This window comes from Elaeis guineensis, chromosome 5 (assembly GCF_000442705.2).
Source record: "Elaeis guineensis isolate ETL-2024a chromosome 5, EG11, whole genome shotgun sequence".
Lineage (NCBI taxonomy): Eukaryota > Viridiplantae > Streptophyta > Magnoliopsida > Arecales > Arecaceae > Elaeis > Elaeis guineensis.
Genome location: NC_025997.2, coordinates 127738286 through 127810374, shown reverse-complemented (window position 1 = coordinate 127810374; position 72089 = coordinate 127738286). Strand labels below are relative to the sequence as shown.

At 38.2% G+C, this 72089-nt stretch overlaps 3 protein-coding genes and 1 pseudogene across 6 annotated transcripts in view; 2 read left to right on the top strand and 2 right to left on the bottom strand.

Moving 5' to 3' along the window:
• Positions 1-3145, bottom strand: part of LOC105045810 (V-type proton ATPase subunit a1) — a 34306-nt gene extending 31161 nt beyond the window's left edge. The window contains exon 1 of the mRNA XM_010924212.4: positions 2727-3145. Within this exon, the coding sequence (XP_010922514.1) occupies positions 2727-2870 (144 nt within the window). The 5' untranslated portion in view covers positions 2871-3145. The remainder of the gene's footprint in view (positions 1-2726) is intronic.
• Positions 3146-15016: 11871 nt separating this feature from the next.
• LOC105045811 (interactor of constitutive active ROPs 3) lies at positions 15017-20869 on the top strand. Of its 4 annotated transcripts, none has more exons than XM_029264796.2 (5): positions 15017-15184; positions 16149-16205; positions 17367-17550; positions 18803-20463; positions 20587-20869. In XM_029264796.2, coding segments are annotated over exons 2-5 (1866 nt in total). In that variant the 5' UTR covers positions 15017-15184; positions 16149-16185; the 3' UTR covers positions 20588-20869. The 4 variants fall into 4 exon arrangements, with proteins under 4 accessions (XP_029120629.1, XP_073114595.1, XP_010922517.1 ...); XM_010924215.3 differs by having other exon boundaries at positions 15018-15184; positions 17370-17550; positions 18800-20463; XM_010924214.4 differs by having other exon boundaries at positions 15018-15184; positions 18800-20463.
• A 19048-nt stretch (positions 20870-39917) lies between these two features.
• Positions 39918-44533, top strand: LOC140858055 (uncharacterized; annotated as a pseudogene).
• Positions 44534-52054: 7521 nt separating this feature from the next.
• Positions 52055-53673, bottom strand: LOC105045812 (LOB domain-containing protein 1). Its single transcript, XM_010924217.4, has 2 exons — positions 53361-53673; positions 52055-52584 (listed from the first exon to the last, which is right to left on the bottom strand). The coding sequence occupies exons 1-2, from the start codon at positions 53616-53618 to the stop codon at positions 52243-52245; spliced, it is 600 nt and encodes a 199-aa protein (XP_010922519.1). The 5' UTR covers positions 53619-53673; the 3' UTR covers positions 52055-52242.
• Positions 53674-72089: the final 18416 nt, after the last annotated feature.

Below are 72089 nucleotides of genomic sequence, written 5' to 3'. Positions count from 1 at the left end.
GACTAGATCCTTTCTCCCTAAATCTAACTCAAATCACATCTTCCCAAAGAGACTTATTGTCACTACAACTCTAGTGCAAGTGCACTTGCCTATCGATGTGGCGCTCATATTTGTCAAACAATTCAACCTTGCATAATCCTACCTTCTTGTTTTATTCATCATTCTTGGCCCACCAAATGTTACCCACCCTGCCCACAACATTATACCCTTTCTAGAGTGAAAAATGCTGCATCTTCTCCCTTAGGTTGGCAAAGAATAAAAGTAAATGGACATCTTACAATTTATTTAAAAAAAAAAAAATGAAGCATGACCTATACCCACAAAAATTATAACTTCACATTCCACCCCTCTAGTATCTTTAATAATTAACCAAATATCTTTACCATAGCATCCCAATCCCGCTTCCTAAGATTGTAATACACATCAAAGAAGCAAGACAATAAAAAAGAGGGAAGGAAAGGGATGCCCAGCTACCTGTGGAAACTTTACCTCCTATGAATACTTTGGGTGCTTACTTTAACATTTTAATTTAATTTTTGGTTGTCTTAGTCCTAAAATGACTTGACATATAACTACGTGATGATCTGATTTTTACAGTTCTTCTATGTCTTTCAACGAGGTGGGATGCTTGCAATTTCAAGGAAGTGGATACTTTAGAAACACTTCTAGTCAGGAAGTGCTTGGGAAGCACATATGGATTCAAGATTCTAAGAAGATTCTGAAATAGATGTCTCATCGCAGATAGAAGATTCTGGCTACTAAGTTTTCACCCATGTTGTCTAAATCATCATCGAAATTGTAAAACACTTACCCAAATCATTGAGAACACTGAGGTTCTGAAGTTCTCTCCCTCATCAATGTTATTATTGTATCTTAGGTTGGGTTCATCATGGTTATATGAATCAATACGAAGTTCTAAAACATTCTCAAAGAAATCCAATGAAATGATTAGCTCTTCCAAAAAATACAAGGGTTGGTTAACATGGAGGATAATATGAGTGATGTGGATGCCAAGATCAGAAGAATCTTTCTCATGCCTGTGGAGCAAATTGTGGTTGCACAGTTGAAGAGCGCCATTCATTCTGTACTAAAGTAATCCCCAATAACAGGGTTTGCATTAACATTGCATATTAGCATCCGATCACAAAGTCAATGATCCTGATTGAGACATATAGGCAAACGTAAGTAGTTACACAGAGCAATAATATGATTATCTAAAACAAAAGGCAACAACCTAACCCTTCATCTTCATAAATCCCATTCAATGGTAGCTCTACACAACTAATACCCAACCCGTGTATTTAAATTTCTGAAACAACAAAGAGGGCAAAAAACTTGTTATTTGAATTTTAATGGATTTCAGGTGGATGGCAAAACTCTCACCAACCTTATAGTCTGTAACAACCTTGGAAGACCTTGGAGATACCAGTCAAACCATTTCTTTCATATCAGCAAAAATCTAACACACATCAGTGATCCCTTTCTTGATTACTTATGGAAACCAAAGGAACCCCTGATTATTTAGCAAAGACACCCAAATCAGAGCCAAGATATTGAACCTACTGAGCAATAACATGATCCCCATAAATCACCATAAACCTTCATAAGAGCACTTCTAAAAGACTAATTGCAAGGCAAAATCATTCAAAACAGTTATACAAGAATTTCATGTTCCTCAATTAAGTCATCATCCATAAATGAGAGTCATGATCATACTAAAGGCAGGTCATAGCAGTAATACTTCTGCTATCATGCAATCCCTGTATAGAGGAACATCTCATGTCCCTTAGACTAAAACCAATGAACTCCTTATGGGTCAACCTGAACACTAAATGAATGAAGAAAACACTCTACCTTAAGGTACTACTGAAAGAACCACTAGTGAGCATGGATAAAAATGCAGACGAGCATAAATTTTGAATCCATCTCAGCAATATTGGCCCAAGCAAAGTCTTGTTGTGATAAATGAGTCTTACCCGATCCATAATGTTGTACACTTTCTCTGAACTAATACCATGCAAGGATTTAGTCAGTATCTAGCCTCAATACATACATTAACAACAGTGCTAATTTCCTAAATGAGAATCTTGTTCAGAAAAGCAACCTAATCAGAAAATTATGTTACACTGCCTTTTTCTCAGACAAAAAGGCAATGATAGAAGTCGTGATTCTGTAAACTACCTAGTTAGCTGCAGGTATAAATAAATTTCCATGACAATTTCTGCATGCAAACTCATGATCACCTGCTTCACTATCTAAAATCTAAGGAAAAAAGTCAAAGTCAACGCACACTCTCTTAGGAAAGAACCATATCCTGAACATAAGATGCTTCTTCGCCAGAATCAATACTTCCACTCCTATTCTTGAAAATAAGGAAGTCATATGTGGCGGCACAGTCTAATCGAAACACGAGCATTCTTTTATCCGAATTCTACTGCAACCCAACCAAGATCCCAACTAAATTGCATTGGATTGGCAACATAGAACCCTAAAATCTACACAGATTCAATCAATCCCACCTATGACAATCCAGTTAACAGCCTGACCGACAAAAGAAAAAAATCACAAAAACTAACCAAGAATCAATACAACATGGATCTAAGACTATGTTCTGGAGATCAAGCACTGCATAACGAGCTTAGAAGAAACATAATAAACGGATACATGAAGATCTACACCAGACATCCAAAGAGACAGGATCAGATCTACAGGGAAGGGTTCCTTACATCTTTGAATTGGAGCATGCCGAGCTCGCCGAGATAGGTGATCGACCGGTGGGCAGACTCAACGGGGATTATAAGCTGGACGAAGCTCATCTTCTCGGATCTCAGGTGATCCATGGGCGGCAAGCTATCGAAGAACTTCATCATCCTTCCAAGAATCGACAAGCGACCGAGGGAAGGGAGAGAGATCCGGAGGTTGGAGAATGGCGGAGAGAGTTCGCGGCGGGGCTTCAGATCTGGGGAGAGGGGACTGGGACTCGCTCTCCCCGGAACACGATTCGCAACTGCCACTGGAAACAAGGAGTTCCGAGTCCCTTTCAAGAGGCCTCGTTGCGAGGGGGAAGAGAGAATGGGGGTGGCGTGGGACTCTGGGTGCGCGAGGGGAGGGATTATAAAGTCATGGCCTTCTGCTTGTGCGGTACCTAGCACAGCCTGTCTTCTAACGGAAAAATTGATCTCAAGGTCGGACGAGGAACGTGCCAGTGGGAATAACAGGACCCGTACCCGATAACCCGGATAAATTGTTGGCTATTCAGTGATGTGAGGGTGGGAATATGTGGACTTTTACCCGATAACCTGCTAACCCAGCATCATTGGGCATTCCATTTCAATAGTTAGAAATGGAAATTGTTTGATCTGCACCAGCCACCAAGGCAAACTCATATGAAATAAATCGGTTTCTGAGGAGGTTTCCCTTTTTGTAATGGGTTGTATATGGGTTCACTGGTATCAACCTGATTATAGATAAATCTCGGTTTGGTCCTTTCAATATAATCATTTGCTGTAGGTTAGATAAATCTTTAAAATTCATCTTCAGAGCCTTGAAATTATTGTAGTTATTTGATACGGTGTAGTTAAAAAACGATTTAAATGTTAAAAAATTGTAAAACTGAGATAAAAAAAGAAAATTAGAAATAGTAGTATATTAAAGATTTATTGTGTTTTCTTCTCCTTTTCTTTTTTTCTTCTTTTTTTTTTTTGCATTTTTCACTTTTATTTTGATGCCAGACCAAAATGGCCATGCACTTAGTAAGGTATATATTTGACAAGCTAAGTGTTGATTGGATTGGCTAGTTTAGCATGGTATTGTAAAATAAATAGGTTGGTTATGGCTCTGTATTTTCAACTTAGTTGTAAATGCATAAGATGTTAAAAATTTTCTTATTTGGCATGGATTCGATCTGAACCCAGCTCGCTTGACTCATAATCTCCTTAGTTATTCTAGCATTGTTCGTTGAAGAAGGAGCATTGTTGGATTTCTACAATCCCATTAATTAAAATTACTTATTGTACATTGACAAATATATTTGTTCATCTTTGTTTACATATTCTTCGATATTTATTCATCTATACTATTTTAATAGGAGAATATTTTATACTCAGACAATTCAGAACGTTACTAGAATCCTCCCAAAATTAGACTAGAAACATATATATTGTTTGTTTAGTATGGTGATAGAGTTTTATTTTGGCTGGAATTTTTTTTTTCCATTATCTCCATTGCATTCAAGGCTGACTAGGTTTATTTTATATTTTTAAATTTTTGGACCATGCCAAGTCACTGACTATTAAATCTTTTAATTCTTGGACTTTGTTTGGTTGCGAAGAAAGTGAAAGGAAAGAAAGTTAGTTATGCTAGAATTTCCTTTCCAATTTTTGGTAGTAGATATTGAGAGAAAATTTATGGTGAATTTTTTTTCTAAGCATCCTGATTTTCAGGAAAAAGCTAAAAACTAATCTCATGGATAATTTACTTAAGATAATTGTTATCCCAGACAAATAAGTAAAGCTTTTTCAATAACTTTCTTCTTGATTTTTTTTTTACTTGAACCAAATAACAGGAAATTCTCTAATTTCTTTCTTTTTTGACTATAGAAAAATTATTTTTCTTTCACTTTCTTGGCAACATAACACAGCATAATAGAAGGGCTGAAACTTTTGCTTTCTTGGGTTAGCAAAAAAACTGCCTAACTTTGAAAAAAACATAAAGTATAGATAAAGTCACAATAGAATCATAATTATACATAATTGACTGAGATTAGATCTCTTCAAATTCAGATATCTTTTCACATGCGTTACCTACGTCTTGCATATACCAGAAACCGGTCAGTAAATTTGAGTGGATGCGTTTATTAAGAGAAAGGTGTATCCATAACCAGTTTTGCTGCTAGTTATCTCAAGGACTAAAACTTCTTGGGTGGAGGCTAAAGGAATTTATGTTGTAATTAAAAATATATATTGTAAGTTTGCTAAATGTAAATTGGTAATATTTCCATCCAGTTTGATAGCTGCATGGCATGGAACACATTTGGGATGGGTTGGAATGGTTGTTTCTTTATGCTATAGCTTATCCGATAGGATATGAGGCATTCATTACTTGGTTTCCCAAGAAAGATGCATAGCTTGGTGAGGAGCACTAATTAGATATACACTTTTGATGGAGGTTTGTTGTTTATTTTTTAAGCAAAAAATGATTTAGCTCTTCAAGTAATTAATACTTTTGAAAAATGGGGACACAAGTACTAGTGTACTCGGTCATTTCATTGTTTAACATGCAATCAATATTAATAATGCCGATATTGATGTGCTTGGTTGCAATTAAAATTTATTATTTAATTTGCAACTAAAATTAGCTATTGAAACTTTCAGGTTATTGTAGTTTGTTGTATTGTTAAAATATTATATTTCTAAAATATTTAAAAAAAAAAAAAAAGAAAAAAAGACCATACCGCACATATGAGGGCTAGTGTTAATAATACTAATATTAATAATGCAAATTTATGCACGGGCTCTCATGCAAACCTTTTTGCTTTCTATAGATATTGATAATAATGAAAGGAGTTTTTGCCCAATCTAATGCAAAGCTTTTTGTTTCCTATGTAGATATTAATTATAATGATAGAAATTTTTACTCGATCATTATTAAAATTTATTATTTTATATAATCGAGCTTGTGCAAACTTCTTCGCCTACAATGTGGATATCGATACATATTTTTTTTGATGAAAAAATAAAATATTTTGTTTAAACTAAATCAAACTACAAAAGTATCATTTTTACGGTTAGAGCCTTTGAATGAAATTAGGGCTGCAAATGGGTCAGGTTGATCTGCGACCCAATCCGACCCGGTCCACTTAAATCCGATCTGATCCATTTTCAATGATCTATGGGTCCAGATCAGATTCTAAAATTAGATCCATTTTATTATTTAGATCGAATTTGGGTTTACTAAATTTGGATCCAACCCAAATACCAATTCGATCTGAACTTGGTAATAACATTAGGACCTGAATTTTTATATCTTAATTTATTTAAAAAAATATTATTTGCTGTCTATTTGGTATAGTTGATAGTAGTTGGCTATATAATAATTAAAATGTATTTGACTATATTTGATTCCGATTCAGCTTAGACCCGATCCAAACCCAAATATTTTAGGTTGGAGTTGGGTTATACATAGACATGACTCAACCAAAATGACTTGTTAGATCGAAAATTTAACCATAGATCTGACCTGATCTGATCTTCTACTGCATTGATTTCATCCAATATTGGGACTCGATCAAGAAACTGAATTGGATTGGGGTTACTCATGATTTGATCCAAACTGACCCCTTTGCACCCCTAGATGAAATACTATAGACAACTTAGAAAAAAAAAGCAAACAAAGTGAGCCAAAACAAAGATAGGGATTTGCAAGAATCAACAGCATAGATCGTCATGTAGGATCTGAAACAAAAATGCTTGGCAGCTTGTGCAGATTTTTCTGTTTGCCATATGGATGACAGTATTAATGATCAATGTAGAGTTTTTACTCAACCATTATTAAAATATATTGCTAGATATATAATAAAAATTTTATTATCAAAGATTTATATTTATTATAATTTGTTATATCGCCATGATGTATTTCAAAAATAATTGAAATTAAAGGGGGATGATGTACTTCAAAAATAATTGAAAAAAGAGGAAAAATCACACTTTAGACATCGTGTTAGATCGATATTGACGACACTATTATTAATTACAGAAGTCTCTATTCAATTTTTTAATGTATAATAGAAATTTAATCATAAAATTTTACTATCTATTATAATTTATTAAAAATCTTATTCATGTATCATGTGTGTTGTATGCTAGTTGACAACTAGTTTTTTTTTATGACTTGGAGTACGACGCATGTCATTTCTATTAAACTATCTAATATTATATATATATATATATATAAAAGTAGAAACTGAGAGAAAGTAGTTTATCAATTTAATTTATCTACATAAGTATAAAATTATCAATGACAAATGTCATCTAGATCAAAATAAACCTTCAATATGCCACATGAAAATATAAAGAAAGAGGACATGAAAATGATTATATTATTGAAGTATTGAAAAAATCTTAAAAACATCAATTGAAATAGAGAGAGAGAATGAAAAATATTATATTATTAAAATAATGAATTAAAAGCATCTTAAAAGCACCATCTAAAAAGAGAGAGTAAAAAACATTATATTGTGGTCCATAAAATCGATAATTGTACTTTTGTAATTAAAGCACACTCATATGAAATAAATTAGAGTTCATCAAATTATTGATAATTGTTTATCATTCATTTCATTACCATTATATATAGTTGAGAATATGGTTTGGCATCAAGAATTTGGATGGACAGATATATAAGCTCTTACCTATAGCTTTGCCGCTAAGCATTATATTATGACCCATAAAATTAATAATTATACTCTTGTAATTAAAATATATTCATCTGAATTAAATTGAAGTTCAGCAAATCATTGATTATTATTCATCATTCATTCCACTACCATAGCCAAGAATTTGGATTGATATAAGAAATTTAGATGGATAAATATATAAACTATTATTTTGCCATGAGTTTGCTACTTCGAATTTTATGAATTTGTTATTTATAATGACTGGATATTATTTAGAAGAAGTTTTTCCATTATTGATGATATATAATATATATCAATATCAATTTATAAAATGATAAATTATGTGATCTAGAACCATGCATAATGCGCAAGCATGAAACTAGTTAAATAATAATTATTAGTGCTAATTTTATATTTAAATAAGTCATAAGTATCAGAGGTACTACAATGACGTAAAGTCCTATGACCATCCTAGTTGCAACATCATATATATAATAGTGTACGGTGACTTAGGGAGATCAAGACGATGTGGTGCTAATTGTTTTTAAGTTAATTTCTTGACATCAGATCAAACCCACTTAAAAGTGTATAGGTTGCAATTAAAATTTTGGATTAGGAGTCTCCTCGGCATTAATCATCGTCAGTGTTATTAAAGGTGCGCCTCAGGTGCAAATGGCATTAGGTGCAAGGGTTGTTGCCTCAATATCCCCTAGATGAGGTGATAGCCCTTAGACGCAGCCTAAGCACCTCAGACACATGCCTCTATATTGTTCAGAGGCACAATGAGGCATAGAATTTTAATAAATATTAATTTTTAGTTTCTAAAAAATAAGAAAGATCAATTACAGTACATAGAAAAAATCAATTATAGTAATATAGGGATTGAAAAGGCATCATTGCACAAAAGGCGTAGGATTCTAGTAAGTATTAATTTTTATTTTTTAAAAAATAGAAAAGATCAGTTCTAGTATATAGAAAAGATCAATTATAGTAAATAGAAATTGAAAAGATATTATTGAAAGTCAAATGAACTTTAAAAACCTACATAAGGTTCTTGGAATCTCCTAAAAGAATCAGAAGATAGAAGTTGACGCGTTTCCATCAAACTTCATCTTATCTCATCACCTAAGAAGCACCTCCATCTCATCTCATCATCAAACACTATGTAAGTCATCTCTCCTCTGGTCCTCCTCCATCTTCTCTTCTTCTTTTTCTTCTTATTTTTCTTCTTCTGACGTGCTCTAACCTTTTATTCTTCTTGTTATTCTTCTTCTCCTCCTCCTCCTCCTTCTTACACTATTCTCCATTCTGCTACAGTGAAAGCAGCATTAAACATTCCCCTATTTTGTGTCCAGAAAATGGAGAATATAAGTCTGCCCCTTCTAAACTCTTCTTCTTCTTCTCGTCCTCCTCAAACTATTCTCTATTCCTCTATAGAGAAAATAGAGCATATTCATTCTTATACAACGGTACATTAACTATACATTGTACAATGTACAATGTAGTATATTGATAGTATAAATTTTTTTATTTTTTCAGATTATAATAGATTCTTATGATAGTCAATAGAAAAAGGATTCTGTATGGAAGTATGTTCACTTAGCAGACCCTATATAAAAATATAAAAATAATTTGATTTATAACTTCTGCAGAAAAACTATTAAAGAAGATATTTATAAAGCCAATCAACATAGTATGGGGGGGTATAGAAATACCAAGCAAAGCCAAAAATATCCAAGTCATATTCGTGATGAAATCAAAGAGTACATGTCAAAGAAGGAAGACAAAAAGAAGTAGAATGATGTATTACCAGATTTTAATGCAATAGAAGATTATGGAGATGATGAAGTTGAACAAGGTGAAATTCAAGTGGTTGGTTCACGTGAAAAAGGCAAAAGGTCTATTGGAAGTGAAAGTTCCCAATTCCATATTGTTCTAAAGCCAAAGCAATCAAGACAAAAGGATCATATGGGTCTATACTTCACTCCTAATGCAGAGACGGTTGTTAAAAATAGGAAAGAAGATAAACTGATATAAACAACTATTAATTAGCTTTGCTAAAAGGAATTGAGGAAAAAAAAAGATCGTTACGAAAATTACCAGGTGGATGTATGATACTGGGATACCTTTTAACAGAGTCAATATGCCAAGTTTTTGTTGCGACAATTGAAGTAATTAGGCAATATGGTTTTGAAAGTCTCCTAGTTATCATGAGGTGAGAATATCTTTACTGAGAAAAGAAATTTAGTTTGTTAAGAATGCATTGAAAGCTCATAAGGAAGAATGAGAAAAATATGGCTGCTCTATCATGCCAGATGGTTGGAAGGATAAGGTTTCTAAAAAGAATATAATAAACTTTTTAGTTAATTCTCCAAATGGGTCAGTTTTCTTAAAATTCATTGATGCTTCTAATTTTTTGAAGGATGCCGATATTCTGTTTAAATTAATTGATGATGTCATAGAGGAAGTTAGGGAAGCAAATGTGATCTAAGTAGTGACTGACATTGCTGCTAGTTATGTTGCTACAGATAATAATTTTACTTATTTAGAATTTAAATTTTATTTTTGAATTCTACTGCTTTTCAGAAATAATGACTATATATTATTTTTTTAATTTAATTAGAGAGATTGTTGGAAGTAAAGCACCGACATTTATATTGGACACCATGTGCTGTGCATTGCATTGACTTGATACTAGAGAATATTGAGAAGATACCAGCAATCTATAAAATATTAAAAAATATAATCTTCTTGACTGGATTTTTGTATAGTAAAGTGGGCATTGTTAATATGATGAGGAAATTTATAGGGCGAAGAGAGTTGTTGAGGCCAGCTGTCACAAAGTTTGCAACTACCTTCTTTACTCTTCAATCATTATAAGCACAAAAGAATAACTTGAGAAAGATTTTTTTTTTCTGAACAATGGATAAGAACTAAGTAGGCAAAGGAACAAGCTATCAAGAAAGATGTTAATATTATTTCAATGCCTTTTTTCTGGAATACCATCCATAGGAGTCTTAAGTTTTCTGCTCCTTTAGTTAAAGTGCTTCTGTTGGTGGATGAAAAAATTAGACCAGCCATGGAATACATTTATGAGGCTATGGATAAGGCTAAAGAGACAATTGCTAAGTCTTTTAATGATAATGAATAACAATATCAAGATGTTTACAAAATTCATGATGATTGCCAACTTCATCGTCCCCTGCATGCAGTTGGTCATTACTTGAATCCAAAATTTTTTATTCAAATCCAAACATTCTGCAAGATGAAGAGATAGTGGGAGGCTTAATTAAATGCATAGAAAAGATAGTTCTAAGCCATGATATTTAAGATAAGATTAGTACAGAGTTAGATAAGTATCGAGAAGCAAAAGGTATTTTTGGATCAAATTTGGCTATCAGACATAGGAAGACCAAATCATTGGGTATTATTACATACTACAGTCCTATTTTTTTCATATTTTACTAATTTACTTTTATTTTTGTATTTCGAAACTTAATTTGGCACTTCTTTCAATTAAAAGTTGACTGGTGGTTTTCTTATGGGTTTTCAACTCCAAACTTGAAGAAAGTTGCTATAAAAGCTTTTAGTCTCACTTGTGATTCTTTTGGTTGTGAAAGGAATTGGAGTGTATCCTCACAAGTACTAAATTAACAAATGACTTGAGAAATTACAATTTGTAAAGTACAAATCATTCTAATTGTTATGTTATGTTTCAATCATTGTAGCTCCACACCAAAAGGAGGAGTAGGCTTGCTCAACAACGTTTGAATGATCTGGTGTTTGTTAAGTACTATCGGGCATTGATACATTGATATAGTAGACGAAATCACATTGACCCTATATCATTAAAAGATATTGATGATTGCAATGAGTGGTTGACTGAAAGAATAAAACGAGTTCATACAGATGGGAATGATGAATAAGAACAAGTATTTAGTGATGGTGATGATGGTTTGACATGGGATCTTATTGCTGAAGCTTCTGAAGCGTATGAGCATGCTTATCGCACTAGAGTTGGTGCAAAAATATTTTTCAAAGAGGGAGCTTCAGCTTCATCATCAAGATCAAAGTCTAGTAGACCATCCCAAGTGCAGCTTGTAGATAAATCAGAGGAAGAGATAGATGATGAGTATGAGAAAGATATTGGAGAGAAATAAGAAGAAAATGATGAAGCTGGTTTACTTGATGATGGTGAGTAGGACTAGTCAATTAGGAATTTAAAAAATACTTATTTGATTGTTTTTGGGTTAGAGCTAGTTTTTACATGCTAAACTTCTTGTCTATAGCTAGATCTTTTTCTATTTTTACTTTTTAATAATAGGATGCTAGTTTTTACTTGTTGAAATTCTTGTCTATAGCTAGTTCTTGTCTCTCATGCGCATGCATGCACCTTGTGTCTAAGCTCCAGAAACTCCGAGCGCCTAGGTGCACCTAAGGCCATTAACAACACTGATTATAGCTGGATCCAACATATACAATAAATTTAGGTTCTTGATTTTGAATTTAGACCCATATAAGTTACTTTCATTTTCAACACTACATAACCTATTTATAATCATTTGTATCGTTAGAACATATTTGAAAATAGAAACTTTATTCCATCCCAACTCAAGTTCCTTTTGAAACCTATGGGAGGTGCCACAATAATGCATTCACCTTCAAACCATTGATAGGTGCAGCACCTTATCATTGCATGTCTCTAACTATTGATTTTTTACAAATGAAGGCCACCAGCTATGTCACTCTGATGAGATGTTTAATTACTTCAAAATCTTAAAATATTTGATGTGACTAGGTCGCAATTATTTTATGGTGTTAGCTTTAAACAATCATTTTTCCCCCTTTTTTTTTCTTTCAATGAAAAAACTCTCTCTATATGCATGCGACAGTGCAACATGCATCAAATCACATAAAAAAGATGTTTGATCTAGACATTTTATCCGTTTGCAGAATCATAGGAAGTAATTCAGATTTTTTTCCCTCAACATGTTAGTTTAACTGTCCCAAATTATGGAGAAATCTTGCTAAATTAATGGTTTGTATATGTTCTGTATTCACTACTAATTGATTTTCCATTTCTTGGTGTGTTGAGTTCCAAATTATGAAGACATCTTGCTAAATTAATGGTTTATACATCTTTTGTATTCACTGCTCATTGAGTTTCCATTCATTGGTTTGTTGGGATACGGGGAAGAGGATTGTGATTAAATGGTTGACATAGGGAAGTTTTGGTCATGGAATAATCCAAGATCTAGCATAGGTTGAGGGGATCTAATATGATTATTTTTACATGGGATGCGGAAGGCCATGGAAGCATCCGAAGATATTTCGACTGCCAATTTGGAATATTCAACATGTATATGTGCCCTCGGATATTTTTTTCCAAAACAAGTTTCGAGATCTAATTTGGTTGCATACTGGGTTGGTAAAGTTACAACATGTTGAATGCTAGTAACCTTGATTTGAATGCCACTACCATACCAATTTTGGCCAAGGTTTCTCCCATTTCAGTTCTTCAAAGAATTTTTTGGAAGAGAAAATTGTCATTGGATGATTCTCCCTTTGAAGTTTTGATTGCTAACAAGCCAAGCTTTAGCATAGATTGAGGGGATTTTTTTTTTTTTTTTTCGGTAAACAGAGGAGCATTAAGCTGACAAGCCAAGCTTTAGCATAGATTGAGGGGATTTTTTTTTTGGTAAACAGAGGAGCATTAAGCTGTATTAATATAAAGTCACCATTTACATAGTATGAGCACTCAGAGAATAGAAAGTAGATTGAGGGGATTTGGTGTGATTGTTTTCATCATGACATATAGAAAGTCATGGAAATATCAGGAGGCTTTTCTGAACAGGTCAAAAGCTGCACAGAAGGTGACAATCAAAAGGTTGACAATCCATGCAATACTGCTAGGTGGTTTCATTTTGATTTGGTCATGCATGTTCGTTCAGGGATCCATTTCTAATGTGATTTCATGAATGAAACTGCTTGAATTATCTAATCTTAAATCGGCAATGAAGATTATAAGTTAAAATTTTATTTTATTTCACTGTGTTTCACTTGTTTGCATTTTTTTTTTTTTGTAGACGAGATAATTAACAAAACAAGGTTAGCTCTTGAAAATAATGAACATGATGCTTAAAGTCACAGTATTGGTTTGTTTCACGTGAACTCCAGACCTTCTGGTCTATGGAACTATTCAGCATGTACGCATGCCTTCTCTTAGTACCAAACTTTTTATGGTTTTCTTCCACTCCTTTCTGTTAAACAAATCTTTCCCCAGTCATGAAGTGTTGCTTTCAGTGCAAATCAAGGGATGTCTCTCCATGGTGCGGATTACCCACCTTACGGTGGTCCCTCCACTTAAAAAGGATAATGCCAGATCTTAAGTCCACTACTTCGTACATTACCCATTCCTGGAGCTTTAATTCAATCTAACTCTCAAAGCACAATATCATATACTTTTCTATGAACATGCTTCTATTTTTTTTTTTTCTTTCTTCATCTCTTTTTGTCCTTTCCAACTACAATGAAAGTCTTTCAAGGCAAAATCTCAACAAATCTCAATAACATCAGGACACCAATTTGGAGAATGCTTCATTAAAAAGAGTTGGATTCTAGAATAGAAATGCATGGCTTCTGTCCTAACTATTTAGTTAAAAAAAATCTCATTCTCATTTCAATTTTAAAAAAAATGAAAATACTTCAATCTTCTAAAATCTAATTTTTACTCTTTCCTCAGTTTTTAAATCTTATTCTTATTTTAATTTTAATTCTGATTACAAATCGAATACACAAAAGAATATGATCATTCCGGTTTTCATTGCAACACGTTCAAATTACGATTTCGGTATCATAAACCAAATGCACCCCCAGTTGCTCTGCATCCAAAGGATGGTAGGAAATAAGGCTATTTGGTGCTTTAAAGTTCAAAGTTCAGACCATGCCTAAGCCCACACAGGCACAGACACACCTAGGGAGAGGGATAACTCTGGGAGTGGTGAATCCACGGGTGGGAGGAGCCTGTAGGTTGGCTTTTGTTTGTTTCGCGGAGCTGTTCGTGTGACAGCGTCAGGGGCTTCAGATCTCTGTTTTCCACGCATGCATCCATTGGGCTCCCACTTTAGACCCTGTCAGTTACCCATCCCGGGTCCTGTGGGCCCCATTTTTGCTTCCAGACCGCACTACGGTGATCATTTCCGATGCCCGTCCGATTTGGCACGAGATGATTGGTAGAGTCTAAAGAGTCAACCCATTCATTAAAAGCCGCGTCATCTCAAAATGGAATGGCGACAGTTGAATTGCGGCATAAAGATTACAAAGGGAGAAAGCAGCGGTGGGAAACAACAGCTGCCGTTTGGATTGCATGATCGAATACTTTATTAGCTTATTATTGTTTCATAATTTTATCCGGAAGCAAAGCAACGTTACAATTTTTTTGACAAAATCGAATCTCCACACGTTTCTCCATCCAAGCCCCAGTCGATTCCCACTCCTTTCATCCGTTTCCCATCCCTGTTCTTCCCATGTCCTACCCGATTCTCGTATGCTTTCCCAGAGACGTTTCCCATTAGTGAGACAAGCCCTAGTGTCTGACATAAACGTAGTGTCCATCGTTTTTCACACTCGTCTCTTTCTCTGTGCTCCGGAAACGAAGACCGGGAGGAGAGGAGGCCTGTGGAGCTGCGAGACAGGAAGCAAAGGAGAAGGAAGAGCAAGAAGACTACCAAGAAAGCCAAAGAAAGAGGGAAATAAGAAGCCTTTCACAAACTCCTCCAAGGATCCGTTAATGTGAGTGTCGTCACCTCTTTTTTCCACTTCTCCTCGTTATTTCTCTGTTTCAAAACCATCTTTCCTCTGTTCATGGGGATTTACCATTCTCTTCATCTTCATCCCAAAATGTGCTCCGAAACAAGAGAAATGAGGGAAGATAACTGTTTCAAAAAGATAGGGACAGGGACAGAGGTTCTCTTCTCTCTGTTTTTTTTTCCTTTCTGAAGTTTTTTTTTTTAATATATAAAAAATAAACATTTCTTTCAGCAGGCTTTCTGGGGATCACCAATCGAAAAAAGTGCCGAAAAACTGAAAAGAAATACGAAGCGATGGTTGTCGTCATGATGAGTTCTTATGATCTTGTCTGATTGTCTTATCGAGTTCTTTTTGTTCCCATTTGCTCTTTCTCTGCTTATCTTAAAGCCACAGACTTCTCTCAGACTAAAGATCTTGGTATATAGTTTTTATTTGTTTTTTTTTTCCTTTCCTGGGTAGCCAAGGAGGAACGGTTCATAAAAGAAGTTACCTTTTGTAGTCTGTTTTCATATTTATAAGTGAACAAATAACATTATCTTGTTTTTCCTTTGAGAGCTTGTTGAGTAGAGGTAAAGGGACATGGATTCCTTTCTCCAAGTTTACGTTTGGTGGTTGTAGTGCTGTGATACGTTGTAGGATCAGGGTATGAGTACTGGACCAGGGTTAAAGTAAGAAAAAAGGAACTGCATTTTTTTTCATATGAACTTTGATATTTTTTTTCCTCGTATTTCAGCATATTGAAATGGTGAACGAAAACTAAAATAAATAATTTTACTTACTTTAAGAACGATATATTTGGATCTCATTTGGTGACCCATGGTTCATTTATTTGCCATTTTAAGATACATCGCACCATACTGCCGCCCCACACCCCCCCTTCTCTCTCTCTCTCTCTCTCTGTTTCTGCCTGAGGTCTGTCTTTGTTGTTTTGCTTTTTGCTTTGCAGAGCTGGCTTGTGGGAACAATAGAAAAAAGTCAAAAACATGCAGACAGCCAGAACAAGGTCTGATCCTAACTTGGACTCTAGTTTTTCAAAATTAATCTTTTTTGTCTTTCAATAATTTACATTAAGTGTGGGCAATGAGAATCCCAATAATAATTATTGCTTTGTCAATCATGGATGAGAAAAAAGGGTTCCCATTCCTCGTTTTTAGTTCTTTTTGCTCGCTGTAGACAATATAGATTTGAAACTGTCAGCATGTGGGTTGTGCTTAATATTCGGCTTCTTTCTTTTGTCTGGTTTTGAGCTTGGGAGCATGGCCCATGCATTCGAAACCACATCTTCTTTTCTTGCTGCTTTTATTTTTCGGAGAAACTCTGCTTTAAACCATGGCCCCTTTGCCTTTTCTTGTTTCTTGGATTCCGCTAATCTTCTTTTGTTTGATTCTATCATCCCTTTTTGTTCTTCTGCTTTCCTTGAAGCTGCGGGTCCTTTTCATCAAAGTGTTTTTTCCCCTCCTAATTTAATGTAAACCCGATGACCTTTGAAATCTCATCCATTTAATTCTTTTACTTTGGGTTTCTGATCGGGTTTAACCTCTTTTTATCGTTTTTAGTTATTTTGAGCATAAAAATGTGAATTATGGTGAGCAAGTGCTGTGCTAATGGGTTTAGCAGTAGCCTTGAGTTTGGAATATTCATAAACACATTACCTCCTTTTTTTCTCATCAATTTGGCAGCCTGCCAACCTGTAGCAGGCTTGAATAGGTTTCAATTTTCGTAGATTGTGTGAATTGCATTATTATGATGAGTTTTCAGCTTATTTCTTGCTGACAATTGGACATTGGGAAAAGAAATATTATTTTTGTCCTGTAGATTAGAATTTGTAGGCACAAGTGGTGTGACCTGTTCCAGTTGCTGGCTAATATAATATACGTTATTTGGTTGCCGCCCTTAATTACAAATTTTGTCTGCCGTACACATAATTTGCTGCAGTAATTTATAGCAAGCCAAGCTATTTATAGCTCCATTTCTCAAAAATGTTTATGGAAAAAACAGATGAGATAATTGTTTTTTTGTTATTTTATAACTTCATCTAGAAGTTAGAATCCTTGCACTTGAGTATTTCTCTGCAGCATTTTTCATGAATCTTCTATCTAGTTCATTTTTATTCAATGTAGATGATCAATGTTGTCTGCTGATATTTTCCTTTCTCATCTTGAAGCAGGAGTGGATCTTCAGAAGGTCCTCAGAGGACATATCCAGCCACCCCTAGATCGAATCGTCTGCCCAAGGCAGCTGGATCTGAGCCTGACTCTGCTTCTCCACTATGTCCACCAACAAAGACTTTAACTGATAGAAGTCCTAAGGTTATTGAGCGTCGATCACCTAGAACCCCTGTACCTGAGGTACATATTACATTCATTAAAATTGCCTGATTCTTTATATGAGCAGTTTCAGAGCTTTGATATCTGACAGATCTACCATATTTAGATTCTTCTTAACGTAGAATCTTTTTTCCTTGTTCTCACATGAAAGTTAAGTTACAAAAATAAGGAACACAAGAAAATGATCCAGATTTGTTGACCAAAACCTCAATTGCATTTTGGTTGTTATAAGTAAATTAGCTTACATCACTGCTCTAATAAATAATACTTTGTAGAAATTAGTGATCGTTTACTGTAGATAAGTAAGATGTATTTGTGAACTCCTTGAATCTGGCCAGAACTCAGAGATTTTTGTTTTGAGCATTATGAAGATTTAAATGCTATATGTTAATGAGTATCTTGGGCAACATGTATCATGTCTACATACACATGTGTATATACGTATGCATACATACATATACAAACATATGTACATCTTACATGTTATGCCTGGCTATCATGGCCCAAGCTTTATCCAAACTACCCATGTCCAGATATATGATAAATTGGTCTGGGACTGTGTTATGTAGACTCAATCTGACCCATGGCTGAAGGATTTGCAGTCTATTGCTGTTGTGAACATATAACAGTTGCAACCAGAAATCATGAAGTAACAGATGTTACTAGCCGCTATAAAGCAAAATTCTTTTTTTTTTTTTAAAAAAAAAACCTCTGAGCAAGAATGACCACCTGATCTTTAAAGCAGCTTAAAGGTAGTACATATAAGTTTCTGTATCAAATAAATGCTTGCTAAGTAGATAACATGAACAAAATTATAATATCAAATAACGGTCGCTATCAGTAACAGCTGTCATTGCCGCTATATATTGCGACTATAACTCATAATGCATCAGATGATGAATGATGTCAGGTATCTATAAGCTGTTAAATGTTTCAGCATGAGATGGAGGATAGCAGAAATCATTGCAATGGTTGGTATTTAATGACATGGATTTTGGTCATGCTGGTTGCTGGACCTGGCTTAAATATCAGTGATCCGAAACTCTTGATTTGCTTCAGCAATCCTGGTTTATTCTTGAATCATCTTTGCGAAGCAAATATTTAATTAACATTGCGGTCATACTGTCCTAAGAAAAAAAGGAAGAGAGAGAAATTATTTACATCCCCTTCTTACTTAGATAAACAATACCATGATCTTGTATGTGCTTGCTGTCTTTATGTTACAAAAGATATTGGAGGTTATTGATCTACATCGACCTCTTGTGCCCAGAAGAAACGTCCAAACAGGACGGCTGAGTTGGAATTTCAACTCGTCCAGCTCCAAGAAGATTTAAAGAAGACAAAGGATCAGCTCAACTCATCAGAGTCATCAAAGAAGCGAGCAATACAGGAAGCTGAAGAGGCCAAGAAGCAGCTCTTTGTCATGTCTGCAAAACTTGAAGATTCTCAACGCCAGCTTGTAGAGCTATCTGATGCAGAAGAGGCTAGGTTCCAAGAACTTCGCAAAATCTCTCAGGAACGGGATCGTGCATGGCAATCTGAACTTGAAGCCCTCCAGAAACAGCACTCTGTTGACTCAGCAGCTTTGGCCTCATCCATGAATGAGATACAGAGGCTGAAGCTGCAGTTTGAAATGGTCCTCAAATCTGAGGCTGCCCAAGCCAGGCAATCTGAAGCAGAAAATTCTGAGCTCCAGGCTTTGAAACAAGATATGGAGGAGGCCATATCCATCATTGCAAACCTAAAAGTTCATCTTAGAGATAGTGAAAAGGCAGAAGCTGATGCAAAAGCAACAGTTGTCGAGACAAAACAGCAATTGGAAACAGCTAGAATGACCATAGAGAATCTCCTTACTGGTGGGTCCAAATTCATGGATTCTTTCAGCTTAGTGGCTTCTGAACTAGAGGAGTCTAGAGCTCGCGTGAATTCGCTTGAAGAAGTTGTGAAAAAATTACAGGAAGGTCACTTTCAGGAAGGTCACTTTCATGCTTGTAGCCAATCTTTGGTGCATCATGATGGTGATTGCTATAGTCCACAGAAAATCAGGTGCAACCCCTTGGCATCGGAAACGGAACAGTTGAGATCAGCACTTGAGGCAGCTGAGATGAAATACCAGGAAGAACAGATACAAAGGATAGTGCAGACACAACATGTTTATGAATTGATGGAGCAAATGAAGATGGACACTAGAGTGAGAGAAACCGAATTAGAATCAGCATTGAACAATTCAAAATCAGACATTATTTTATTGAAGGCTATTCTATATGACAAGGAAGCTGAACTTCGAAGGTTATCGGATATGAACAAGAAGCTGCATGAGGAGTTACAAAAGGGAAGAACGAACCAAATGGAATCTGAATTGGGCCTAAAGCTAAAACAATCGATTGCCGACATCACGGATTTGAAGGCAGATCTAATGGATAAGGAGACAGCCCTTCAGAGCATTTCAGAGGAGAATGAACAGCTGAAATCTGAGATGATGAAGAGAGAAATGGATTGCCATAAAGCTTATGAAGCAGCAATAGCTGAGGTTGAGTTGGCCAGATCTGCAGAGAAGCAGGCATTGACAAGGCTCGGACTTGTTACCGAGGAGGCAGATAAAAATAGCAGGACGGCCGCAAGGATGGCTGAGCAGTTGGATGCAGCGCAAGCAATGAAATCAGAAATGGAAGCTGAGCTAAGGAGGCTGAAGGTGCAAGCAGAGCAGTGGCGGAAGGCGGCCGAAGCTGCCATGGCTGTGCTTACAGCTAGCAACAATGGAAGGTTGTTGGATGGGACAGGCTCTTTAGATTTTGAGTGCAATTCTGTTGATGAGAAGTTGATGAGCTCACCATTTTCTGATGACGTGGATGATGATGAATCTCCAAGGAAGAAGAACAACAATATGCTAAGGAGAATCAGTGGATTGTGGAAGAAGGGCCAGAAGTTATCTTAGTAAGCATCTCTAGTTTGTATCTCATCTTTGTTTATTATTTCTTTCTCCATCATTCTTCCGTTGATCCAAATCTGTTTGTCTTTGAGACAATGATCTTTTGCTTTCATTTTTACTGTGTCCAGAGCTGAGAGTTTTCCATTGGGGAAGCCATGCAAAGGAAATGGGCAACACATCTAGAGAAAGGTGATAGGTACAACTTTAGCTTGCTCTCTTTCTCTGCTCAAATGCAAACCTTGCTGTTTTACCTGCCAGTATTCCAGACACTCTGATTGTATAAAGAATTCCCAATTTTCCTTGGAATATATAATTTTTGCCAAGTGAACTTTTAGGTCCTCGATTTGCTCAAAAAACAAAGGGACACTTCATTGCATTGTGAGAATCTGACACTATAGTCAGAAGATTTCATTTTTGTGTGTGATTAGCTTTGCTCTTTGCTTGCCTTACCACATTTTCGTTCATTAGCCTTGTCATAGGAAGAATAAGAATGCTCTTACGCTCCCATTGGTCGATTGCAAAATGACCATTAGGAGTAGAAGTGTCAATGGTTGAATAGATGGATCAACAACCAATGAGACCAATCCAAACAGCTTTGTTTTAACTCTAGACTAGAAGCAGCAGTCACAACGCACGAGTTTGGCGTTGCCGAATAACTTCGGTCAATCAGCCGCCCGGCGTCTGAGACGCGTACCATTGGTTAACTTGAAGGCGTTTACGTGTGGTTGATGTACCATTGGTTAACTTGAAGGCGTTTCCGTGTGGTTGATGCGCGCATGACGAGTTTTAAGCTTTTAGCAGCACCGCTTCAGTAGGGTAAAACGCTACAGAGAGTTGATGGTGAATGATTTTAATCTATATCTTCATATAAATACAAAACGATTTTGCGTTCAAATATTTGCTACATTATATCTATGTAAAAGTTTAATTGAAGTACCCGTGGTGATTAGCCTTTGCTATAAAAGAACTTACTCAGATACATTGAACCTAGTACACAACAAGATGATCCATCTTCAGATAAATAGAACTCCTCTTAGAATTACGTACGTGTGTTAGAATTAATCCATCACTTTGTGGGTTCTTTAGGGAACGGTTAGCATGGTCTAAACATGTTTCAAGTGTGGCTAAATGATTGAGGTTTGAATTTTCATTAGTAGTGTACTTGTTTGATTCATTAATCTTGGGAAGTAAGGCAACAAAAGATTGGCGCACTGTTTCATGAAGCCTAAGAGTCCTCGAAATTTTGTGCTTGGCCTCCATAAGATTTGGGGTGTCTTCAAAGGCATAAAGAAGAGCGAATATGGAGGCAATTAGATCTTGCCATCAATAATCAAGAAGTTTTTTGCCACAAAAAAGTGGTCTCGTGTAAAAAGAATATTACATGACAAGGCATGGTAAAAGTAGCCAAGGATGGACCTATAAAGAGTGGTAGGTATTCAACAATCAGCGAAGATGGTGTTTGGAACTGGAATCAAATCCAATCGGGTCCCTTGAGTTCAAAAATTTGTATACTTCTCCTCTTGGAACCGAGATACAACAAATGGTTGATTGTGAGGAGTCCATGTAATTTAAACCATAGGTGCACTTCGAAAAGGACAAAAGTTCTCATGTACAAGAAACTTGGATGCTTCTATATGGTTAACAGTTTGTTAGGCTTATTTGAATGGAACGGAGGCTTTTAGAAAGAAAATAAAAAGAAGGCTTCTAGAAAGCATTCTCGCAAAATATCATTTTCTTATTGAGCTAGTTAGACCTTTTGGTCTATTCTTATTGTTATTATTTTTTCTTATTATTTTTTTTCAAAAAATAAAGTTTATCGAAAGTATAACAAAAGACCAAATAATAATGCACATAGTTGATACATCATGTGGTAGGCAGCGAGCATAATACACTTGAAAAGATTCTTAGGGAGTGTTTGGTTGGGGGGAGTGGGGTCTGAAATTGGAATCGGAATGAGTGACTTTCATTCCAACCGTTTGGTTGAGAGGAGTTTCATTCTGATTTCGATTCCGGAGTGGAATGAGAATGGCTCAATCTATATAGAACTCAATCTTTATTCTTGTTTATGGATTTAATTTTTCATTCTAATTTCGATTCCGATTTCGATAACGTTTGGGAGGATTTGGTCATTACAATTTCGATTCCGATTATCATTCCTATTCTGATTCCGGTTGCGAACCAAATATCTTCCTAAAATTTTTGTATTTAGCCAAGCATAGGCCGCACCTAGCCTCAGCGTCGTCATGTTGGAAACTTTTCTCCTCGGGCAATCAAAGTAGAATTGTTCTTTGAACTATTAGTAAATATTTATAACTGATTGTAAGTCTTCAAAAATTTAGAATTTGTGTTAGGATCTGAAATTTGTTTGGATGTAGGATTGACGAGAACTAAGCGCATGAAGCAAGCAAAATAAGTTGCATGCTATAATCTTCTTTGTGTGGAACAAAATTCTAGCATTAACACTCACGGTGTCCGCTAGAATGGATTATGTGATAAATTACATCCTTAATAATTGATTGGATATTTAGAACGTTTATTTTACAACTTCTAAGGAACATTGTTGCAGCAATCATAGTTCTAAGTTAATAAGACTTGCTTGAATCCTTAAACTAGCTTAAATTATAATTTCTCAAATCCAAAAATAACACTGTGTACCCAGTCAAAGATTTAACTTATTTTTTATAATAACTGAATTAAATTTCTCTCTTGAAAGGTTTACTTGTTATGGATTTTGGATTTTACTTGTTATGTGCTGGTTCAAGAAAACATGGTTGTTTTGCCCCTCATAATTAAGATTCTTTTTTTTGAAAAATGGGTTGTTAAGAAATTCCTAATATGTTTCCTCACCATAAACGTGAGTTGATATTGGTATCTCCACCAATCATATCCAAAAAACGTTTTCATGTGGTTAGATGTGTGCTGATGCGCCCAATGGTGGAGGCAGTTTCTCAAGGAGAAAAAAAAGGTTACATTTTCATAAGCAAAATGTTCTGGAAGATTTTTCATGACACAATGCTAAAACATATCCATTTTATGTGGCATGTTCAATAAATGGTTGTATCTAGAATTTAAACTGTCTCAAATCATGTGAAGGATATAGAGAAATGAAGCTGCATGAATGACTGGCAACAAGCAATTCTCCATCTTCTTTCTCTGTTTCTTTCGATATTTTCTTTCTTTTTTTTTTTTTTCAGATTTCAATAATTGATCTATAAAGATTTGAAATAATATGTAGTTGGCATGTGTCAAATTCTTTAAAAGAACGCCATCTCATCACATTAAATGATCAATCTAATTATCCAAGTTTATTTATTTTAATTTAGAGCGACTCATTTGTTAGCTATTATTGTTGGCCCCCTCAGCCAAAATTCTGGCTTTGCCACCGGAATGCACCCACTTGGAACCTCTAATTTCCTTTCCTGGAGGAAGTTGAAGCAAATCCAAAGTGTTATTTTGTTCAAGAGCATATATTCTTCTTGCATGGCATCACATCAATTTCGTGAGGTGGCTTCTTGATATGAAGATGGAATACGAATAAGATCTAACATGGTAAACAAAGATCTGTCATAATCTGCATGGTACTTGGGAGGCATGGGAATCTGTGACGAACTGCGTCATGGTATTTTGGAGGAGTTTTACCTTAGGAGAAGCTTCATTTGTTTCACTAGCAAGCACAGACATGGTACCTTGGAGGTGATTGTGATCGACGGTAGGATAAAAGATTTCTAGTTGGTTCACACTTGCAACTTCAGGAGCACAATTAGAACTAGAGTTCGATGAGGTCCGAACAGAAATTGAGGTAATCATCATCGTTATGGGAGATTCAAGAAGGGAATTTTCAGAGGATGATTTGTTTCTCAAGATATTGTACATGTCTTGAGATTTGCAAGCGATGAGCAATCGCTTACAATTATCATCAACGAGTTGTCCAATAGAAATAAGACTGGCCGCAAGATTCAGAACATAAAAGAACTTCAGATAAGTGAATGGAATATGCAGTGAATAGAGAGAGAGAAATAGAGCCAACCCACAAATATTGAGAACATCCCCATCACCAATAATAATATTTCTACTACCATAATAATGCTTGTTATGATCAAGAAGATCACTATTACTTGTCATATGATGAGTTGCCCCTGAATCTAAGAACCAAGATGCCTTAGAAAGGGATTTACCTGAAGGTCCAGCTGCTGCCAATGCTGGAACAATCTCTTGGAACACTTCAAGTGATAGATGAGATGGAGAGCTTGTACTAGAATTTGTACAACACCTTCCATTGGAGTTCTAGCAGACGTAGATGAGGTAGTGGTAGTTATTCCAAGATATGCCTTGCTAGTGGCCCCTCCATTTCAAGGTGTCTTGAGAAGTATTATTTCCTTGCAATGGTTCCAAGTAGGCTTTTTCTTGCATTGCGAAGATATATATTCAATCTCGAAAAATTTTTTGTGCACCGCGGGTGGTGTAGAACCACGCACACCGCCTGATTGGTTCACACAGGGGCCGAGGGAATATATTTTTTTTCCGCACGCCATACCCCTACTCCGTGCATGAGCTAATCACCGTGGGCGGTGCACATATTCTACACCACCGGCAGTGCACAAAGAATTTCTCATTCAATCTTGTAGCAATTGTGTTAAGAAAAAATACGAGAAACCAATAATAACCAGCACCAATAATAAAAATAAATCAAATCGCATAAAAAAACACCAAAAGTTTTATGTGAAAAATTCAGAAACGGAAAAAATCACGGGCCAAGTCAGAGAGAAAAATTTTCACTATAATTAGTGAGATACACAATTCTTCTGAAAACTTCAGAGATCACATAGATCACAGATCATCAAATCCACAACAAACAGCAACCTCGAAAATTTCACAATTCAAAGTCAAATAAAAATCTAAGTTAGAGAGTATCCGACAACAATCAAACTGTTGGATGTAGAGGATCATATGCAGGAAATATGTCTGCAAATTTTCGAGCTAATTAGAGTTGAATCACCATTCTGATTGGAGACAAAAGATTACAGCCAAAAAAAAATTTTTTTTCCCTCGGGCGGTGGCGTTCGGGTCGCGTGCATGTGTATCAGTGATTGAGAGAGAGAGCGAGAGAGCAAAAGAGAGGGCGCTCTCAAATCTCACATGGCCAATTAAATATTGGGCCCCACATGGGCAGAACCCAACAAATTGTAACGTTGGACTAAGCTCATGTCCCTTCTCAACTTTGTGTGGCCTGTAAGCAAAGCTGTAGCAGGTTTGGGTAGTGATGAAGGCTTTTGAAGACCTGTTTCCTTGGCTATTAGATCAGGAATGACTTAAACATGGGCAGAATTTTCTCTGTGAAACAAGAAGGCTCTAACGTAATCAAATTCTGGTCAAAGCATCATCAAGAATTGTATTAATCTAGTACGGTTGCAGCATTCATTAACCATGGAAGTTGCTTCAGCTAGATAATTTGTTTCCATCATTGTCATTTTGCTCCACAAGGACGGCAAGCTAGCATAAAATTCTTGAATGGTTTGTTCTCTTTGGATTGTCTCGCTGAAATATTTTCTTCAGAAAGTCCCACATCTCCTTTGCGGGAGAGAGTTAGGTTAGATTAATTGCAATCATAATTGGATTGATAGAATTGAACATCCATGTGATAATTTACCCTTAAACTTCTAGGTAAAACAGCTATGCTATCATACTCTTTTATTATTTTTTAATAAAAATATGGAAGGAGAATTCTCTTTTTGATGGATTAAGAATCGGTTGGTTTTTGTTTTTTCTTGAAATCCTTCCTTTCCGGCAACAAGCAGTGGGTGGCGGTGGTGGTGGCGGCAATGGCGATAAAAAAAGAGGAGGAGAGTGGAGGTCATAGAGAAAAAGGTAGATAATGAAGAGAGAGAGAGGAGGGCATCATAGAGATAGATAGAAACTTGTTTGGCCGAGCTAAAGGGAGGGAGAGGAGTTGGAGGTGGTTGGAGAATTGGAGGAGAGGGCTTCAGATTGGTGGGGATGGTAGAGCTGACGCTACCGCATATGAAGTGGTAGTACAGGACTGGCATAATAGTGGTGTTGGCGAGAAAGGTGTGCACAGCCACCATGACGAACATGATGAGCCTCTTTGATATTGCAGCCCACCACTTATGCCCTTGCAACCTTCCTCCTCCTCCTTTTATCTTACTTATAATCTGGTGTTGTCCTCTTCCTGTTTGGATCTCACCCACAATCCAAATCCACTCTCTTCCCCCTTCGATTCAGGTCTCATGTGTGACCCCAATGCCACCATCCATGTTCTCCTCTTTGGATCCCGCCTACGACCACCACCACCCTCTTTTTGCTTCTTAGATCTCACCTGTGACCTCGACATCGACCTCCTCCTCTCCCCTCTTAGGTGCATCTCCGTCGCCACTTATTATCTCTACCAAAATATCGAGGAAAATGGGAAGGATAAATTTTCAAAAAACCCTTAAACTTTGAATTACTTACTTAATTGTCATTGTTTTCAATTTCAAAATATCCTTTAAGTTGAAAGTACTTGCCACACTAGCAACGCACATAATCAGATACAACTGATTGCTGATGGGTAAATCAATACCATTCATGTTGAATTCGATAGTCAAAGAAAAATAAATGGTAAAAGGACTTAAAAGCCTTTTAGAGTATGATAGCAAAAGCCTAGATAAAATAGGATAAAATCTTTTGTTTTATTAAAGATATAATTAGTTTTTTACATAACTATTCTAGAAATATTCATTCTCAATCAAATATAAATTAATTTAGAATATATCATTTTTCTAAGGATAATTAAATAATAAAAAATCACCTCTTCGGATATCAGCTTCCTAAGTAAAAACATTTTGATAAATTTTTTTTCACGTAAAAAAAATTTCCTCACGAACTAAACAAATGCTTCAAAAATAGATCTCATCACAAAAAGCCGGCCCCTCCAATGATCAGCCTCCACCAGGCAAGAAGCAAAGATAGAGATTTTCTAGAACCACACCAAGTACCTAACCATGTAGAGTTTTAGGGTGGGCATGCACAACGAAAGCATAATGGATTTCAAAATTTAAATTAAGAAATCTTAAATATAAAATTCTTAAACCAGTATTTTTTTGATGATTAACAATTATATATAATATAAATTTAAAATTAAATTTAAGCTATAGAAGAATACCTGCAGCACTTAATCCAAATTCCGGCAGAACCTCCATCAGGCACCCAATTGTTTGCCATCCAACGGTGATCCACACAGGACTATGATCAGGACACCAACTCTTTGAGATGATTTTTTCTTCAAAATTCTTACTCTGAGAATTTTCTTAGACACCAGGACCTCAAGACCCTCTTTCTCTTCTCTTAGCCTTCCTATCCCTACCTTTCTTCTCTTCTCGTCTTCTTTAATTCTCTTCTTAGACTTTTGTCCTAAAATCGGACTTGTCCTTACTATTTTTAGACTTATTCTAACAAGAGAAGGAAGGGACTAATTAGACAATAGGGAGAGAATGTTAGAAAGAAAGAAAGAATTGAAAATCTGAATGAATCCAATCCCCCGGCGCACCCCCTTAAATACTTAGCGATGGGTTGCCTTCGAAAATTATTCGCGCCCCTTCCACACGCCATGTCGCATCCATCAGAAAATCTCATGCCTCCTGATGAATTCTCATACCCATCTGAAAGATTTTGATATATGGCAATCATCAAAAAAAAATTCAAGAGATGCTTCACGCAGAAGGACTCTTCGGAATATTTTTCTCGATGATTCTTCGATGCGTCGCATAGCTTCCCATGACATAATTTTTCTCCACCACCCATTAGCACAATATTATCCATCCAATAGCCAAAAATGAAGGCACTAACATCAGAATGGCATAAAAAAAATCTCAGATTAAGAAGTGGCGTGACAAATGGGTTAGCGTCCTTCACGAGTTGGACTCTTGGTCAGGCGCATGGATCAGACTCACAGGATTTCTAACTTCGACAAATTTTCACGTTTAAACCAGAAAGAATTTTAACTTCAAAAAAAATTTTTATGCTCAAAATTAAGTTAAAAATTATCTAAAAATTTATTTCATCATGAAACATTGGATAAGCTCGAGGATGAGGCATCCCATCTTATGGGACATAAAAGCTATTTTCTGCGCACAAAAACTGCACCCACGCACAAGAAAAATTCTTGACTTGTGGAGACTTAGTTTCTTGGCTCCAAATTTTTGGTACATAGAGCTAAGCACTGATCTAACTCAAACTCAAAATTGATTTGAATTAATTTGGCCTTAATTAGCCTAATTTGAAATCAATTTCGAACCCAATTTGAAACAGGGAGCTAGTTTTTGCAACATGTGCTAGTATGTCAATTTTGCAAATATAATCTAATCCAATTAGACTTCTCATCAATTTTTTTTGTATATGACCCATTGAATTCCACATCTAACCAGCAATAGATTTGAGTACAAGTCGATTTGATTTGATTAGAATTTAATCTAACCGATCTAGATCCAATTGAACTAACTTGATTTCAATAATTAGAACTCTTTCTAATTGACGATTGAATTAAATTCTTTAATTCGATCAAATCCACAAGACAAGATTGACATCTAACAATTTATCATGTCTATCTAAAATATATAAAATTTTAGTAGAAATATCAAAAATATTCTTCAGTGAAACGTTACCATGCAATTTGATCCTGTGATCTTCCTGCACCCCGAATGTGACTCCGAATATAGAATGATATCAAATCTAATATCATACTCATATTTCTCTCAATCTTATATGATGATTCAATTAATAAAATATTAAAAATTTTTTAAAATTTTATTTTGCTTTTGATCAAAGACTTCCTAAATCATCAATCGATCAAAACAAGTAGGATGCAATCTCCTCTTACCAGGAGTGATCGATTCCATGTTGACCTACTCACAATCTCCATACACATTCTATCATATCCAGAACATCCCGTATATGACTAACTCATGAATGAGTATCAACCAAAAAAATATGAATTCATATATACAAAATTCTATAGTCGTCTCAGGTCAAAGGATTATGTACATAACTCCCACTATAAGAAAACATCTTTTGACGAGTAAGTAAATTCCATAAGATGTTTCTTAAGTCGGATCAATTTAGTGAACTCATTCTCTAATGAGCACCCACTTCCTTGTATTAGTGTCTCACACAAGTGGCATATGAGATCAGCCACCCTCTCCATCGAGCATACATAGGAAGTACTAGTCTATCCAGAACATTGATCCTCTTCTCAATGCTCCTATAATTAGGAATATTCTAAATGAGAGTTTTTAAGATTTTAGGTCTCATAGGTATGATCTCATTATAACCTTAAACCCATTATCCTGATTTATGGAGTTCATCATAATCATTACAAAAGTAAGATGCAGCATATGATGAAAAATATTTTTTATAATTTAAAGAGTCAATACATGAGTCTGGAAGATTACAAGAAAAATTTATCAAAATATAAATTTCGATTGACCTGTAGGGCATATTCCTTTCAATCTCTCACTTGCACTAAAGCCAATCATCCTTATATTTTATCTCCATACAATCGAGATGGCGATCGAACCACTGCTGTGGTAGAGCCTTAGTGAATGGGTCTGCTATGTTATTCTTTGTTCTACTCATTCAATGACAATATCTTATCTTTTGATTATTTCACGAACGAGATGGAAGCATCTTAGAATGTGCTTGGATTTATGATGAGATTTTAGTTCCTTTGCTTGAGCAACTGCTCCAGTATTATCACAGTAAAGTAGTACCGGATTCTTAATCTCAGGAACGACATCCAATTCAGTGATGAACTTCTTCATCCAGACAGCTTCTTTGGTGGCTTTACTTGCAACTATATATTCTGCCTCAGTGGTTGAGTCAGCTACAGTCTGCTGCTTGAAACTTTTTCAACTAACAGCTCCACCATTAAGAGTAAAGACATATCCTGAAGTGGACTTGCTATCATCAGGGTCTGATTGAAAACTAGTGTCAGAATAACCTTCTAGTTTTAGATCAGATTTTTCATATACCAAAAAAATATCTTAAGTCCTTCTCAGGTACTTAAGAATATTTTTCACTGCTTTCCAATGATCCTCTCCTGGATCAGTCTGAAATCTACTAACTATGCCTAAAGCATAGGCAACATCAAGCCTAGTACATAGCATAGTATACATGATCGACCCTACTGCCGAAGCATGGAGAATAGAACTCATTCTATTTTTCTCTTCCGATGTTTTAGGAGACATCTTTTTAAAGAGATGTATGCCTTGACTCATGGATAAGTAGCCTCTTTTACTCCCATCTATGCTAAACCTCTTTAGCACTAAGTCTATATACTTGGATTGGGACAAGCCTAACATCCTCTTAGATCTATCCTTATAGATCTTTATACCTAGTATATAGGATGCTTCACCCAAATCCTTCATAGAGAACTTACTTGATAGCCATGTCTTGATCGATTGTAATATTGAGATATCATTCCCAATAAGAAGTATGTCATCTACATATAAAATTAAGAAGACAATGGCACTCTCACTAGTCTTCTTGTATACACAAGGTTTATCCATATTTTTGATAAAATCAAATTCTTTGACTGTAACATCAAATTGGATGTTCCAACTCCTCGAGGCCTGTTTTAATCCATAAATAGATTTCTTAAGCTTGCATACCTGATTTACTCTCTCTTTTGAGATAAATCCTTCTGGCTGAGATATGTAAACTTTCTCAAGTAACCATTAAGGAAGACAATCTTCACATCCATTTGTCAAATCTCATAATCATGGTATACTGCTATTGCAAGCATAATCTATATAGATTTAAGCATCGTAACAGGTGAAAATATTTCATCATAATCAATAACTTATTTTTGCCTGAAACCTTTAGCTACCAATCTAGCTTTATAGGTTTCAACTTGGCTATCTGCTCCAATCTTTTTCTTATAGACCCATTTGCATCCAATAAGGATCACACCCTCTAATGCATCAACCAAAGTCCATACTTGGTTGGAGTACATGGAGTCTATTTTTGATTTCACAGCCTCTAGCCATTTGTTTGAGTCCCTACTCATGATGACTCCGTATAGGTTAAAGGTTCATCATTTTCAATGATGTGAGTTTCATTATTCTCAATAATGAACCCATATCTTATTGGTATATTTCGTACTCTATCCGACCTTCAGAGAGGAGGTATATTTTATGGTTGTACTTCATTAATGGATATTTTTGGTTGAAGATCATCTTGTGCTTGCATTTGTAGGTCTTGAACTTCTCCAAGTTTAATTTTCTTCCCACTGCCTCTTTCTAGAATAAACTCTTTTTTCATAAAAGTGGCATATTTACTGACAAACACCTTATGTTTAGTAGGATGGTAAAAGAGGTATCCTATACTCTCTTTAGGATAGCCTACAAACAAGTATTTATCTGTCCTAGCACTCAGCTTATGTCCAAAATTTTTTTTGACATAAGCTGAACAGCCCCATATTTTAAGATACCTAAGATTAGACTTCTTTCCTCTCCATTCTCATATAGAGTGCTTGGTACATATTTTGAAGATACTTTGTTCAGAATATAGACAGCAGTTTCTAGGACATGTCCCCAAAAAAAAATAGGCAAATCTGTAAGGCACATCATAGACCGCACCATATCTAATAAAGTACGATTCTTCCTTTCTACTACACTATTTAGCTGTGGTATATAGGGAGGGGTCCATTCTAAGAGAATTTTATTTTCTTTAAGATGATCTAGAAACTCATTTGATAAGTATTTTCCTCCTCGATCAGATCGAAAGATTTTAATATCTTTTTTAATTTATTTCTCGACCATAATTTGATATTCTTTAAATTTATCAAAGACTTCAGATTTGTATTTCATAAGATACACATATCCAAATCTAAATAAATCATCAGTGAATGTTATAAAATAAGAGTGTCCTCCTCTGACTTTTGTTGTTATAGGACCACATACATCAGTATATATAAGTCCTAATAACTCACTTGTCCTTTCTCCATGTCCACTAAATGGAGTCTTAATCATTTTTTTCATAAGATAAGATTCACAAGTACCTAATGATTCATAATCATAAGGATCAAAGAACTCTTCTTTGTACAACTTGCTAATCCTTGTCTCACTTATATAACCAAGTCGATAATGCTAAAGTAAAGTATTATTTAATTCTTCTCTCTTTCATTTTTTACTTTCATTAATATAAAAAATATTGTCATTAGATAGAATCAGAAGATCATTATTAATAATGCCATGATAAAAAATTTTATTAGAAAAAAAATTAAGCAACTATTACTCTTTCCATTTATTTCAAAATCTTGTTGCAATAGCAACGATACAAAAATAATATTTCTAATGATCTTATGTATATAATAACAGTTTTCTAGCTCTAAGATCTTTTCAAAAGGTAACTTTAACATATATATCCCCACAGCCTCTGCTTGGATGGACTCTTCTCCAGCACTGTAGAGCTCGAAATCACCCTTCTTCAGCATTCTAATATTCTGCAGCCCCTGCAATGATTTGTACTTATGAGAATCGCAGGCGGTATCCAATACCTAAGAGTCTGAATTGAAAGAACTTAATGACAAAATTGTATGTATCTCATACATACCTTTTAGTGTGTCGTTTGCACCAGCCTTTACAGTTGCAAGATATAACTTGTAATTTCTTTTTCAGTATCCTGTCTTGCCGTAGTGAAAGCAGGTACCCTATCCTGAGACTTTCTTCTCCTTCTTCATCTTGCCATCCTTAGGATTCAGTGCTTTCTTTGAACCCATAAAATCTGACTGCTTCTTAGAGATTTTACCCACAAGAAGAAGTTGAGCTTTTTCTTTCTTTATATGGCTCTCAGCTGTCTTAAGCATATTCAACAGCTCAGACAAGAAGATATTCAGTTTGTTCATGTGATAGTTCACGACAAACTGAGTGAATGACTCGGGAAGAGATTGCAGGATCAAATCTTGATTTAATTCTTTATCTATCACAAAACCTAGTTGACCCAATCTAGTAATCAGATCAATGACCTTCAGAACATGGTCTTGTACGGATGATCCCTCAGTCATTCTAACATGAATAACTGTTTAGATATCTCATATCTAGCAGTCCTACTCTGTTCTCCATACAACTCTTTAAGATTGAGAAGTATGGATTGAGTATCCATGCTTTCATGCTGCCTCTGTAACTCATTACTCATAGAGATCAGTATGATGCACTTGACAGTCAAACTGTCATTCTTCCACATCCTGTATGTGGATACCTCCTCCTCTGTGGCATTATCCCCAACCTCTTATGGTTCGAAGATGTCAAGAATATAAGAGAGCTTTTTCTGAATGAGTACGATCTTTAAATTTTTCAATCAGTCTACATAATTGGGATCGATCAACTTGTTAGAATCTAAAATTTTTTGCAATGATAGTGAAGATGCCATTTGTAGAATTTAATCTATAATAATTAAAAAATATTATATAAGTAAACAACTCATATTGACTCATACAATTAAATAAAGTCTTTAGATTTAATTGTGTCTTCCACTATTTTATCGAACATCATAACCCTCTATTATGATGAACGAGACATATTTCATATTTATCTTAGTGAGATTGAGACCCTAATTCCTCATAATGATCTTGTGTTAATACAACAAATTCTTATGAGTTTATAGGTAGAAAATTCTTTCCAATTGCATCTCATGCAATTCTCAATATCATATCTTGGCCTCTAAGACATTATTAGTCTTGTGTTAACACAACAAGATATAATATTTTAGTTAAATTAGACCCTTCATTTCAATATAGTCAAATTCTAATATAACTGTCATTGTGTTAACACTACAAAGTAGTACATTCAAAATTACCGTAAGCATCTTCTATGCACCATGATTATGTTATATCAATCTTTGTGACAAGCCTTGTGTTAACACAACAAGCTGGCCATAGTTCATGATGTAACATTAACCTCGCATGAAGGAAGGCCCTTAGTAGTGTTTTCAACATTAAGATTTTTCAATATCAAGATTGCTTAATCAAATTGGCCAGGTAAGTAAGATGGGAGTCTTCCCATTGCTTTCCTTAGACACTAATAAATTAGTCAGGTCAAACAACGAAACCAATTAAAGAACCACCTATAGCACTTTCCTAGACACCAATTGATCAATTGATCAAGAATTGGTTAACCCATAGTTGTATATCACTATCACTTAATATAATTTTTAATAAGGACTTTTATTTAGTCTCATGCACATTCTAACTATATAATGTCAATTCATGTATCAGCATTAAAACATTCTATATGTGTAAATGTAACATATGAACATTCATCAATGATGAAGTGGTGAATCATATATGCATCATTTCATATCATCATATGAAAGTATAATAGAAGACATAAATTATTTTATAGTATAAATCATACTATGTATCACATAAACATTATGTATATATGATTGAACCAAACAAGGCCAGCTCTAATACCACTGTAGGGTTTCAGGGTGGGCATGCACAGCGAAAGCATAATGAATTTTAAAATTTAAATTAAAAAATTTTAAATATAAAACTTTTAAATCAGTATCTCTTTGATGATTAACAATCATATATAATATAAATTTAAAATTAAATTCAAGCTATAGAAGAATACTTGCAGCGCTTAATCCAAATTCTGACAGAACCTCCATCAAGCATCCAATTGTTCGCCCTCCAATGGTGATCCACATAGGGCTATGATCAGGATACTAACTTTTTGAAATGATTTCTCCTCCAAAATTCTCACTCTGAGAATTTTTTTGGACACCAGGATCTCAAGACCCTCTTCCTCTTCTTCTAGCCTTCTTATCCCTACCTTTCTTCTCTCCTTGTCTTCTTTAATTCTCTTCCTAGACTCTTGTCTTAAAATCGGACTTGTCCTTACTATTTTTGAACTTATCCTAATAAAAAAAGAAAGAGACTAATTAGATAATAGGGAAAGAATATTAGAAAGAAAGGAGGAATTAAAAATCTGAATGAATCCAATCTCCCAGTGCACCCCCTCTTAAATACTTAGCGACGGGTTGCCTTAGGAAATTATTCGTGCCCCTTCCACGCGCCATCTCGCATCCATCAAAAAATCTCATACCTCCTAATGAATTCTCATATCCATCTGAAAGATTTTGACACATGACAATCATCAAAAAAAATCTAAGAGATGTTTCGCATAGAAGGACTCTTCGAAATATTTTTCTTGATGATTCTCTGATGCATCACACAGCTTCCCATGACATAATTTTTCTCCACTACCTATCAGTACAATTTTATCTATCCAATGGCCAAAAATGAAGGCGTTAACATCAGAATGGTGTGAAAAAAATCTCAGATTAAGAAGTGGCGTGACAAATAGGTTAGAGTCCTTCACAAGTTGGACTCTTGGTCAGGCGCATGGATCAGACTGAAAAGATTTTCAACTTTGATGAATTTTTACATTTAAACTAGAAGAAATTTTAACTTCAAAAAAAATTTTATGCTCAAAATTAAATTATAAATCACTCAAAAATTTATTTCATCATAGAATATTGGATAATCTCGAGGATGAGGCGTCCCATCTCATGGGACGTGAAAGCTATTTTCTGTGCACAAAAACTGCACCCACACACAAGAAAAATTCTTGACTCATGGAGACTTGGTTTTCTGACTCTAAATTTTTGGTACATATAGCTAAGGACTGACCCAACTCAAACCCAAAATTGGATTGAGTTAATTTAGTCTTAATTAGTTTAATTTGGAATCAATTTCAAATCCGATTCGAAACAGAGAACTAGTTTTTACATGTGCTAGTATGTCAATTTTGTAAATATGATCTAATCCAATTAGACCTCTGATCAATTTTCTTTGTGTGTGACCCATTGGATTCCATATCTAACCATCAATAGGTCCAAGTGCAAGTCGATTTGATTTGATTAAAATTTAATCTAACCGATCTAGATCCAATCGAACTAATCCGATTTCAATAATTAGAACTTTTTCTAATTGGCGATTGAATTAAACTCTCTAATTCAATCAAACTCACAAGACAAGATTGACATCTAGCAATGTATCATATCTATCTGGAAGATATAAAATTTTAGTAGAAATATCAAAAATATCCTTCAGTGAAAAGTTACCATGCAATTTGATCCTGCGATCTCCCTGCACCCTGAATATGACTTCGGATATGGAATGATGTCAAATCCAATATCATACTCATATTTCTCTCAATCTTATATGATGATTCAATTAATGAAATATTAGAAACTCTTTCTAATTTTCATTCTGCTTTGATCAAAGGCTTCCTGAATTATCAATCGATCAGAGCAAGTAGGATGCGATCTTCTCTTACCAAGAGTGATCGATTTCATGTTGACCTACTTGTAACCTCCATACACATTCTACCATATCCAGAATACCCCGTACATGACTAAGTCATGAATGAGTATGAACCAAAAAAATATGGATTCATGTATATAAGTTTTATGGTAGTCTCAGGTCAAAAGATTATATGCACAACTCCTACTATTAGAAAACATCTTTTGATGAGTAAGTAAATTCCATAAGATGTTTCTTAAGTCGGATCAATTCAGTGAACTCATTCTCTAATGAGCATCCACTTTTTTGTATTAGTGTCTCATATAAGTAGCATTGAGATCAGTCATCCTCTCCATCGGGCATATATAGTAAGTGCTAGTCTATTCGGAATATTGATCCTCTTCTCAATGCTCCTATGACTAGGAATATTCTAAATCAAGATTTTTAAGATTTTAGATCTCATAAGTATGATCTTATCATAATCCTAAATCTATTATTCTGATTTATGAAGTTCATCATAATCATTACAAAAGTAAGATGCAACATATGATGAAAAATATCTTTCATTATTTAAAGAGTCAATACATGAGTCTGGAAGATTACAAAAAAAATCTATAAAAATATAAATTTTAATTGATTTGCAAGGCATATTTTTTTCAAATCGGTTTTCAAACCTATCTAAACCCTTAAAAATCATGCAATGGAAGTCGTAGTGGGATCTCGAAGAGGCGAAAGTGATCCCCAGTGGCTGGGTTAATTTAGCTATGATACCATGTCAGAAGAGAGTAAGGGGTAGAGGAACAGGTCACAGAATAACTTCTTGAAGAAACTAGAGTAAACCGTGCTAAAATGATCTAATCTACGAAAAAATACAAACACAACATGTTTTATGTTCTTTACCCCCTTGGACCTCTTAAATTGTTCTAATGACCAGATACAACGGATTTCTCCACGGTGGCTCCGGGAATTTGTTACTATCTGACCCAGATCAAACACTCCTTGCAAGCTGTGGACAGCGAGGCTCTTTTGTTCTGGTCTTTCTTTGTGGGATCTGGATGCCTGCGTTGAAATAGGTGGCAGAGGGACCCACGCACTTGGGATCAATCGAGTCAAGCGCACAGCAAGCGGGTGATCACGTTATGCACAGTACGCCGCACCAACTTGATTGGATGTTATTTTTTTTTGTACACTCGCTGACTCTTGCCATCCCATTTACAACGATGAGGAAAAGAGATTGGTAGGCGCACGTCGAAATTCTAAAGCTGGCCCGGTAAACATTCTCAAAAGAGTAACTACTAACAAAATCAGTTTGTGGCACCCAAATTTGTAACTGGTTATATTTATGCATTATTTTTTTTTCTTAATTATTATTTTTGATGAAAATAAGAGGTAGCTAGATGCTGCTCTCTGTTTATTGGATAAACAGGAGAAGAATGTATAGAGGTTACATCAATCTTATTTGTATCTATACTATTATAATGCATACTTTCTAACATGAGATCTATGTGTCTCAATCCTATAAGTTTGGATCTTCCAGAGTGTATTTTGCACTGTCATGTATGGTTGGATTGGTAATGTATTGTCTATCTTGAAATAGGTGATTTTTATCGATCGCATTGTTGTACTCGACAATGCGGACATATCAAACATGACAGATTAAAAAATACGTGATAATTATTTATTTCAAAGATCATGAACAACATTCTGTGATATAAAGTACGTACCATAAAAGATTCTGACTCTCATGTCTCGTCCCTTTTACTTTCTAGGAGTGGAGGGATGTGAAACCCATCTAGTTTACCTGTCTAACCCTTATAATTTTGAGTGGCTTGGTGAATTCTTTCTTATCTTTTTATTTATATATATATCTTTTTATTTATATAAATATAATTATTTTAATATTTATTTTTTTTTTCTAAAATAATTAAAAAAAGGAAAGAAAACAAATGCTTCACATCAATGGTGAAGGACAAAAGCCAAGAAGATTCCACCATTGCAAATCGCCTACACTACCATCTATTTCGCATTGTGCACTACAGCGAAAAGGGAGGGGGGTGGTTGTAGACTATTTTTTGCCGATACTTTTTGGAAGTGTCGACAAGTTATGCTGATCTACCGACGTTTTTAAAAAATATCATGATTCAACGACATTTAAAAGTATCGTAAAATTTCATCATTTTCAACACCGATGTTTATAGCAAAAGCGTCGCTAAATACAGAAAATATCAATAATTTTTTACATCATTATTTAACGACGCTAAAAAGCATCGTTAGATTCGATTAATACCCCCATTCTCCCGTACCTTAATTTATCTGCCGCCATCCCCTCCCACCCATTCCTCCATCTCCATCTCCGTCGATTCTTCGCCGCCGGCGCCGCACCCACCATCCACACCGCACCGCCATCCGCCGCTCCCCTCTGCTGCCGCGTCCGTCCACGCCGCACTCGCTGTCGCTGCCGTCATCGTCACTGTTCGCCCAATCTCCCACTTTTTTGTCTCGTCTGGTGCCAGACTCGGCCTCTACATCTTTGTTATCATTCTCCCCTTCATTGGTACTTCCCTTCTTTTCCTTTTCTTCTTTCTTTAATTTCTTGAAATTTGTAGAATCATATGGGTTTATAGATTTTTTTTTCCCAATTTTTTTGAAAATTTTCTGGCATATACCTGGAGGATATCTATCTTATTTTTGTTCTAGTGTTATGCCCTCTGTATTACTACCATCAGACGCACCCGGTGAATTATCCACTCCTTGAAATTTTTATAGTGTCTACATTCACCCGGCTTGTTCCTCAGTCGGGTGAATGAATACGATCCAATCAGCAAGCAGAGACATGCATGGTTTGGATCCTATTGATTTGAAATCAATTTTCAAATTAAAATAATTTGAATTGATTTTTTAAAATTAAAATTAAAATCAAACTGACTATATATAAAAATCTATTTCGATTGAATCAAAAAAATCAGTTTGATTTAATTTGATTTTATCGGATTGTAGACTATTGAACTTCTGTCAAATAAAATTTTTAATATTCATCAAAACAGTAAACGGACTTTTTACATTCATCAAAATGGCAAATGTGGACGAATTCTTTATGTGGACATACAATAAGTAATTTATTAAAGACGTGTTTCTAACATTCATCAAGACAGTAAAATGCAGATAACATTCATCAAAATGGTAAATGTGGACGAATTCTTTATGTGGACATACAATAAGTAATTTATTAAAGACGTGTTTCTAACATTCATCAAGACAGTAAAATGCAGATAATATAAAAGTAATATACTTCCAAGCGACAACTATGAAAATTGGTCTAGATTGAACTAAAGTAGCATCCTCTCTAATCTGGAGGTGGATAAATGATCAGAATATTATGGTAAATCAGAATTTAGCTGAATGCATATAAAATTTGGTGTGAGTGTACTAGATAGAGCATGGTCGGTTCATTTATAGTTAATAGACTGTTAAACAGGATGAGATGAACTAATAACACTCAATTAGAAAGCAGGAAACGAGAATATGTGACTACATTTAAAGAATATTTTGAGAAAATCTTGGACAATTTGTCGTCCATAATAATGATTGGTAAAGAATTATCCATCAGCCTTACACCATTTACAATGTTTTAAAACCAAATAATCAAAATCAATTAACTTCAGTATAAATAATAGTATAATAATAACCTGACAGTGATCACATTTTCAATGTTACATCAACATCGCCCAACAAAATAAATAGATTAAGAGTATCAAAAAAGAAAAAAAAAACATCCAATTGTTTAGCCGAACGCATGGTTGGTAGACCATACTAACTGTAGCAATTGAACTAGAACTAATTCTTTTCTTTTCTATATGGTTTCAATAAGAAACTTTTACCTGATGCCATTCTTTAGCTGAAAGCATAGTTGGTAGATTATACTAACTGTAGCAATTGAACTAGAAGGATGTTACCTTATCTTATTATCCCTATGGAGTGGAAAATGCTTACAACTTTATAAGCATAATGAATATTTCAAGGCTAAATTAGAAGGATGTTTTGGACAGAGAGAGGGGTTTATATGGTGTAAAATTTGTGATTCAACAAAGACAGGAGCCATGATCCAGTGACACCTAGAGTATCAATCAATTTATATGATGAAAAATCCTCCTCGAGCCAAAGCCAGCAACTGATGCCAGCGTAAGGGGAGATCTCCTAGAAGAAATAGACCAAATTTATGGGAATACTTATAGATATTAAGAAGAAATGGTGCAGAAAATTAGGGTTTTGAATGAATCAATTAATGTTCCTTAGGACTGCCGCTGAGAAGAGCCACATAAGGTTTAGTACTCCTCACCTGCTCTCTTTGGGAGGTCTCTCCATTTGCCTTCGCCATGGGCTTTTATGTAATCGGCGAGGATCTTATCCTCCTGAGCAGACCATGATCCTTGATTGAGTCCCACCTTGGAGCAACAAAGTCCAAGCATATTCTCAAGCCTCCCCGGATTGTGCTCGTTTTACTCTAAAAGATTATACAACCATAAGAAGTTTGTGATTAACCTTGTACATAGCAGAATCCCTAGCATTTCTACTCCAAGCATGGGCAATAACGTCCCTTGCCAGAGATACTCCCTTGGAAAAATCTCAAAAGACAAATGTTTAGAACATCTATGCCTACCAGAGTCAAGATGAAGCAACAAGGGGGCATTGAAGGCATTGTGATCAATATGGGATCCCATAGTATTAGAAAAGAATTGTAACCAACTAGAGTTATTTAAAGCATGGTCAAGCTGGCCCTGACCTAGCAAGCCCTGGGTGATTGCTACACCAAGAGGGATCAAAGAAGCTAAGTTCATGAAACTCTTGATCAGCCACAAAATTATGAAATTGATGCACTTTCCAAGAGATTTTGAAGTCCCTACCACCCCTGTCATCATGCATGGAGAGAACAACATTAAAACCACCTATTATAAGAGAAGAAATGTTGAGAAAAATTACTTTACCAAGCTCTCTCCACAATACTTGATACTAAATTGACCTCTTTTTCCATGCCACAATTATCCCACTGAGAAATAAGGGTGGCAATCAGATCGAGCCCGGTCATAAACGGATTGGATCAAAAATGGGTTGGGTTAGAAATGTCTAAATCTAAATCTGATCAGTTGATTAAATATGTCAGATTTTAAAATCTGAACCAACCCCATTTAATAAACAAGTTAGCTGATCCAACTCATTTAATCTATTTATTAAATGAGTAACTTGTTTATATAACCAACCTAAGTTGTTTTATCTGTTTAAAAAATAGTTGGATTTATAACTACCGGAGCTATTAACCCAACCCAAAATTGAATCTGTTTAACCCATTACACACATCAACAAAACAACATCCAAATGAAACATTAATGTACATATTCTACTGCATACATACATCGAACCATAGACCCGTCTTTTGATTAATGTACATATTCTATTGTATCCGTATATTTATTTATTTTTATACGGATAAAAGAATTATGTACATTGGTCAATTGATTGTCCAATATGGACAGTTTGAAAAATGTGAGTAATTCTATAGGTCATTACAATAATCAAATGGTATGCTGAGGATTCGAAAAAAATTTCAGACGGTATTTTCCTTTTATTCTCCCTATATGGGAGAATTAAGAAAAAATGCTGCCAAAAATTTTTTTGGCTCTTGTTGCATATCATTTGATTACTGTAATTGACCTATAGAATTAATGCATTTTCTGAATGGGATAGGACCTTCTTTACCTATTAGTTGATGATAGCAAGCATTTACTATGTAAACCATATCATATCTAGATGTATTTTTGAGTCTTCAAGTTATATAATAAACTACAATAGCTGTTATTTTTTTGGATTTTATGAAATGACTGATATTTTTTACTCATTGCATTAATACAGATTGTATAATTTTTTTTATTTTTAGATAAATTGCAAGTTCGATCATTTTTATCCTACAATGGACAAAAATTGGATAAATAAATCAAGGAATAGTAAAGAATATTTAGATGGAGTTCATGACTTCATTAAATTTGGTATGGAGAAAAGTAGTTTGAATGGAAAGATTTTATGTCCATATCAGAAATGTGTAAATAGTTCTTCTTTAGATCCACAAATTGTTGAAGAATATTTGGTATGGAATGGTTTTTTAAGAGGTTATACCGACTGAATTTTTCATGGAGAATCTATGTTGCCATCATCATGTAACCAACCCCTGACTCATTTTGGATCCACTAACCTACAAGACAATTCTGCAAGAGATGATGATATAAGGGGTTTGATCACAGATGCTTTTGGACTTGATGTTCAAAATTTAGGAGAATCCAGTAGTATCCAAGAAACAGTTGGGATGTTTGATGGATGTACGCATACGGAACGTATGCATGTTGAGGAGCTTATACATACATCTAATGATGAGACAGCTCGTTATCACATCTTAATGAAAGATGCAGATGAAGAATTATATTCGAGTTGTACGAAATTTTCTAAGATTTTTTTTCTTATACATTTATTTCATTTAAAATATTTGAATGGATGGTCTGGAAAGAGTTTTACCATGCTGCTCAAGTTATTAAAGGATGCATTTCCAAAAAGTACTCGTTTACCACTATTGTATTATGAAGCCAAGAAAGTAGTAAAGGAATTGGATCTTAGATACGAAAAGATTCATAGTTGTCCGAAAGATTGTATGTTATATCGGGATGAAAATGCTAATCAAGAGTCATGCAATGTATGTGGATCTTCAAGATGGATAACACAAAAAGAAGATTGAGACGATGTACTGAATGAATTGGATGCAACGCGGAGTAAAAAGAAACCGACGAAGGTATTGCGTTACTTTCCTCTTATACCTAGATTGAAAAGGATTTATGCATCATTAAAAACAACTTCATCAATGTGATGGCATGACAAAGGACGTACAAAGGATGGAATGTTGAGACATCCAGCAGATAGTCTTCAATGAAAAGTATTTGATAATAGGCATCCTGATTTTGCCTCTGATGTTCGCAGTGTTAGGTTTGGCTTAGCTTCTGATGGCTTCAATCCATTTCGGACCCTGAGTTCTACCTACAGTACTTGACCAGTCGTTTTGATACCTTACAATTTACCACCATGGATGTGCATGAAACAATCATCACTTATCTTGTCAATGGTTATTCCAGGAGATAAGGGTCCAGGCAATGATATCGATATTTTTTTACAGCCTTTAATAGAGAAATTGAAACAGTTGTGGGAGGGTATTGATGCATTTGACACTTTCAACGGCCAAACATTTAAACTACGGGCAGCTTTGTTATGGACTATTAATGATTTTCCAGCATATGCCAATTTATCTGGCTGGAGTACAAAGGGACGGGTCGCATGTCCTTGTTGTAGAGATTCAACACATTCAATTTAGTTAAAACATAGAGGTAAATTTTGTTACATGGGACATCGTCGATGGTTGGAAGCAAATCATCCATTTCGATTTCAGAAAGATTTGTTTGATGGTACTATAGAATTGGGATGTGCCCCTATTCCACCTTCTGGAACTGATGTTCATAGATAAATGGATGGCATCAATTACAGCTATGGTAAGCACTCAAAGTTCTCTAAAAAAAAGAGGAAGGGATGATGTTGAAAGCTCAATGCACGAAGGGTTACCTGAGAAAGTCAGTATCAGTACTATAGATGCAGAGGTGTTTCAAGATCCAGATAATTATTTCGAGGATGAAAATGAGGAAGACATGCAGATAGCATCTACACAACAGCCCAGTAAACATTTATGAAAAAAATGAAGTATTTTTTTTGACTTATCTTATTGGAAACATAATCTTATTCGGCATAATCTTGATATCATGCATATAGAGAAGAATGTTTGTGATAATTTACTTGAAACATTTTTAAATCTTGATGGAAAGAGCAAAGATAACATGAAGGCGCGTCTTGATTTAAAAGAAATGGGTATCCGACAGGAGCTTCATCCTAAAATGCTTGCTAATGATAGAATTTATATGCCTCCTGCATGTTACACAATGTCTGCTCGAGAAAAGGATAATTTTTTGAGAGTTTTGAAAAGTATCAAGGTACCTGATGGATATGCATCAAATATTTCATGATGTGTGCATCTAAAGGATCAAAAACTTTCAAATCTTAAAAGTCATGATGGTCACATATTGATGCAAGATATCTTTCCAATAGCTTTAAGATCGTCATTGCCGAAACAAGTTGTTGCAATTGTACTTCGATTACCGTCATTCTTTAAGGCATTATGTTCAAAAGTTATTGATTTTCGAAAACTTGATCAGTTAGAATCCGATATTGTAATTACACTTTGCCAGATGGAAAAGATTTTTTCTCCTGAATTTTTCATTATTATGGTACATCTGCTCATTCACCTAGCTTCAGAAGTTAAAGTTGGTGGATCGGTACATTATAGATGGATGTATCCTATTGAGAGGTATTATTGTAAACCTTAAATCTTTTAATAATTTTATTAGAAACAACAGCATACTGATATTTTAATAAATATTTAATTCTTCAAGGTATGTGGTGCGTCTTAAAGATTATGTGCGAAATAAAACCTATCCCGAGGGCTCGATTGCTGAAGGATATATTGCGGATGAATGTTTGACATTTTATTCAAGATATCTTCAAGGTGTAGAGACTATTTTTAGTCGACCTCAACGGCATAATGACTTTGTGGAGAATGCAGAACTGTATAAGTTCTCAACTGTTGAAAAATTTTTGAGAAGAACTGAAAGTATTGTACTTGATCAAAAATTCTTAGCACAAGCACATCGTTATGTGTTACTTCATAGTGACATAATATCTGACCATCGCAGGTTAGTATATTTAAGGCATGACATCAAGATTTAAATTTTATATTAGATATAATATTCTAAATGATATATTTATATTTTATGCAGTAAATTTTTAATTTATCAGAGATGAGCCAATCATAATATTCGTCCTAATGCAAGGATTGAACAGTGATGGTTGGTCGAGTTATTCCCTATGTGGCTTTCGAATTAGGTGTGATTTATATTTAATTGTGGGATACATTAATTTTTGATATATATTTAATATCAGATAACTCAACAGCACTTCATATCATTTTTTTTAGGTATCAAAGATGATGGAGAGAAATAATTCAGATGAACTAATAGCTCTTGCTCGAGGACCTAACAAGATTGTGAATAGATATAACAGTTTCATAATTAATGGCTTTAAATTTTATACTAAAAAATGAGAAAAATTTAGAAAAATACAGAATAGCGGTGTTATAGTGGAAGTGGATGAAAAATCCTATTATAGTGCACTTAAAGATATCTATGAGTTGGATTATTATGAAAAATTTAAAGTAGTATTGTTTAGATGTGATGGGTAGACATAAACTCACCAAGAGGTTTGAAACAAGATGCAAATGGATTTACACTTGTAAATTTTTCAAGGTTGATACACACTGGTGTATTATTGAAGGATGATCCATTTATTTTTTCATCTCAAGCTCGTCAAGTATTTTATGTACAAGACGTAAAAGATAAAGATTGATTTACTGTCATCAAAATAAAACCTAGAGACTTATATGATATGAAAAACCAACTGGAAGATGATGACGATGACACTTATACACAATGTATGCCCTACAATTTTGTGCCAGCTGATGATTTAAATGCTACGACGACATTGGTTAGGATAGAATTTGAAGGAAACACTACTGCTTGATTGTTACTGGTAATAATTATTTATGATATATATAATTTACATTAATTATTATGTTATTGTACTCCATATATTAACTGATTCTACCTTTTATTTATATAAATGTTAGATGACATCATGCATCGCAGGGGACGATATGCTGGTGTGCAGTTTCAGTTTTCACAGACAGAGGTCGGTACGTCTTCTTCAGCACAGCAGCCTGAGGCTAGTTCAGCTGCACAGCATTTCGAGCCCTGTCCTTCTTCATCATCAGCACAGCACGATCCTCCTGTTCATCAGCCAGATGATGAGATACACGTGTAGGGTATATATTGTCTTTCATATAATTTTATTTTTATTTTATTTTATGTATATTTATGATATCGTTACTTTTATGTATTTTTTGCAGACGAATCCGGGAGAGTATGCCCCAGACGCAGACCCACAGTAGTACGAGATATGTGGCAGATGCGTGAGTACGAGAGAATTATTGTGGAGTGCAATTAGCTAGGTCAGCCAATTAAGAAAGCTGCCTGCTTATTGACTTCATTTTTGGGGACTGTTGTTCGGAGGCCTCAGCTATGTCCGTTGGACTATGCAAAATGAAATGACATGCTTCCAACGTACAAAGTTGAGCTCTTCCAAGTTATAGAGGTAATGAATTGATGTTCATACTGTATATTAATTATTAATCACTTATATAATTTATTTTATTTAATTTTTTTTTTATAGAGCAAGTTTGTTCTCCCTCCATCCACTCATGATTTTGTAATGAAGTCTCTCAACCGCAAATGAAAAGAATATAGAGCACAATTGAAGAGGGACTATATGAGATAGGGTATGACAGAGGAGGAGGTTGCTAGAAATTATCCTCCTGATGTACCTCCTCATCAGTGGATGGAGTTGGTTCATTATTGGTTCTCCGAGATGGCACAGGTATATTATCTGCTCATTATCTTTTCTTTTAAATATTTTATAAAAATATTAATTTATATTGTATATTATATATTATACATATAACAAGTTTTTTACTTTATTTTACAGACTTATTCTGCTATTGGTAGAGCTGCACGAGCAGCTCAGTCTGTTCCTCATACATCGGGGTCGAAGAGTTATGCACGACTCCGACAGAAATTTGTAGGAATTTGTATGTTCCTTAAACTTTCATAATTAACTTCTAATTTTTATGTTGAAATATTTATATAACTAATATCATTATGTATCGTGGATCATATCTGTATCATGATACTCATATATTTTTTTAAATTATTATAATTATTTACTTAAAATTGAAATTATTTGTGTAGGTGGATGAGCATGGGAGGGAATCCGGTAAAGTGGAGTTTTACCGGATGACTCATACCCATCAGGATGGTACTTTTGTTCGAGATGAGTCGAGAGATTTATATGTACGACATTATTAATATTCTATTTTTTGTAATGATTTTAATTTAATTTTGTTAGCTATTAATGTATAACTCTTGTTTTCAAAATAAATACAGGAGAGGGCTACATCTCTCATTGCGGAGCGTGATGACGAGTCCGCAGCATCTACGCAGCAGAGCCGTATCGAGGTCGAGATGTTCACAGAGTTGATGAAACCAGAGCGCTACGGTCGAGTGAGGGGTTATGGAGTAGGAGTCACCCCCACTCAGTTATCTGAGGTTAGTAGATATACGCAGCATGCTGCAGCAGATGCTCAGGATTCACGCGTCTGCAGACTCGAGGCGGAGATACAGGAGATTAGACAGAGTCGTGCCGCTGAGATGGAGGAGATGCGACAGAGCCGTGCCGAGATGTAGGCCATGAGGGGATAGATTGATCGACTTACATCTTTATTAGAGATGTATGGCCCATCTTAGGTAAACACATATTATTAAATATATATTTTTGTATTAATTTAATGATCTATATATTTTTATTTATAGATATGCAAATCATGCTTTTTGATATGTTTCTTGTAGGCTCCTGGCATATCAGGCATTCGTTGAGACAGCGGCACGTCACGTGGAGACAGCGACGACCATCCGCCTGCAGATTGACATTATTTTATTTTTATTGTATTCTTATATTTATTTATATTACTCTTGATTGTAATGGACGATTAGTACTTTATTTTTATTTATATAAAACAATGTCTTTTGGTTTGGTTAAATTTGCTATTAAAGTTTGCTTTTGGTGTGAATGGTGATGATTGTACAGGTTTATGTTTGAATAATTGATATAATTTTGTACAGGAATGTATGTATTCTTTTTTTTTGTATATAAAATATGTATATTTTTTTTCTGTTAAAAAATTTAACGACACTTATAAACGTCGTTAATATACTGTTTAACTATGCTTATAAGCATCGCTAATGATTTAACTGCTGATGCTTCGAAAAGTGTCTTGGTAGAGTGGAGGACGCGTTGTCATTAACGACGCTAAAAAGCGTCATTAAAATTTAATTTTACGATGCTTTAAAGCGTCGTTAGAAAATATTGCGACGCTTTTAAAAAGCGTCGGCGTTTTTCGTCTCCACTCTTACATAGGCAACGCTTTCGCGATGCTTTTTGAAGCATCATAAAATTTATTGATGATGCTTATTAGCATCGTAAAATATCTTTTATAACATCGTTTTTTACTATTTTTACTATAGTGGTGGCTGCTATTGCTGCATCTTGGATGGAGTCCAACGAGGTTAGCACAGCACTCGTGTTTCTTTAGAATGGTATGCCATTTCCGAAGGCATTATTAAAAATGACCTCGCATCCATGTGAACTAAATGCGCTGAAGGTCTTAAGGAGAATGTGGTGGAGTTCGTTCTTGCGTACTTTTCTCTAGACCACTAGATTGGTTTCATGCACCATGACGTTGGACGATACATTGCATGGTGCCTTGGAAAGAACACGAGGTAAACCCACCGATATTTGACTTGAACCCACCCATATTTGACTTGAAATTCCTCGTGCACACAAAGCTACAAAACATCGAAAGCATTTTCATGCGGAATTAGTAGATAAAACTAAAGCAATAAACTTATGACAAGTTTACGCTTACCTAGAAATAACTATGACAACCATTCTGTTAACATTCTCAAACCTCTGTCCAACATCAGATGAAGTAGGTGGTTTGACATAGATCTTATCACTCCGTGGGCCTATCTCTGCTTTACTAGATAAGCAATCTAAATAACGGCTGACTTAAATATGATTAAAAAAAATCATGATAAAGATCCCAAGTTATATATATATATATATATATATATATATATATATATATATATATATATATATATATATATATATATATTGGGGGTTAATGCCTCAGCTATTACAAACCAATAAAAGTTGAAGTCCGACTTTGTTTTATATGATGTACCTTAAGTACTGTTCAAGCTCTCCATTGATAATTGATCGGAAGATTTCAGACTAGATGTTCCAAAGGAGAGCTTATGAAAAGATAGAAAATCAAGACTAGAGGGAGGTATCCCACTAGAGCTAGAGCTTGTCTTCATCAACCGTTGGGCGAAATCAATCTTAAGGATTCGGCATCGTTTTGTCCTCTCCGATCTCTGGGGCTAGCACATCACCTAAAGATATGAATCTTTGACCGCTTACTTCGGAGAATGATCAAGGATCGGATGGATGATCTCTGCTCAGAATCCAAGCTGAAAAATGTCAATTAATTTCATCTGTGCAGACCCATAGAATTTTGTCATCCAGTCGTGTCACCCCATTTATCAGCCACGCAAGGGTCAAGCCCATGTCGCATCACCCTCCTCTCCACGGTCAGCCACATGCCGAGTGAATTAATAGCCACTATTAGAGGTATTTAAACACCTCGCATGGTCCCATGTGATGGGACACGGTTGGAATGACTCCTTGTCCTGTCATCCTTGACTTTTGTTTCCCCTAGAGAAGGGGTCCTAACTAAAGTTGCGGCACCGACCCCAGACTTGGCCATGGCTTCCAGTGCCTTAACTGATCCATACATCAGCCAGTCCCCCCCAAAGTGACATATGGGCGCCAGGCACTGAACCAAAGAAGGCTCGACTATCTTCAAAGATTTTGAGTCAATTCTTACGTCTAATCAGTCTTTGAATCATACGCTATTACAACTTATCGTACATCAGGAGGCTGATCTTTTTTCAAACCCCACACGGCGGGCTAAACCAACCCTCAGATCACGCCGAGCTCCGCTTGTTCGACCCTCCACTGACTTCGAATAGTTCACTCTAAAGGATCTTCCAGCCTTCTTCCTAGCCACCAACATCGGGCTCGAGATCAGGGGAAGCTCAATTTTGGTGTTATTTCTGGAGATTCTGAGCCGATCTTTACTCCTAATCGGACCTTAGGTTCTTCACTATCATAACCTATCACTTTAGAGAAGACGGCTCCTATCATACTGACCCTCTGAATAGGATCTCCTAAAAAGTCCTTCGGTATCCACACTCCTACCCTTAGGCAGATTCGGACCAATTGACCAACCCTCCCTCTTGGCTGGCACTCTCTGTCTAACAGTAAGGATCTCTGCTGGCCTCCAGACTTTGGCGTCAGAGGAGAGATCAGACATCGAACAACAAAATATACCCAAAGATTAATTATGATTCTTGTCCAAACATATCAAGTCAGGACACATTACTGCCATTTCACTCGCCGCCTACGCACCTAATAAGTCTGTGTCACGTCACCTTCCTTGCCAGCGGTGCGCTGGCTAAAGATCCACTTGCTATCTGATATGATCCATACAGTCTATCACATCAACAATCCCCCTATAAGTAGAGATAAAAAGAAGACCTCAGGTACACACGTGTGCTCACTAATGCCCTCTTGTGATTTCCTCTCCTTCTCATCTGTTGCACCAGATTTTTGACTTGATCATCGGACGATTTTCGTCGGAGTCAATTTCCGTCAGGATTTATTTTGCAGAAACATCATTCCGATGGTCTCCAATTTATTACAGCCATATCCGTACGTGGTCGGAAATTTTTTACAATAATATATATTCAAAAAATGTGGAATAGATGACATTTGATTGTTGGGCTCATGTTCATACTAAATAATCTTTGTGGGACCACTCTCTCCTATAAGAAACAGTTCGGGTACGCCTAACAAGCGCCCTACTAATGATCATAAGGATTGGCACAATAAACCCTAATCACGTTAATTCAATGATCAGCAAAGAGACACTTAGTACTCCGGGCTATTGAGCAAAATACTCGAGGATAAAGGGATAATGGTCTAACATCACATCATTAGCTTTTAGATTTTAAGAGGTGATTTTATATTCAATTATAGTGGGAGCACATGCACACAACTCATTTGCTTTCTTCTAGGTCACATGCTTTACATTGCAGCTCACCATTTTTAGGTACAGAACCTTCTAATTGACTCACTAGTCTGCATCTTAAGGAAAAATTAACTTTTGTGCCATTATGTCATATAGATTGTTTGACAAGGAACCCACCACATTGGACCACAAGCATTTTAATTCAAGGAACGACCTTGTACGTGACCACGTATCCTCACCATATTGGACCATAAACAGTTCCAAACAATTCCACAAGAGATATCCACATCAAACTTCACAGTCGTGCATAGAGAAATCATGAACATTTCCTGCAGTCAAACAAGAACAAATTAGTGTTATTTCCTTGGTGAAAAACATCGATCCCTCTCCCATCTCTTCTGCTACCGATCCATCTCAAGTACAAAATTCCAAATCCAAGATGACATCTTATTCACTTTTTTCATACACATGTCCATTTATTCATCTAGTGGACAGAAGAGCTCTTTCTTTTTCAGAATTTACTCAGGTCCACAGGGGTTCCTCCCAAATCGAACCTTGGCAATAATCATCTTGCATGAAGGCATCAGTCTGAAGTAAGTTAAGATTATTTGTGTTGAAATTGTCTCTCACTAACTGCGGAGACTGAGCCATCTCCATGTAGATGACCGCAACCAAGTTTGCATGCTGGGTCTTCATAGTGAGGAGGTCAGCCTGCTCCCGGGCTAGCTGGGCTTGCAGTTCACTCACTTGTTTCTGGAGCTGGCAAATAATCCCTGCGCACCCATACACTGGGTCTCTGATACGAGCATTTGCTTCATATGCCATGCTACTCACTGCATCAGCCCTTTGGCTTTCTGGAAGCTCCTGTAACAACCATGATCCATTAAGACAAAACTTTGATAATTCCAGCTAGCCAAAAAGAATATATCTTTATATTGAATTAAATGTTATGCTTATCAGTTATCATGAGAGAATGCCATAACTTGATGGTATTGTATTTGAGGCTCTGTTTTGGGGTGTGGCATAAGTGGGGGATAACCCCTTATTCCCTCCCTTATCCTGCCAAATAGCCTTTTGGGCTGACAGAACAGGGTTATTCCATCTTTATGGCGCTTGAAGCAACATCCCTTCCACTTGCATCATAATCCAATTCCATGGAGAGGGGTGGGATAAGCTTATTTCCTCCCATAAATCATAATGTATGGCTTAGTTACCATATTAACCCTCTATTTTCTCTATCCCCTCAAAATTATACAAAAAAGAAAAGAAAAGAAAAGAAAAGAAAACACCGGGAGAGCAATTTTGTCCTGGTAATAAATTCATTGCACATTGAATACATTCTATTCCTTCCTCTTGTCTCCTCCTACTTATTTCAATATTTCTCCAACTAAACACCAAAAAATCCTTGTCTCATAGAATAATAAGCTCATCCCTTCTACAAAACCCCAATGACTTTTGCTTATTCCTTCCAAGCTTATTCCTCAACCATCTTATGTTAGGTGACAATAGGATTAGAAGAACATATTTCCAATCTCAGATTGCTTGTTCTATACTATTGTATGGACCAGAGCACGAGTTCTCCAGTTCTGAAACATATAAGCTAATAATAGAACTACCAAGAATTCCAAGTGATGGATTACCTGTAATAATTTGATGATGTTGCTCGCACCGAAGACTCGATGGGAGGTCGCGAACTTGAGGGGTTCGTTGGGAGGGAAATAAGGCGCAAACATGCACTTCTCACTGCATCGCCGGCGGAGTATCTTGCAGGCAGCACAGGGGCTGAGAACAACCGGGGGAGAAGCTACATGAGGAGAAGAGGCAGGAGAGGACGAAGGAGAGGAAGAGGGTGGACAATGGAATGTGGTGGTGGTAGTGGTTGCCTCGCTTGCCTCCATGAGGATGGTGAAAGGGAGAAGAGTTGGTAGGAAATTAAAGCGAGTTCAGGGTGGGGGGGGGGGGGGGGGGGGGAGAATGACGGAAGGAATGAGCCAGGATCCCAATGACGAGACCGTCGAGAACCCGAGAATATATGGAGTGGGAGGGGAATGGGGGCTCAGGTTGATAACGTTGGCAAAGTATGAAAACTGACTTACAGCCGCCGGAAGTATTTTACTTTTCCTTTGATTTAACTTGGAACTTTCTGGACTTGCTCAAGATTCCAAAACAACGGTGCTAGAAATTTGTGTGCTCTAGAAAAAGGCTTTGCTGATAATATTTATCACTCGTAGGCTAGTTGCCTTCCATTTACTTAATGAAATAGAGAAGACTTCTTATTTAATCATTTCCCCAAAGAAGAAATTATTTATCACTAGAAGGCTGGTGAAGAAATTATGATAATTTGAGTTGGATATGAGCCTTTAACATGCGGCTCAGCTTGATTTAGAAGGGGTTAATTAGGAGCAAGAGTTTTTTTAAAATATATATTGCATCGTAATTTACTCCATCTGCGGTATCATTTTGATCAAGTAGCGCTATAGGCGCATGTAGTCCAAAAGTAATAATTAAAAAATAAGTATCATGACGTAGTAGGGTATAGATTGCACGAATCGGTGCGATAGTTGAATCATGACTTACTTAGATGCATCTGGAGGGTCAAAAAAAAAAAAAAAAAAAAAAAAGCACTTATCAAAGTAACATTTTTAATTAGATTTTATGCCACATTAATTAATTGCACATCTCAGGTTCCAATCAAAGGTTGGTGGGTACCCATCCAAAGTGGGCTTGGGGTCAAGATGGTGGGTCGAAGAGACCGGCGCTGGGCACAAGAAAGCAACCACCATGGAAGATGACCACATTTCTCCGACTATAATTTTTGTTTCCAAGTAGCGAAGCTCTCAATTTCTCGCTCCGAATTTATTCTCATTGATAAAAATGAGAAGGAATTTTGTGTCATAGTCATACATTGACTAATGAAAAGCATGTTAAATGAGTTTATTAGCTTAACCCAATGTTTTTCCAATAATTAAAACTTCTAGACTACGAATTCTTGACAAATGGGATCAAAACTAGACCCATTATACATCACGACTTTTATACATCAGAGTTGAAGAGAATCCTATAAAAGTTGAGTAGAATCCAGATCACAGACAGAGCCTCCTTTCAATGCCAATCGTGATGAGGGAAGGGTTTATTAATCTAAGCCGGTCCGTTTCCAACAACTAAAGGTCGTTCTATGATGCGTATAGAGAGAGTTGGAATCTTTCTCTACAACTATAACTCTTTTTTTTTTTTTTTTTTTTTATTTCCACGTTTTGGGTTGGACGGATTATCATCCGAAGAAGACCGTTTAACGGTAGTAAAAGTATGAAAAATTGAGTGTTTCTTACCACAACCTCTCTTCATAGCAGAAGCATTTACTGGTTCTTCAGAAAAATATGTTGGTCTTACAGAAATAATTAGAGGGTTCCAATTGATCCTTTCTGAAGAATTAGATGGTCTTCCCGAGCCGACCTTTTATTTAGTGGGTGACATCGATGAAGCTATCGCGAAAGCTATAAACTTGGAAGTGGAGAGCAAATTGAAGAGATTATCTTAAATCTTTGTATGCTGACTCCTAATCGAATTATTTGGGATTCAGAAGTGAAAGAAATTATTTATCTACTATTAGTGGCTAAATTGGTATATTACCAAACCACGCCCCTATTGCTACAGCTATATATATAGGTCTTTTGAGAATACGCCTCATAGGTCTTTTGAGAATACGCCTCAATGACCAATGGTAAACGGTGGTTTTGATGGTTGGTTTCACCAAAATAGATAATAATGAGATCATTATTTTAAAAAATAATACGAAAATGAGTGCTGACATTGGTCCACAAGAAGCTCAAGTTCTTGGTGTGGACCTACACCTCGAAGGAGGCATGGTGTTCACCCATTTACTTTGCAGTTAATCACTTAATCTTGTGCAAGGTCACCAGAAAAAAGAGAGAGAGAGGAACATATGGACTAGCATCTAGGTATTGACACAAGCATTCTTTTAAACATGTGCAGGGATCTTCAGTACTGCACGCACCGTCCGTTGCACGATGAATGATGTACACGATCATGTGTGTACATACATGGCCACGTGTAGCCGTCCATCATGTGATGGATGGTGCACGTGATACACCATAGCATGCGGTATACTGTGATATCGCAGAGGATCCGCAATGTTTAAACATATGCAAGTTTTAGTGTCGCAATATATGGCAATTGAATATTTTACGTACATAACAACGTGAATAATGATCCGATAGGACCACTAGCGGGCAGCTCTTGCAATGTTTGAACTTTGACAAACCGGTCCACTGGATTACACAAGCTCCATGTGGTTGGAAGCGACAAGCTGTTGGCGTGCTCATACGATTCACGTTTGGCTTGTTTTTGAAGAAACAGCATGAGTCACATTTTGGATTTCAGTTTCCTGTCTAAGTTCCTAGCTTGTTATCAATTTTTTTTACAGTAGGAATTTATCTTTGTATTAGTAATTTCATATAATTAGTTACTCTTTCCATATGAAACTTGTCTCAAAAGCAAATTAATTACAGCATAGGCTCATAATTTACACAATCTCCTTCTATTAATATAATAAGTTAAACAAGCATGTATTTCATTCTCTCACAAAACCCTCGTTCTGAATAGCTAATAAGTGAAGCAGCAAAAAAGTTACATATCAATATACACCTATATAAAAACAAGTTAGATCTTACAATACAACCATACATCATATACCAAGATGCAAAAGATGTACAATGTTATACACCCATTTTTTCCCTTAATGTTACAATAGATAGGGATAATAATGAGATAAGAAAGAAAAAGAGAAAATAAAATAAAAGCATAGAATATATATATGATTTGATCTATTGTTCTACATTCATGAGCAAAGATGATGCAAAAGTTTCACTATAGAAAATTAGAGACTATAACGGATAAAATTTTGTTAAGGCTACGTGCCCAGAGTACGGAGCCTTCTCCTCTCACCGAGGTCACGTGAGGTATTGTCCGCTTCGGGACGGGACGGGCCCCACATGGAGGATCCCTGAGAACCCCGTCCCTCACGGTTTTGCCCCGCAAAAGGCACCTCACATGGGCAAGAGGGAGCTCGCACTCTTAAGCAGTAGACACTCTCGACTGTGGTCGATATGGGACTTTCGAGGCTCGGCCTCCCGATGCCCGACCCACAACATAGCCCCCCCATTCGAGAGGGTCATATGCGTGGGTGCGGGGACAGGTTCCCCTACCTGGCGTGCCAAAATCTGTTGCGGCCAATCTCCCCATCGTCCGATCGTCGATGTCGTGCACCTGCAAGAAAAATCCTCACAGACCGGAGATGCCTCTGGCGGGAACCCTCCGACGGTCAAGTCAGAGAGGAGACTAGGCAACAGTGAAAAATCAGGGGCTCAGCGGGAGAGAGAGAGAGTTCAAGAGCTCAGGGGTGCTTCAGAGAGCTTGAGAAAGCTTGCTCAAAACTTATCAAGACCGTTGCCTTACCCCATTTTATAGTAGAATGCAGTATGGTCCCGTCATTAATGGTGCAGACAACTGGAGAGTTGTCAAATTGCCGGAGGCTGTCAAATTGCCATGGGTTGTCAAATCGTCATGGGCTGTCAAGCCACTGGAGATAATCCATGTCCTTGGCAGGACAATGCCCCAGGACGGCCATACTGCATGTCCTTGACAGGACAACAGCCCATAGCGATTGTACGGCGTTTGGGCGGGCTGGCCGAATATATGTCGGTATTCGGCTGCCGGGACATCGGGTGGTGACTCGAGGACACCGTCGGTTGATCTAGTGCCTTGTGGAAGTCGGACGTCGGCTGCCACCCCCGACAGTGAGTCGGTGATATGGGTTCAGTCGCTCGACCGATCGGAAATAGTATGGGTCTGTTCGGCCGGCATACCTTCGGTCGGATATTGTCGGTAGCCATTGTCGGCAGTCATTGTCGGAGTCATTGTCGGAGTCGTCCGTCAGTCCGGTAGGTAGAGTCGGGCGTCGGTCGGACCGATCCGAGGGTAAGTCGGCGTACAGGGGTCAGTCGGTATATCCCAACAGTTGCTCCCCCACTCCTGAGTCGGATGTCGTGTTGGCCCGTGCTTTCTCGTGGGCGACGGCTTCGGGCGAAAGGAGTGGTTTTCCATCGTCGATCCACGGGTGGAAGAATCAATTTTTCTTTGCTTCCCCTTCGCTACCTTGGGGGTTCCCTTCTCGCTGGGGCAACCCTCGGACTTAGCTGAACGAAAACGGTCGGGTGGAGGCTGGAGACCGAGAGGATTTTCACCGACTGAAGGATGTGTCGGTATCGAAGCAGAGGGAGCTCGTCACCGAGCAAGCTCTGTATGACGCCGGCCTGAGTTCGGTTCTCCGTTTAAGTACAGTTCAGTCTGTCGGTCATTTTTTATCTTTTTCATCCGTCTTTGGACTTGTGCTGATCTTTTGTTGAAATTACAGGTATGCCGCCGAAAGTGAGGCTGACAGACACCGACATTCGATAACATGCGGCGCGGAAGAGACCGGTGCCCGGGGTCGGACCTTCGCGGCCTCCCAAGAGGCCTCAGATATCATCCCCGACCGACATTGCGACGGTGGTAGCGCAGCCCAACACCGAACGTGCGTCGGGCTTTGAGCCGGTCATCGCCCTGTCGGCGCCGGCGGTGCCACCCGAGGCACTGTCCGAGGAAGGGGTGGCTGAGGGGGCAGCCGAAAGAGCGTCGGCTCCCCCACCCACGGAAGAGGTTCGAGCCGAAGCACGTGAGCCCGAATGACCTGCGGTGGCCCCCATCGCCCCCTTGGGAGGGACCCAGTCGAGCTCGAGCTTCCCGTCTCTATCCGACCTCCGGGCCTGGGCGACCGACCGGGGGAAGGCACCGATGACGCCGACGGACGACACAAGGTCGGCGGGCCGCATCACGTCATCCAACGTTCAGGTTCCTAAGGGAGCGTCGGCCCTGGCCAATCACAATTTGGCTAGGAGGTTGTGCCAGGCGACCATTCTCCCGGCCGATCGGGAGCTCTTAAAGGGTCGACCGGTGTTCGACATGCTTTCTGCTTTTTATCCGACCATGATCCAGGTGAGCTCTCCTTCTTTTCTTTTTCCTTTCATTGTTATTTCTATCGTTTCATTTTTGTGACGACCAGCCTTCTATTTGCAGTTGATCTACAGCATGTCCGAACTGAAGGTCGGGTACCGAAGGTTCGACGACGTCCGAGCGGCCTGGAAGAATCGGGCCGAAACAACCGAAGCGGAGAAGGCGACGCTGGTGGATCAGCTGAAGTTGTCGGTCGACCGTGAGGCTAGGCTCAAGGAGGAGATCTCCCGACTCACCAACGGCCTAGCCACCTCGGAGATCGAACTTCAGTCGGCTCGCGAGCAGATCCAGTGCAAGACCCGCTCCGTTCACCGACTGCGGCATGAGCGAGACGGCTGCGTCAGGGAGCTCGAGGCCGAGCGCGAATAGCTTCGCGTTAGCCTGGAGAACCTGGCTAAGGCCGAGGAGAACTTGTCCTCCGCCTAAGCCGATGCCGACATAGCGAAGGTGGAGGCGGAGTTGGCCAAGGAGGCGCTGAGCCGGGCGATGGAGGACTTTCGTAGCTCAGATGAGTATCGGGAGGAGCTTCTCGAGAGCGGGTTCGCCTCCTATCGGGTGGGGTACGAAGATGCTCGGGATGCGATTCAGAGTCTGCACCCGGAGCTCGACCTGAGCGGCATCGTCCCTCCATGGTCGAAGGACCAAGCCGCAGAGGAGGAGGCCGACCCACTGCCGACGGAATGAGTTGCCGAAGGTGAGGCGGCTCCAACTTTCGGTCCCTCTCCGATCCGAGCGGGCATGCCGGTTGCTCCCGAACTCTACCCAGTGCAAGAAGCCGACTCCGACGAATAGTCGGAGTATCTACTCTGTTATCTTTGTATTCCCCTCTTTTTTTTTCTGTTTAGTCTTTGATATTTGTAATCGGGCTTCGTCTCAATTTTGTAATCGGGCTTCGGTCTAATTTTGTAAGTCATTTCAACTTAACAAAATTAAAGACTTTTCACATTTTTCCCGCGTGTGGTTCAATGTGTTTGATTTGTCGAGCCATCCCTGAGAGTATAGGTCGCAGCTCCGACATACCTCGTTAGGACGTTTAGTAGGATCTAGCGTAGCCGATCAAAGTAGTCAGTAGCATGCGCCGTGCCAAGGGCAGCGCAAGCCCCGATCGCAGGCCGGCATCCCGACCGTCATACATATAGCATAGGATCCGATGGTCGAGAGCCGTACCGATTGAAGGTCGAGTGTCCGCCGTCAGAACCTTGATCGGGCGTGTACGTCAGGCCGAGTATCAGCCAATCACCGAACGTAGCTCGTCGACACGATCATTCCATAGAGTCCGATAGTCCAGTGGTGTCCGACGTATTCGGATAGGATAACGATGACAAGTCGAATATCCATTATCCGGTCCTCGATTGGGCATACACGTCAGGACGTATGATAAATGGTGGCAAGCCAAATATCCTTCGATCGATCGTGATCAAGTCGGTATGTCGTAAGTCGAATATCCATTGCCCGGATATTGGCCGGGCGGATATGTCGCGGTGCATGATAAACGGTGGTAAGCCGAATACCCTTCGACCGATCGTAACCAAGTCGGCATATCGTAAGTCAAATACCCGTCGCCCAGACCTTGGTCGGGCGGGTACGTCATGGTTGTCTTGGCATTTTGCCCTTCTTAGTCGAAGCTAAGTCGGCAAGTTAGCCAACTGCGTTGCTCGAGAGTCGACTGTGGAAGGAGCGCGGCTTCAACTTAGAGAGGTTTCATCGCTAGCGCTGGCCTTCTGTTAGTGTAGACAGAACGGTTCTCGTAAGAATCATGGGTCGTCGGCGATCGAGTCGTAGATTCGGCAATTGAGGTGTAGATTCGATGATCGAGTCGTAGACTCGGTGTAGAGTCGACGATCGAGTCGTAGATTCAGCGATCGAGTGGTAGACTCGACGTAGAGTCGGCAATCAAGTCGTAGATTCGATGATCGAGTCGCAGACTCGACGTAGAGTCGGCGATCGAATCATAGATTCAGCAATTCCCAACGAGATGTCGGGCCTAAGTCGGGACGTCGAGGCTCGTACTTCTGATGAGGGCCGACCCTCGACGGAGAGCCAAACTTTGTAGACTCTGGAATTTTGAAATTGTACTGTATTCAGAATTCATTGATAATGCAATTTCAAGTTGTCAGCATTCCAAGTCCGGAGAATGGCCATCCCTTCCAGGATTTCAAGTCGGTAGGCGCCCGGCCTGCAGGTGTCTGCAATCTTGTAGGATCCATCCCAGTTTGGGGATAGTTTTTCTTGATCCTGAGACTTCGAGACTTCCGCCTTCCTTAAAATCAGGTCTCCGGATCTGAAAGACTTTGGCCTAACTTTAGCGTTGTAGTATTGGGCCACTCTTTGTCGGTAGGAAGCCATGCGGAGTTGAGCCTCGCGTCGGAGCTCGGGTAGGAGGTCCAAGTCGGCTCTTCGACACTCAGAGTTGTCCGGTTCACAGTATTGCTCAACTCTAGTCGATGGTAGCCCGATCTCTAGTGGGATCATTGCCTCCGTCCCATAGGCCAAGTTGAAAGGAGATTCTCCGGTCGGGATCCGGGGTGTCGTTCGGTATGCCCATAGGACCGAGTGTAACTCTTCGACCCAGAGGCCTCTGGCTTCATTTAGTCGAGTCTTTAACCCATGCAGGATGGTTCGGTTGGTTACTTCGACTTTCCCGTTGGACTGTGGATGGCCGACCGAGGTCAGCCAATGGTGTGTGGTAGTCTGAACTTAGAGATGATGAATTTCTGGACAAAGTCTTCCATCTTGCGCTCGATAATTTACGCCAAGGGTTCGACCTCCACCCACTTGGTGAAGTATCGATTGCGATGACTATAAACTTTCTTTGATCAGATGCCGGAGGGAAAGGGCCGAGTATGTCGATCCCCCATTGAGCGAAGGGCCATGGGGCGACAATGGAAGTCAGTTGGTTGGTGGGCCGGTGTTGTAAATTGGCATACTTCTGACACAGCTCACACCTCCGAACCAAGTCAACCGCATCTTTCTTCATGGTGGGCCAGTAGTAACCTTGCCGTAGGACTTTGTAGGCCAAGGATTTGCCCCTCAGGTGACTCCCGCAGATCCCTTCATGCACCTCTCTGAGTGCGTAGTCCGCATCCGTCGGTCCCAGGCACCGTAGCAAAGGAAGGGAGAATGACCTTTTGTAGAGTCGCCCATCCATCATTATATACTGGAAGGCTGCCCACCGGAGTTGCTTGGCTTTCGCGGGATCTTCAGGGCTGATTCCGTCAGTCAGGTACTGAACGATCGGATCCATCCAGCTTGGTTCGGTCATTAGTTGGAGTACCTCCTCAGCCCTGTCGATGCTCGGTTGCTCGAGACTCTCTACAAAAGTTCGGCCCAAGGTGCAGTAGGCAGACGCCGCAAGCCTGGAGAGTGCATCGGCTTGAGCATTCTCCGTCCTGAGAATGTGGGAGATCTCGAAATACTTAAGGTGTGCCACGAGATCTCTCACCTTCTGGAGATATTTCACCATGGTCGGGTCCCGCACTTTGAATTCGCCTTTGACTTGCCCCACAATCAGCTGGGAGTCGGAGAAGACTCTGAGGCTGTCGATCCCGAGCTCCTTCACCACTCTCAAGCTAGCAAAAAGCACTTCATACTCGGCTTGATTATTGGAAGCTTTGAAGTTGAATCGGAGGGCGTACTCAGTAACCACTCCCTCCGAGTTGGTGAGCAGGAATCCGGCCCCGCTCCCCTGGGCATTGGAAGCTCCATCTATGTGTAACACCCAGGTTGACTCGGGGTCATACTCAGAGGTCGCAGCTTCTTTGGAGCTCCCACCTTTCGATATTTGGTCGGTTGTTGGGCATTCCGCAATAAAGTCGCCAAGACTTGAGCTTTCAAAGCAGGTCGTGGTTGGTATTGGATGTCAAACTCGCTCAGCCTCACCGTCCTTTTCGTCAGTCGTCCTGATGTGTCGGGGCGATGGAGGATCACTCTCAGGGGCTGGTCGGTAAGGACCACAATGGCGTGTGCTTGAAAATATGGATGGAGTCATTGCACGGATGTGACCAAGGTAAATATCATCTTCTCCGCCCTTGAGTACTGAGTTTCAGCCCTGTGGAGCACTTTGTTGATATAATATACGGGCTGATGAGTTCGATTCTCATTCTCCCAGACGAGTACCGAACTAACAACCTCTGGGGCGGTGGCCAAATAAAGGTATAATATTTCTCCGACCTCTGGCTTTACAAGCAGGGATGGAGAAGCTAGGTACTTCTTCAAATATTCAAAGGCTTGCCAGCACTCATTCAGCCAAAAGAAGTCCTTCGTCTGCCTCAGGGTTTTGAAGAACGAGAGGCATCTCTCAGTCGATCGAGAGATGAATCGGCTAAGCGCGATGATCTTTCCATTGAGCTGCTGCACCTCTTTTTTAGTGTTCGGGTGCCGCATGTCGATGATCGCCTTTATCTTCTCGGAGTTGGCCTCGATTCCGCGCTGGAAAATGAGGAACCCGAGGAACTTTCCTGAAGCTACCCCGAAGGCGCACTTAGTCAGATTTAGCTTCATTCGATGTCGCCGAAGAGTGCGAAAGGTTTATTCCAAGTCTTGGACATGATCTGAAGCCTGCACGCTCTTCACCAGCATGTCGTCCACGTACACCTTCATGTTGCGCTCGATTTGATCTTTGAAGACCTTATTGACGAGGTGTTGGTAGGTGGCTCCGGCATTCTTCAGATCGAAGGGCATCACTCTGTAGCAATAAAGGCCCTTGACGATCACGAAGGCCGTATGCTCTTCATCCTCGGGTGCCATCCGGATTTGGTTATATCTTGCGAAGGCATCCATGAAGCTGAGCAGTCGATGATCGGACGTCGCATCCACCAGTTGGTCGATCTTCGGTAGTGGAAAGCTGTCCTTCGGGCAGGCTCGATTTAAGTCGGTGTAGTCGATACAGATCCTTCACTTTCCGTTGGCTTTCTTCACCATGACGATATTTACGAGCCAGTCGAGATATGTGGTTTCTCTGATGAAGCCCGCCTTGAGTAACTTGTCCACTTCCTCGTCGATGGCCTTCTGTCTTTCGAAGGCGAAAGTCCGTTTCTTCTGTCTCACCGGCTTCACGCCAGAGGCGATGTTGAGTCGGTGAGTCATTATTTCTGGGGGTATGCCGGTAATATCCGCTACCGACCAAGTGAATATGTCGGTGTTAGCTTTCAACAGCTTTATCAACTACTGTCGCTCCGGGTCGGACAGCTACGACCCGACCCGGATGACCTGTTCAGGATTCTTTGTTATCGAGATGAAAATCAGCTGTTCAGCCGGTTCACCCCGCTCCTCCTCTTCCCGTTGGTCCAGCTTGTCGACCGTTAGGGAGTCCTTCGATTCATTGCTTTGAGTAGAGATTTGGAAGCATCGTCGGGCAAGCTGTTGATCCCACGCATTTCTCCGGCTCCATTTTTAGTTGGAAACCGGACCAGCAAGTGGTATGTCGAGACTATCGCCCTAAGGGTATTTAGTCCGGATCTTCCAAGTATGACGTTGTAGGCTAAAGGTACTTAGACGATCGTGAATGTCATGTGGATGGTGCTTTGTCATGGTTCGGTCCCAGCTGTCACGGAAAGAGTAATTTCTCCTTCCACCGCGATGGCTTCCCCGACGAAACCCACTAGGGGCGTGAGACTCTTCTGAGTCGGTCGGTCGACAGTCGCATTCGAGAGAAGACCGAGTAAAACAAAATATTAGTCGAGCTTCCATTATCAATAAGAATCATTTTTACATCATAGTTCGCTATTATCGTCGAGACAACAACAGTGTCATCATGGGGAGTTTGGATTCCACGAGCATCCTCATCTGTAAAGATGATTACATTATCCTGGCGTGGCCTCTTCGTCGACTCTCCTTCAGCAGTCGTTCCTCGGTCCAGTCGTCTGGAGATCATGTTGATGACTCCAGCAGTAGGCTGGTTATTCACTGCCTCTTCAGTTGGTTGGGGTCGTTGGTCGGGAAGGGGCCGAGCCGGTGGATCCCTTCGATACTTTTCGAGATACCCTCATCGTATGAGGGCCTCTATTTCATCTTTGAGTTGGATGCATTGCTCGGTGGTGTGATCGTGGCCCCAATGGAACCGACAGTACCTTCTCCGATCGAGGCCTTTTGCCTTCAGAGGCGGAGGCCGTCGTAGATATTCCACTTCTTCGATCTCCATCAGGATCTGCACATGAGGAGCAGAGAGAGGAGTGTAGGAGTCGTACCTGTGATGTGTCGGTCTCAGATTCCACCGTCGAGGCGATCTCGGACTTCGTCATCGAGGCGAGACCCGTTTATCAGTGAGGGGCCTGCTGGGTTCAGCAGGAACCCGATTCTTCTTCCGCTTCTCCTTCTGGCCCGCACCCTCGGTCAGGCACCGGTCGGAAGCCCCTACCTACGTGCCCAGAGTACGGATCCTTCCCCTCTCATCGAGGTCACGTGAGGTATTGTCCGCTTCGGGATGGGGCGGGCCCCACATGGAGGATCTCTGAGAACCCCACCCCTCACGGTTTTGCCCCACAAAAGGTGCCTCACGTGGGCAAGAGAAAGCTTGCACTCTTAAGCAGTAGACACTCTCGACTGTGGTCGATATGGGACTTTCGAGGCTCGGCCTTCCGATGCCCGACCCACAACATAGCCCCCCCCAGTCGAGAGGATCATATGCGTGGGTGCGGGGATGGGTTCCCCTACCTGGCGCGCCAATGTTGAGGCTACGTGCCCAGAGTACGGAGCCTTCCCCTCTCACCGAGGTCACGTGAGGTATTGTCCGCTTCGGGATGGGGCGGGCTCCACATGGAGGATCCTTGAAAATCCCGCCTCTCACGGTTTTGCCCCGCAAAAGGCGCCTCACGTGGGCAAGAGGGAGCTCGCACTCTTAAGCAGTAGACACTCTCAACTGTGGTCGATATAGGACTTTTGAGACTCGACTTCCCGATGCCCGACCCATAACAAATTTCGTTACAAACTCTAGCTTCCAATATATCTTATCTCTAGAATACTTAATCGCTCTACTCTTTTAGGATTATAAGCGCCATTCTCAATATTACAATTGGTTCTTGTGCTCATAGACTAGTATTATGATAAGGTAGGGTACCATCTTGTACCATACCATTGCATGCTGACATAAGGGACCAACAAGAGAGGGGGATAGGGAGAAGGAGAGAGAAAAGGGGACAAAGAGAGGGAGAGAGAAAAGGAAGGAGAGGAAGAGAGAGACAACGGATATTGAGGGAGAGGGAGAGGGTGATGGAGAGGAAGAGAGGTGGAGAGAGTGGGAAAGAGGGCTTTAGAATAGAGGCGGAGCCACTATGGCATTTCGAAGTAGGGACTTTATTTTTTTTTTTATGAAAATATTTAAATGAAGCCAGCATCTATCGATTTCACTTTTTTACTCTCAATTTTATTTTAAAAAAATTAAAAAAAAATGAAGCTAACAATCACTGGCGACTTTATTTAAAAATTTCAAAAAAAGGATGGAGCCTTTTTGTTGAAAGGAAATAGGGCCTCCACCCCTATTCCGAAGTTGCAGAGGAGCGAGTGCTCTGATACGCCCTCTTTTCTGCTCTCCCCCCGTCCTCTTCTTCTCTCTCCCTTCCTTTCCATCTCCCTCTCCCACTCCATCTACATCCCTCTCTTTCCCTCTCCCTCCCCCCTCTCTCTCTCTCTCTTATTTTCTCTGTTTAAAAGCCGAGGAAAAGAATGAAAGCCTTCTCTTGTTCTCTCCATGTCACGCCTCCGACCCGAGATTATGAATCGAGGATCGCGGCAACCGCCGCATACTCATGAAGAACTCTCTCCATAAGCATGTAAGGCATCTCATCACGATATCAATGCATCACAGCGGAATAAATTCAAATAATTATTATTTAACTTTAATTCAAGTAATTAAATCAAATGTCTTACATCCAATAAAATTTTTGCTAAAAAAAAAATAAAAACAATAGATCTAAGTTCAATTGAAGTTGACAATGCTAATCTCGCTTCTAAAAGCTCTGTCCCAATATTTCGTCCCACGTTCGAAATTAATTATCTGAATCTGAAAAATAGAAAGAAAGGTAATGAGCTAGACAGCCCAGTAAGTAACAAATATCTCAACTAGATATTTCAGATATTATATAATTTTTAAGAATACTGCAAATAAACATAAAAATATATTTCATGCTGATTTAATACAAATCCAATATTTTTAAATATTCACATATAATATAATCATAAATTCAATTCGATTCAAAACACTCGTAACTCAACAGCCTCGACTATGACCAACGTTTAACCCCCATTGGTGGGGTCCACAGAATACCAGCGCACAACCCCCACTGGCAGGGTCCACAATACCAGCGCACAACCCCCACTGACAGGGTCCACAAACACCAGCGCACAACCCCCACTGGCAGGGTCCACAAATACCAGCGCACAACCCCCACTGGCAGGGTCCACTGAGTACCAACGTATAATCTCCATTGACGGAGCCCACTGAAATATAGTTAGGCTGAGAGCATAAATCCGATCTACTTTGTACCATAATATATATCATAATCTTTCACTAAACATGTGCATAAATCGATATACCATAACATTTCAAAAGCACTTTTCTTTCAAAACATAATTTCATAAATCATGCATAATTTCAGAGAATAATTATTTATTTTCAGAATAAATATGGAATATCTCGAGAAGATGATTCATTACTTACCTTTCACGGAGCACTGAACGAATAGATCGACTAACTTCTAGGAGATTCTTCCGTGCCTATTATCCAAAATTATATTTTTACATTAATTTAATTCAAAATTAAATCTAACAAATCCCAAAATTAAAATCTCGCTTAAAATCAGACTCGTCTCTAAACTCGATCAGAATCATCAGATGAAGCCTTCCCCTATGCTAATCCTAGAAGGATAATTTTAGAGAGAGAAATCCATCAAGAGAGAGAAACAAGCTAGAGAGAGAAAATTCTAGAGAGAGAAAGTAGAGAGAGAAAGTTCAATTTCAGAGAGAGAAAGTCAGGGTTCAGACTGAGAGAAGAGAGAGAAGAGAGAGAAACTCTCTCTCTCATCAATTTCAATTTTTTTATTTTATTTATTTATTTATTTATTTATTTATTTGTTCATACATATATATATAAATATATATATATATATTATTATTATTATTATTATTATTTTCTTTTCTTTTCTTTTTCTCTTTTTTTCTTCTTTTTCTTTTTTTTTTTCTTTTTCTTCTTTTTTTCTTTTTCTTCTTTTTCTTCTTTTTCTTTTTCTTCTTTTTTTTCTTTCCTTTTCTTTTTCTCTTTTTCCTTCTTTCTCTTTTCTTTTTCTTCTTTTTCTTTTTCTTCTTTTTTTTTCTTGGTTCTTCCCGTGCCGGAACAGGGGACGGTGTCTCCTCCTTGGCCGGGCCGTTCAGGCCACGACCGCCACGGCGGAGGCCGGCGGCCGACGGGGGCCACTCCCCCGGTCACGGAAGAGCGTGGCCGGCGGTCAATTTTGATCGCCGGCGTCGGAAAAGTTCACGGAAAGGAGACCAAAACAGAGGTCCCTTTCTCGATCGAAAATCGGCGACTTTCGTCGCCGGCAGCCGCGCACAAATGCACGGGGAGGAAGGAGAAGAAAGAGGGGAAGAAGAGGGAAACTTACCTCAGCCTCCGAAGACCTCGTCGGCGGCAATCACGACGAGAAATCAAACGGTGTCCGCGGCCTTCGATCGAGAAAAACAGAGAGAAAGAGAGAGGGAGGAGGCCAATGATCGGTCTCAAGGGGGAGGGGGTCTTCTTATAGAGGACCCTAGGACTCCGAGGGGTCCTAGGAGTCCCGATTTTCTTGGGTTTCGCCGGAGAAGAAGACTCCTACCGGGAGTCTTCTTCCCGGTTTTGCATACTCTGTTTTTTTTTTTTTTTGTTTTGGGCTTTTGTGGGCTGAATTGGTTTGGGCTATAACATTCTTCACCCCTAAAAAGAAATTTCGTCATCGAAATTTTTCATACCTATCACCATTGTATTGGAAGCCTATAGATTCTGTTGAGAAAGCGCATAAACTCTTCCCTGGTTTTTAGAAATCTGTCCACCACCCTTATGTTGTCCTTCATGAGTTCTTTGGCCAACTTGATTTTCAGTATTTAGCGGGCAGCTAGCAATTTTATGATCTATCTGACCACATTTGAAACAAGTACCGGTATTCCAATAGCAATCCTTGTCTGCATGATTTTTGCCACATCTGGAGCACAGCTCACCATCAATCTGTTGAGTCTTATTGTCTACTGCTCCCTTAGCTGATCTTTTGATATTTTTATTATTATGATGCTCATACTTTAACGTCCCAATATTCCTAATGTTTACCCACCTACACTCATACTATATCAAATTCTATGTGTCATAATTTATCCACTTATGCTCTGATACCATATTAATTATCACGCCCCCGACCCGAGATTATGAATCGAGAGTCGCGGCAACCGCCGCATACTCATGAAGAACTCTCTCCATAAGCATGCAAGGCATCTCATCACGATATCAATGCATCACAGCGGAATAAATTCAAATAATTATTATTCAACTTTAATTCAAGTAATTAAATCAAATGTCTTACATCCAATAAAATTTTTGCTAAAAAAAAAATAAAAATAATAGATCTAAGTTCAATTGAAGTTGACAATGCTAATCTCGCTTCTAAAAGCTCTGTCCCAATATTTCGTCCCACGCTCGAAATTAATTATCTGAATCTGAAAAATAGAAAGAAATGTAATGAGCTAGACAGCCCAGTAAGTAACAAATATCTCAACTAGATATTTCAGATATTATATAATTTTTAAGAATAATGCTGTAAATAAACATAAAAATATATTTCATGCTGATTTAATGCAAATCCAATATTTTTAAATATTCACATATAATATAATCATAAATTTAATTCGATTCAAAACACTCGTAACTCAACAGCCTCGACTATGACCAACGTTTAACCTCCATTGGCGGGGTCCACAGAATACCAGCGCACAACCCCCACTGGCAGGGTCCACAATACCAGCGCACAACCCCCACTGGCAGGGTCCACAAATACCAGCGCACAACCCCCACTGGCAGGGTCCACTGAGTACCAACGTATAATCTCCATTGGCGGGGCCCACTGAAACATAGTTAGGCTGAGAGCATAAATCCGATCTACTTTGTACCATAATATATATCATAATCTTTCACTAAACATGTGCATAAATCGATATACCATAACATTTCAAAAGCACTTTTCTTTCAAAACATAATTTCATAAATCATGCATAATTTCAGAGAATAATTATTTATTTTCAGAATAAATATGGAATATCTCGAGAAGATGATTCATTACTTACCTTTCACGGAGCACTGAACGAATAGATCGACTAACTTCTAGGAGATTCTTCCGTGCCTATTATCCAAAATTATATTTTTACATTAATTTAATTCAAAATTAAATCTAACAAATCCCAAAATTAAAATCTCGCTTAAAATCAGACTCGTCTCTAAACTCGATCAGAATCATCAGATGAAGCTTTTCCCTATGCTAATCCTAGAAGGATAATTTTAGAGAGAGAAATCCATCAAGAGAGAGAGAAACAAGCTAGAGAGAGAAAATTCTAGAGAGAGAAAGTAGAGAGAGAAAGTTCAATTTCAGAGAGAGAAAGTCAGGGTTCAGACTGAGAGAAGAGAGAGAAGAGAGAGAAACTCTCTCTCTCATCAATTTTAATTTTTTTATTTTATTTATTTATTTATTTATTTGTTCATACATATATATAAATAAATATATATATATATATAATTATTATTATTATTTTTTTTTCTTTTCTTTTTCTCTTTTTTTCTTCTTTTTCTTTTTTTTTGTTTTTTTCTTTTTTTCTTTTTCTTCTTTTTCTTCTTTTTTTTTCTTTCCTTTTCTTTTTCTCTTTTTCCTTCTTTCTCTTTTCTTTTTCTTCTTTTTCTTTTTCTTCTTTTTTTTCTTGGTTCTTCCCGTGCCGGAACAGGGGACGGTGTCTCCTCCTTGGCCGGGCCATTCAGGCCACGGCCGCCACGGCGGAGGCCGGCGGCCGATGGGGGCCACTCCCCCGATCACGGAGGAGCGTGGCCGGCGGTCAATTTTGATCGCCGGCGCCGGAAAAGTTCACGGAAAGGAGACCAAAACAGAGGTCCCTTTCTCGATCGGAAATCGGCGACTTTCGTCGCCGGCAGCCGCGCACAAATGCACGGGGAGGAAGGAGAAGAAAGAGGGGAAGAAGAGGGAAACTTACCTCAGCCTCCGAAGACCTCGTCGGCGGCAATCACGGCGAGAAATCAAACGGTGTCCGCAGCCTTCGATCGAGAAAAACGGAGAGAAAGAGAGAGGGAGGAGGCCAATGATCGGTCTCAAGGGGGAGGGGGTCTTCTTATAGAGGATTCTAGGACTCCGAGGAGTCCTAGGAGTCTCGATTTTCTTGGGTTTCGCCGGAGAAGAAGACTCCTACCGAGAGTCTTCTTCCCGATTTTGCATACTTTTTTTTTTTTTTTTGGGCTTTTGTGGGCTGAATTGGTTTGGGCTATAACACTCCATCTCTCTAATTCTTCACCACCCTCTTTCTCTCTCTTCCTTGCTTTCTTTTTTCCTCTCTTTCTTTCTTCATCTCTCTCCCTTGCTGGTTTTTTGAATTGAGGAGCAAAACTGTATCAATCCATCCTCAATATAGTATGATACACTTGTAATATGCGGTTTGGAATAGTATGACATATCTTAGTTACAATAATCAAATTAGTCTAGCTTGTAGGGGCTTACCTCTAGTTAACTAATTATTATGTCCAAATAAAACAACGGTCTAGTTGCTGACTTGCTTCGCTTATTCCACTTCGGAAGAAGAGACCCCTTTTCATCTTTCTTGAGCTTGTAAGCTAAAAACTTATTCGGCATTTAATTAATAAAATAAGTTAAACAAGCACATATTAATTTCATTCTCCTCTTACAAAACCTTCTTCTCGACAACTACACAAAAGTAGGTTAGGTCTTGCAAAGACCACTATGCATCTTACCCAGCATGCAAAATATGTGCAACCATGTGCACCACCTTTCTTTTTTTTTTTTTTCCTTCTTTTTTAACATATGAAGAGGTGGATCTCCACCTGCTATTCTATATCCATCTCAACCCATCCAGATCGGAGCTTAGACTCCTGGACAGGGCAAACCACTCTAGGAACTGAAAAAATTAATTAATCAAGCCCAAAGGAGAATCTGGCCACGCGAAATCCAAACATATATCTCATATATCTCCGAGCATGGTAAGAATCTGGTACTAATTCAGACATCAATAAAGTGATCTCACATCGAACAAAAGCTGATTTCCACCAGCAC

Bases quoted from the DNA above. Each gene is read 5' to 3' on its own strand.
- LOC105045811 (XM_010924214.4), top strand. From the start codon at position 16,186: ATGCAGACAGCCAGAACAAG. The intron at 16,206-17,366 runs GTCTGATCCTAA...CTCATCTTGAAG, and splicing joins ATGCAGACAGCCAGAACAAG to CAGGAGTGGATCTTCAGAAG. The intron at 17,551-18,799 runs GTACATATTACA...TCTTGTGCCCAG, and splicing joins CTAGAACCCCTGTACCTGAG to AAGAAACGTCCAAACAGGAC.
- LOC105045812 (XM_010924217.4), bottom strand. From the start codon at position 53,618: ATGGAGGCAAGCGAGGCAACCACTACCACCACCACATTCCATTGTCCA. The intron at 52,585-53,360 runs GTAATCCATCAC...TGGTTGTTACAG, and splicing joins ACATCATCAAATTATTACAG to GAGCTTCCAGAAAGCCAAAG.